Source organism: Malus sylvestris, chromosome 14 (genome assembly GCF_916048215.2).
Source record: "Malus sylvestris chromosome 14, drMalSylv7.2, whole genome shotgun sequence".
Taxonomy (NCBI): domain Eukaryota; kingdom Viridiplantae; phylum Streptophyta; class Magnoliopsida; order Rosales; family Rosaceae; genus Malus; species Malus sylvestris.
Window position 1 is genome coordinate 17838565 of NC_062273.1, and position 71540 is coordinate 17910104.

General features: G+C 37.3%; 5 protein-coding genes and 2 pseudogenes across 11 annotated transcripts; 4 read left to right on the plus strand and 3 right to left on the minus strand.

Moving 5' to 3' along the window:
• Positions 1-814: 814 nt before the first annotated feature.
• Positions 815-18988, minus strand: LOC126598848 (ABC transporter C family member 10-like; annotated as a pseudogene).
• Positions 18989-20156: 1168 nt separating this feature from the next.
• Positions 20157-21449, plus strand: LOC126598469 (F-box/kelch-repeat protein OR23-like; annotated as a pseudogene).
• A 5332-nt stretch (positions 21450-26781) lies between these two features.
• LOC126600505 (uncharacterized) lies at positions 26782-32061 on the minus strand. 2 transcript variants are annotated; one of them, XM_050267077.1, is made up of 8 exons: positions 31898-32061; positions 31350-31428; positions 30721-30847; positions 30316-30385; positions 29817-30147; positions 28133-29215; positions 27681-27830; positions 26782-27519 (listed from the first exon to the last, which is right to left on the minus strand). In XM_050267077.1, exons 2-8 carry the CDS (start codon positions 31374-31376, stop codon positions 27085-27087), a joined length of 2223 nt encoding a protein of 740 aa, XP_050123034.1. In that variant the 5' UTR covers positions 31377-31428; positions 31898-32061; the 3' UTR covers positions 26782-27084. The 2 variants fall into 2 exon arrangements, with proteins under 2 accessions (XP_050123034.1, XP_050123033.1); XM_050267076.1 differs by having other exon boundaries at positions 31882-32050.
• A 1656-nt stretch (positions 32062-33717) lies between these two features.
• On the minus strand, positions 33718-36183 carry LOC126600203 (V-type proton ATPase subunit E-like). Its single transcript, XM_050266766.1, has 6 exons — positions 35960-36183; positions 35704-35804; positions 34933-35089; positions 34450-34646; positions 34162-34261; positions 33718-34020 (listed from the first exon to the last, which is right to left on the minus strand). Exons 1-6 carry the CDS (start codon positions 36059-36061, stop codon positions 33985-33987), a joined length of 693 nt encoding a protein of 230 aa, XP_050122723.1. The 5' UTR covers positions 36062-36183; the 3' UTR covers positions 33718-33984.
• Positions 36184-42647: 6464 nt separating this feature from the next.
• Positions 42648-46957, plus strand: LOC126600971 (hydroxyproline O-galactosyltransferase HPGT1-like). Its single transcript, XM_050267662.1, has 12 exons — positions 42648-42968; positions 43054-43117; positions 43286-43335; positions 43424-43617; positions 43804-43867; positions 43945-44017; positions 44474-44597; positions 45136-45223; positions 45329-45379; positions 45865-45936; positions 46047-46159; positions 46538-46957. Exons 1-12 carry the CDS (start codon positions 42856-42858, stop codon positions 46558-46560), a joined length of 1029 nt encoding a protein of 342 aa, XP_050123619.1. The 5' UTR covers positions 42648-42855; the 3' UTR covers positions 46561-46957.
• Positions 46958-47962: 1005 nt separating this feature from the next.
• Positions 47963-51832, plus strand: LOC126600904 (common plant regulatory factor 1-like). 6 transcript variants are annotated; one of them, XM_050267610.1, is made up of 7 exons: positions 47963-48249; positions 48949-49119; positions 49244-49295; positions 49420-49471; positions 49759-49964; positions 50363-50566; positions 51229-51832. In XM_050267610.1, the coding sequence occupies exons 2-7, from the start codon at positions 49004-49006 to the stop codon at positions 51454-51456; spliced, it is 858 nt and encodes a 285-aa protein (XP_050123567.1). In that variant the 5' UTR covers positions 47963-48249; positions 48949-49003; the 3' UTR covers positions 51457-51832. The 6 variants fall into 6 exon arrangements, with proteins under 6 accessions (XP_050123567.1, XP_050123563.1, XP_050123564.1 ...); XM_050267606.1 differs by having other exon boundaries at positions 47964-48249; positions 48895-49119; XM_050267607.1 differs by having other exon boundaries at positions 47964-48249; positions 48924-49119.
• Positions 51833-54975: 3143 nt separating this feature from the next.
• On the plus strand, positions 54976-57363 carry LOC126598747 (putative glucose-6-phosphate 1-epimerase). Its single transcript, XM_050265105.1, has 7 exons — positions 54976-55556; positions 55760-55834; positions 55940-56157; positions 56258-56392; positions 56476-56578; positions 56666-56765; positions 56866-57363. Exons 1-7 carry the CDS (start codon positions 55464-55466, stop codon positions 57033-57035), a joined length of 894 nt encoding a protein of 297 aa, XP_050121062.1. The 5' UTR covers positions 54976-55463; the 3' UTR covers positions 57036-57363.
• The last annotated feature ends 14177 nt before the right edge of the window (positions 57364-71540 follow it).

Sequence of the window (71540 nt, forward strand, 5' to 3'; positions counted from 1 at the left end):
TGACAAATATATGATGTTTGATGGCTGTTTTTTTATTGGTTACTAAATTGATCTAACAAAAAAAAAATGGATTGTGGACCTGCAAGAACATAATGTTTGAAACAAACCGAGTAAAGTTTGGCTCTGTTCTTTAAAAGATACAATCCGTCGTAGCCCACCCCATTTTAATTTTAAAATGGTCTGATATGGTCCCTCCAATTTTGGGCTCAGCCCATGCCCATCCCTAGTTGGGCCTTTGTGTTAATTTTTTTTTCCAGGTTTACAAATAAAAAACTAAATTAAACCTGAATCGTACCGAAAAAATAGAACCAAAGTTAAACCAGACAAAAGAAATCCGAAAAAAAACCGAATTAATTGAAACCAAACTCATCCCTATTAAACGCTATAAAAGGTAGAAAATGCTACAAAAGTATCAATATTTAAAATAGTGCAATAACATATTTTGTTAAAAACTATAAAAAGTTGAAAAATGCTATAAAAACATTTTTTTTTTTTTGGTAATGTGGCCTAAGGCCCATGCCTCGTTCGCCTTGGGTCTTTTTTTGGCGGGTGGGGGGACGGAACCTTCTGTTTGTTAATTACATTGAAATATTTCATAATTGAAGAGAAAATGGGGAAGAATAACAATGAGAATGATGAAGAACTAGAGTGAGAGTTTAGAGAGAGAAAGGAGACTTGTATTAACTGAAAAACAACGATTACAAAATTCTGTTTTTATAAGAGAAAGCTAACAACTTTAACCAATTACTAACAAGTTTACTAACTATATTGCTGACTTGTAAAGTCATTTAACTAAGAAAGCAATCCCAACAGCTTATGCATGCTAATGAAAATGATTTCTTTGCTTAGCAAAATGCTTACCATCGTCTTCCTCACCATATCCTAAGTACATTTCTTAGCAACACGAGACCAGTATTCCTTGAAGTTGTGTTGATCATCAAAATTTTGATGTTTCGGTTTAATTGATTCTATCTTCTGAGTGGATGCCGGCATTAGCAACACGAGACCAATATTCCTTGACTAGCTGCCCAAATAGCGAGCCCTCGTTCTTCATCAGCGTTGTTGGCTCATCATACTCCACCAATCTCCCTGTCATTGTACATTTCGCCAATTAATTAACAAGTAAAACAACATAACTAATAGATTTGTAGCAACAGCATTGCTTACCATCACTAATAGCAAGCACTTTCGTACAATCCATCACGGTTGGGATTCTATGTGCCACGATTATTACAGTGCAGTCTTCAAATTCTGTTCTTATAGTTTTCTGCAGAATAGAGTCTGTTGTATTGTCCATTGATGCAGTGGCTTCATCGAGCGCCAGTATCCGGCTCCTCTTCAACAAAGCACGTCCCAAACAGAATAGTTGTCACTGCCCCATGCTCCAGTTTGTTCCATCTTGTACAACTGCAATCCAAGTTTTGAATTATTTCTTGATTTATACACTTTCAGATAATAATAGTGTTTGTTACATTGACACCAAAAAGCACTCCTGCAAGAAATAGTTCTTACCTAAAGAATCCAGGCCGTCTTCTTTTTCTTGAATGGCTTCTCGCAACCGACATTTGTCGAGCACCTTTTACACATTGAGATGGAAGATGCATTAAGTTAGACAAAAGGAATGTTACAATTTGCCAAATGGTCGTTCTGAAACGCCGAATTTTACTGCAATACGTAAAATTCAACAAGTGATAACAATCATCACATAAGAAGGAAAAAACTTACCGCCCATATTTGGTTATCAGTATGCCTAGATAAGGGGTCTAGATTGAATCTCACAGACCCACTGAATAGAGTCGGATCTTGTGGGATGACCCCAAAACGTGATCTTAAATCATGAAGTCCAATTGTGCAAATGTCATAGTCATCTACAATAACCTTTCCTTCTGTCGGCTCTACCAGATGAAACACAACGCTGATAAGAGTTGTCTTTCCATTTCCAGTCCGGCCAACAATCCCAATTTTGTCCCCTCCTTCAATTGTGCAATTTATCCCACGAAGAACTAGCGGAGCATTTGGCTTGTACCTTACCTGCATAAGTTTAATCCTATGTCACCGTCACGTACAAGTCTCAATGTTCTTAAAGTTCAATAGTATTTCTTTTGTAATACTAACCTTTAAATCGAGTATTTCCACTTTACCAACAGTAGGCCACTCGTGCGCAGGTCGGTTGTCTTCTATTACTTCTAGAGCTTCGCTAGGAATATGCATGTATTGTTCTACCCTTTCTACAGATATGATGGCATTTGCAAGCATGCACTGATATTGGACAGCGATTACAACAAATACTTTCAATGACAGACCATAAGATAGTATCATGCCAATAAATCCTGTGAAACAATTAAGCAAAATGGTTTATTAGGGGCTAGGGCACATGAAATGCAAACGAGGCACCACATATGGCAAACTGAATTTTGTAAAGTTATGAGGCCAAATCTGATGATGGAAGGCAGTGTTTACTAACCAGACGAAGAAGCCTTGAATCGAATCAAAGTAACGGCAAATGCTGAGGCTGAGAGAACAATAGTGCATACCAACTCAAGACGTCCTCTCAACCACTCATTTGCAGAAAAAACTATTGAAGTCGGTGCTAGCATTTGCATCAATAAGCTCCAACGTTTTTTAGAGGAACTGATCCTCCTCTCCAAACGCTCTGATAGTCAGGGCTCCAGCATTAGATTCGGCAAGGTGGCTTACAAGGGCAGACTTGGTTGTACCATTCATTCGCATCAACTCTTTTGCCGAAGAAAAGTAGCAATTCTGTTTGTAGAAAAGAAAATCAAATAACACATTCTTTGTTTAGTGAAGGCAAATCAAAGGTAAGGAAATTATTGAAGGACTAAACAAGAGTGTCTCTCTTAAGTACTTGTAAGACTATAGTAACATAAATTGTGGGAATAATCAGAAACACGACTAGCCAAGTACGAAAAACCAATACTAAAAATATGCTATATGTGTTCAAAGTTCCCCCAACCGCAATGATAAACTTGAAAGCCACTTCAAGGTCAATGATATTCATATCTGTAGATACCTAAACAAAATAGCCAATCCAAACGTTAGTTCCATTAGCTTACTGTAAAGAAAATCATTTCAAATCTGTTTTTTGAATCTTACCCGACTAAGTATCCTTCCCACGGGTGTTGAGTCATAAAACAGCATTGGTTCTCGGAAAAGAGTTCAATAGGGTTTCAAAAATGGAACTTGATGCCCCGCATCCTAAGTAGACTATAAAGAAAGATCGAATGAACAAAGCAAGTGCCATGATACACATGATCACAGAATAAACAGTGAAGAGTTCCACTCTTGACATGCTGGAATCCTAAAGTTTCGAAGCCAACCAATAATATTGAATTAGTTGCCCAACTATGAACATCGAGTAGAGAAGGATGCACACAGAGAAGTACAAAAATCCCTTGCTTGGCTTCAAATACTGGATGTATGGCTTAAAACCAGTGTCTCCTATTTCTCTCTGTTCTTGCTTAATCAATTGGTCTCTTGAAGATTCCTTTAGAGGTAACTCAGTGTTAACTTTCTCAATCTCCTCCGTGGCTAATTTATGTTTTCCAGTAGAAGCTTGTTCAACTTCAACTTGCGTCTCAAAACGAGCAGTGTCATCGTGTACATTGATGAGGTCTCGGAATTCTGGAGAAGAAGCTAGCAACTCTTCGTAAGGAGCTGCTATTAAAATTTGCCCTGAATTCATCAACTACGAAGTAAAATACATATTACATGATATTCAAATCATATCGGTGAACCATGTAAAAACATAACTAGCAGATTAAGAAGAATGATATCGGTAAACCATGTAAAAACGTAAACAATGTAGAAATTAAAAGTATTCAAATCATAAATACCAATATCGAATTAAAAGCCAGAATTGTTGAATCTGAAATAGAAAGGAACGAAGTTACCCAAAAAATGTAGAAGCCTTGAGTGGTGAATGATTCTTGGGATGAGTCGCAAACTAAGTCGCTCTCTTTAAGACGTTTCGCTGCTCTGCCCAAAATGTGCAAGCCGTTCATAAACACGATGTCATTCCCAGGATAAAACAGCCCAGAACCTTCTTCTGATAAGGTTCTTCCTTGCACAACGGAAAAACCTTCTAACTCACACCCTTTTGATATGTTGCTATTAACTTAATATTTGTAAGACTTGTCTTTTTTTCTTATTATCCCTTTTTATAGATCCTCCGGACTTATATATATATATATATATATATATATATATATATATATATATATATATATAATAAAAGAGACGTTGGGGGATGTAAATGATTTAAGGGAAAGAAAGCTGCAAGTAATCAATGCAGAAGAAAACAAAACAGACTAAATCAAAACATCTAAATCACAACGGAATAAAAAATTATGTAAAAATAGATTTGAGCTGTTTTTCCATTCAGAGAAAGAATCCCATCTTTAAGGTGAGAAGCTTTCTCACGTTTCTAGTGAATGAATGATCCTGATCAGATAATAAAGTTAATGACAATTTATAAGGTTATAACAATTTACGTTTTATATTCAATGTTTGTAATAAAACAAATCATAAATATATTTAAAATATTTAAATAAAAGCATAACTGCTCTAACAATCCCCCACTTGTTTTTATTTAAAATATATATCAAGCAACATATCATAAAGCTATGCATAAGTAAATGTGTTTCTCAACTTGAACCTGTATATAGTGTTCGTAATCCAAATTATACTAAAGTAACTTATAGTTTTGAACTCTATCTCTGACAACACCACACACATAACTTTATTAAGGTGAAGTTCAAAAAGCCAGCACATTACGACCATGTGCTTGTATCCCAGTATAGTGAATGCTATAGAAACTTGCCCAATATTTCATAGGAAGCGGCCTCACTTCCACATTCACATAGGTAAGACTATCAAGGATATTCCTGTAGCTAGATATCCCACTCAACATAGAGTATAGATCTTACTAAGAGAAAAAATCACAACCTAAAAACGTTTCAGGATGTCATGCTTCTTAGGGATGGACATGGAATAATTTCCAAATTAAAATTAGCAAGACTTCACTCATATCACTTGTGACTTGTTATTACCCTTTGAACCTATTTCTTGGGATCTCCAGTCTATAGGTTGGGTTGCTATAAAAAATAACTCAATTTTCTACGGGTTTTAGTCCCATCCCTTTCGAGGTTTTCCAAACCTTTTCTCGTGCTAGTCATTTCGTCAAAGGATCAACCAAGTTTTCTTCAGACCGTATATGATCCACTCTTACAGCTCATTTTGAGAGGTAATCTCTTACAGTGTTGTGCTTACGGCGTATTTGTCGCCTTTTCCGGTTATAATAACGGTTTTGCACTTTAGCTATTGCCGATGTGCTATCACAATGGATCAAAACTGCTGGAATCGGTTTCTCCCATAAAGGGGTATCTGACAGTAGGTTTCTCAACCATCCTGCTTCTTCGCTTGTCGTAGCTAGTGCTATTAATTCTGATTCCATTGTAGACTGAGCCAAGATAGTCTGTTTCTTCGACTTCCATGACACAGCCCCGCTACCAATACTAAAAATATATCCACTAGTGGCTTTAGAGTCATCTGAAAGGGTATTCCAATTAGCATCACTGTAACCTTCTAGGACAACGAGAAACTTCTCATAGTGTAATATGAAATTCATCGTCCTTTTAAGGTATCTCATAAGCCTTTCTATAGCATGCCAATGCTCCAAACTGGGTCTGCTAGTAAACCTACATAAAACTCCTACGGCATAAGATATATCAGGCCTAGTGCAATCAGTAGCAAAACGAAGACTACCAATAATACTCACATACTCAGATTGTTTAACACTATCACTAGTGTTCTTAAACAATTTTACACTAGGATCATAAGGAGTACATGCTGGTTTACAATCAAAATAATTATACTTTCTTAAAAAAAATTCTATGTAGTGAGATTGATCTAAAGAGAACCCATGTTCGGACCTAGTTATTTTCAAACCAAGTATTACACTAGCTTCACCCAGGTCTTTCATATCAAAATTAGCACATAACAAAGTTTTGACATTATTTACAACATAAATATTCGAACCAAAAATAAGCAAATCATTCACATATAGGCATATTATAGTGCATATATTATTTTCAGACTTATAATAGATGCATTTATCACTTTCATTTATTTTAAAACGATTCGAAGTAACCAAACTATCAAATCTCGCATGCCATTGTTTAGGAGCTTGTTTCAATCCATAAAGTGACTTATCTAACTTGCAAACTTTATTTTATTGTCCTGGAATAATAAAACCCTCTGGTTGATCCATATATATTTCTTCCTCTAATTCACCATTTAAGAAAGCTGTTTTAACATCCATATGGTGCATAACAAGATCATGAATAGAAGCTAAAGTAAACAATACATGAATAGAAGTTATTCTAGTCACAGGTGAATAAGTATCAAAGAAATCAATATTTTCTCTTTGTCTATAGCCTTTGGCAACAAGTCGGGCTTTAAAATTTTCAACTGAACCGTCAAGTTTTAATTTTCTTTTAAGAATCCATTTGCAACCTATTGTTTTGCAACCAGGTGGAAGATCCACCAAATGCCAAGTTTGATTTGACTCCAAGGAGTCCATTTCATCATTTATAGCTTCTTGCTACAAATCTGCATCTAAAGAAGTTAAAGCTTCTTGAATTGTATTAGGATCTTCTTGTAAGTTATATACATGAAAATCAGGCCCAAAATCTTTAGCTATTCGAGCTCTTTTACTTTTCCTAGGTTCTAATGCAGATTGACTATGTTCTACAATAGTAGGTTCATAAGTTTTAGAAGAATTAGAACTCCCACTATTTCAAAGATTAACAGGAAATTTATTCTCATAAAAATCAGCATCAAGTGACTCAATTTATGACATGGTTTTTCAAATCATAAAATCTATATGCTTTGCTATTACATGCATAACCAATAAAAACACATTCATATGCTCTACTAGCCAATTTCGATCTTTTTGGATCAAGTTTACAAACATAAGCTAAACAACCCCAAGTTCTGAAATACAACACATTTGGTTTCTTATTTTTCCAAATTTCGTAAGGAGAAATATTTGTTTTTGAGTTAGGGATTCTATTTAACACATAACATACAGTCAACACAATTTCACCCCACCAATAAGAAGCAACTCCATAACTAAGCAAAATAGCAACAGTCAATTCACAAAAAGTTCGATTTTTTCTTTCCGCTTTACCATTCATTTCAAGAGAATAAGGAGCAGTAGTTTCATGAATAATTCCATGAGACTTAAACAAATTAACAAATTCAGTAGATTCATATTCTTGTCCTCTATCACTACGAAATCTTTTAATCTTACGATTAAATTGATTTTCAACTTCAGTCAAGAAAGTTTTGAACATGTCAATAGCTTCACTTTTATTTTTCATAAGATAGACAAAACAGTAATTCGAACAATCATCAATAAAGGTAATAAAATAACGTTTTCCATTTCTAGTTAGCACTATACCAAATTCGCATATATAAGAATGAATTAAATCAAGTGGTTCAGATTCTCTATTGACCGATTTATGTGAAGTTCTAATGATTTTAGCTTGACTACAATGTTCACATTTTTCAAAATCATTCAATGATAAGTTAGGTAAAAAACCTAAGTTACTCATGTTCTTAACCAAGCGTTTGTTAACATGACAAAGTCTAGCATGCCAAGTATTAAAAGAAGACAACATGTAAGTAGAAGTAGACATTTCATCAACATTCAATTTAAACATCCCATCATTAGCATATCCCTTTTCCCACAAAAACCCCATTTTTAGTGAGAGTATACGTATCTGCTCCAATGGTTTGAGTGAATCCAGCCTTGTTGAAAAGAAAGCCTGAGACCAGATTCTTCCTTATCGCTGGAGTGTGCATCACATCTTTTAGTATCATGGTTTTTCCAGAGGTGAACCTCAACTCCACCTCTCAAGTACCAGCAACATCAGTTAAGTGTGAATCACCCAACAACACCTTCCTTCCCTCAGCCACAGAATATGACACACCCCGACCGAGATCAAGGCATGTTGGCCGTCACGTGAGAGTGACGTAGCCATGTGCACAGTGCGGAAGCAATAAAGATAAGAATTATACGAATAATTAAAAACCAAATTACTAGAGTGCACTACTAAACATGAAGTGATATGAGTTAGTTACAACAGTAAACACTCCTAATCAGAGCATAATAAGTCTAGGTGCAGTCCAGTAGAACAAGTACTAGTTACACAGTACCAGGAATGTCCTATTATTATTTAGATAGGTCAGAACTGCCGACGTCCTCAAGCCACCAACAGCAAGCTTACTTAAAACCTGGAGGGGCGCAAAACAGAAAACGTGAGTGGGCAAAAACAAATGTTTTACAAAAATCATTTCATTTATCAACATAACTAACCCCTCGCTGTAAAACATGTATAATTTTTCCCAGAATCAAGATATAAGCATATCCATATATATATATATATATATATGAAATCATATCAATTCAAATCATGCTACACATAATCATATTCATATGTATGTCATGCCAAGATATAACAGAGTAAGCAATTCAGGTAAGAATAATTTCATAGAAATATAACATGTGAGCCAAAACCCCTATGGTAGTCTGTATAGCTAAATTCATAGCTCAAAAGTCACTTTAGCCGGAGTCACTACTATGACCTATACAGCAATATACTGCACAAGAGTCAGAACCAAACAAATAGGTCTATATGACAATAATGGGTGTAATACAATCATTCTTAATTCTACTCTCACATAATAGCTAGGTGATAAATCGCTAGTCACCTACGAGTCAGAACCATAAATAAGGTCTGTACGACAAGATTGTGCACTTAAATTAGATCCAATATGAGCATATGGTGCGGGAGGTGACATAATAAACAGGCCTATGCCATAACTCTAGCTAAATCACAATCACCCTAAGTGCAGTTTTATGAGCTCAACATTAATCAATCACATATTACCTCATCGATGATTCACATAACCAAACACAACTTACCTGAGCTTACCTGAGCGTCCACAACACCACATTTATACATATAAAGCATCACATACCAATTCATGTATGAATTATAACTTATATGCATGGCATTAAGGCATACTATCATTTAAACACATTTTTCCGGGAAAATATCAAGTATATAATATATACTGAAAACCAAAAGCCCACTCACTAGTATGTCGAAGGGTCGTAGCCCCCGAGTCGCCCTTGGATACGCTCGTCCTCGGGATAAGTCTCACCTAGATGCGAATTAACTATAAAAACGTTATTTTAAAGTACATAGGCAAAACTAGCTAATAACTTCTCATACATAGCTCAAAATGGGTATATGAACATACCACAGTGACCTACACAACCTCAGGATCATCCTCATATTTTTAGATAAATTTTTTGAAGCTTCACGCACCCCCACGCGCCTACAATGGTGCCCCCCACGAGCGGCCATGTGCCAGGCATACTGACGGCGTCAGTTAACGCCATCAGGCTTATACCGAGAATATTCCGTTAACTTCTAACTGTTACCGTTAAATCTAACTAACGGCGTTGGAATATTTCGTCAAACTTGACGGAATATTCCGTCGTCTTCAACCTTGGGACTCCGGCGACCGTCGTCGTCGCCGAAAAACTGGGGATTTTTAGAACTTTGATTTCTCACTCGTTTCTTCCCCATTTTTCACGCAATTTATACCAAAATGAAGCTCTTAACTTGTAGAACACAATCATACTAATTTAAAGTTCTAAAAGTAACGGGATCTCACCGGAGAATTCCAAGAAAAACCGGCCAAACTTCGTCCACACTATCCCGACGTCTAAAACCTTCAAACGAAGCACTCCGAGCTTCCTTGGGACCTCACTAAGCTTCCTACAAGCTTCAAATTTCCAAAAACATCCATAATTATGTGTGCATGAACAGTGCACAAATCGGGGGTTATGAAAACTAGGGTTTTCGAAGGTATCTTTACCTGAAATGGGTACCAATCGACTCATTTGAGCTCCACGAACACAATGGTGCCAACCTTGACCACGATCCGTGAAGTTTCAAGGGTTTTGGGTGTTTGTCCGTACGAGTTCGAAGGAGAGAGAGAGTGTCTGCGAGAGAGAGAGAGAGAGCACAGGAAGGAGAGATAAGGTAGGTGGGTGTGTGTGTGGTCCAAAAGCCACCAATCAAAACTAAGAAAAGTCTTAGTTCTAATTGGGTCACCAATCTAAAACAATTTAACCCAATAATAACTCACACACATTATTTAACGTCCGAGGGCAATTCTACCATTCCACATCATCGAAAATTATATATTTGGGACGGGCTATGACATAATAGGTCTTGAAAAGGGAACGATCATAGCAAACATGGTGAGAAGCGCCAGTGTCCACCCACCATCCCTCGGATCCTTCAACTATGTTGATTTTTGATATCATTGCAATCAATTGCTTTTCAACAAGATTTGCCTGAGAAATAGAGTTTTTGCCTTATAATGCATGGAAAATTGAATTCGTCTTAAAATTGTTGAATCTGAAATAGAAAGGAACGAAGTTACCTGAAAAATGTAGAAGCCTTGAGTGGTGAATGATTCTTGAGATGAGTCGCGGACTAAGTCACTCTCTTTAAGATGTTTCGCGGCTCTACCCAAAGTGTGCAAGCAGTTCACAAAAACCACGTCATCCCCAGGATAAAACAACCCAAAACCTTCTTCTGATAAGGTTCTTCCTTGCACAACGGAAAAACCTTCTAACTCACACCCTTTCGATATGTTGCTATTAACTCAATATTTGTAAAATTTGTCTTTTTTTTCTTATTATCCTTTTTTTTTAGATCCTCCGGACTTATATATATATATATATATATATATATATATATATATATATATATATTTGTAAAATTTGTCTTTTTTTCTTATTATCCTTTTTTTTAGATCCTCCGGACTTATATATATATATATATAGGAAATCTTTAAGACATCTAATTGAGAAAAATTATGTAAAAATATATTTGAGTTTTTTTTCTATTCAGAAAAAGAATCTCATCTTTAAGGTGAGAAGCTTTCTTACGTTTCTAGTGAATTAATGACTTGATCAGATAATAAAGTTACTAACAATTTATAAGGTTAATAACAATTTACGTTTTATATTCAATGTTTGTAATAAAACAAATCATAAATATATTTAAAATATTTAAATAAAAACATAACTGCTCTAACAAGAAGGAAATCAACTTGGTGTGTCACAAGCAAAACTGTCTTCTCTGCCGGTGCTCCCATGACATATTTCTGGAAAATTGTCACATTATCTTTCACTGGAGACTGAAGAGAGAGAAATAAAAGGACAATATCTTCATTAATTACTAATTTGAGAGGCAAATAAATAAAGAATTACTACATTGAATAGGCTGGTCGCCGTATGAGCATCAACTGCACTGAAAGGATCATCCAAGAGGTAGACATCAGCGTTTTGATACAGTGCACGCGCAAGTTGAATGCGCTGTTTCTGCCCACCACTTAGATTGACACCTCTCTCTCCTATATGAGTTAGATCACCGAACGATAGCATTTCAAGGTCCTTTACTAGGGAACACTTCTCAAGCGTTTGTTTGTTGGAAGCTAACCAGCTCCTGGAGTCGGGGAGTCGAAGGCAGCAAGATACTCCCGAGCAAAAGGATGTCATCTGCATCGAAGAAGAAGAAAGAAAATGAAGGGTTCTAGTCTCCAACGGCTAGTTTTGTTTTTAAATGTTTGTGTAAGTGTGTGAGTGACAAATGTACATTCCAGATTAAATCATTTAACCCCAAAATGAAGGGTTAAGATGTAATCTGGAGTAGTAAGGCTTAATGGTTGTTAAGGCCTCTTGTCAATCACCTTTTGTAGAAAGTATGGGTGATGGAAATGCACCATACTCTTGTGTAAAAATCACTCTTCTTATTCAATCAAGGCTGCTGCATTATTTGCATAGCAGAAACCAATCTCCAAGTTATCTTTTTCAATTTCTCTACTATCCTACCTAAAAGAAACCGATTCAAACACTCAATCAAAAACACAAAATAAACAAACTTTATCATGGCCTCAGAGCTTTGTTATTGATCTTACAACTTTCGGGGCGTAATCTGTGCAAGATAAGATCTTTGGGAGCACCAACGTAGTGTCTTCTATAACAATAATCAACAAACAATTCTGGAAATGAAAGGATCCAGCAGTAGCAGTGAGCTAAAAGCTCCAGTCTTTGATGGGGAGAATTATGATTTTTGGAGAATAAGAATGACAACCATTTTCAAATCCTATGATCTATGGGATATGGTTCAACATGGGTATGAACTACCTGAGATGGAGATCGATGCTCTAGAGGAGGATCTCACAGAAACACAACTCAAAACACTGAAGCAGAATCGGATGGAGGATGCTAGAGCACTTGGAATCATTCAAGGTGCTGTCTCAGACACCATTTTTCCGAGGATAGCAAATGAAGAGACTGCAAAGGGAGCTTGGGAAGTTTTACAGCAAGAATACAGAGGAGACACCAAAGTTAGAAAGGTAAAACTTCAGTCCCTTAGAAGAGATTTTGAGTATACAAGAATGAGGGAAAATGAGCTGTTAAAAGACTACTTCACTAGGCTGTTTGATGTTGTAAACAAGATGAAAACATATGGTGAGGAACTGCCTAATGAAAGAATTGTCCAAAAACTGTTGATTAGTTTGACTAAACCCTATGATTCAATAGTGAGTGTTATAGAAGAAACCAAAGACACTGAAACACTCAGTGTACAAGAGGTGATGGCATCCTTAAGAGCTTTTGATCAAAGGCTCGAGAGGCATGCTGACTCTGCACCTGAGAAAGCCTTTCAAACACTCAATGTTGGATCTAGCAGTCAAGCCAGTGCAAGCAATCAGAAACCACAGTGGAAGGGCAAAAGCAAGAAATGGGAAGGAAAAGGGTATCACAACTCAAGACCTAACCAAGGCAGCAACACCAATGTAGGTCCAAGAACCAAGCAGCAATGTAAGCACTGTGATAAATTCCACCTTGGAGAGTGTTGGTTCAAGGACAAGCCTAGATGCCACAAATGCAACAGGTTTGGGCACATTATGAAGGACTGCAGATCAAAGAATGTGCAACAAGTAAACTGTGCAAATCAAGTGGAAGAAGAAGCAAATGTGTTCTGTGCTTTCAATGCAAAAATGGAGAGAAACAATGAAGTGTGGTACATTGACAGTGGCTGCAGCAACCACATGACTGCACATGAGTCTTTACTTATTGACATCGACACAAACTTCACTGGAAAAGTGAAAATGGGTGATGGAAACATTGTCAAAGCCACTGGAAGAGGAACTCTGGTTATCAACACCAAGAAAGGAAGAAGATGTATAAGGGAGGTGATGCTAGTGCCTGGATTGGATGAGAATCTACTTAGTGTGGGTCAAATGATGGAGCATGGCTATTTCCTACTCTTTGGGGGGACTGTGGTTGAGATCTATGATGACAGATCCCTATCAAACTTGGTGACCAAAGTGGAAGTGAAAAACAGAAGCTTTCCACTTGTACTGAAGTACTTAGAAGAAGTGGCAAAGAAAGCAAGTGTGACAAGTTCTATGAAACTATGGCACAAGAGACTTGGTCATTTAAACATGACAAGCTTACAAAATCTGCAAAAGGATGAAATGGTGCAAGGTATACCAAAAATGGATCAATGCAATGAAATCTGTGAAGGGTGTGTGTTTGGCAAGCATCACAGAGATTCATTTGAAGCTGGAAAGGCTTGGAGGGCAACAAAGCCACTCGAATTGATTCACTCAGATGTGTGTGGACCAATGAGAACAACAACAATCAGTGGAAACAGGTATTTCCTAACCTTCATTGATGATTATTCACGGATGTGTTGGGTGTATTTCATGAGGTTCAAGTCTGAGGTATTCACAATATTCAAGAAGTTTAAGGCAATGGTGGAATTGCAAAGTGGATACCAAATCAAAAGACTAAGAAGTGATAGGGGTGGTGAGTACACCTCACATGAGTTCAATGTATTTTGTGAAGATGTAGGGTTAGAGAAGCAACTCACTGTGGCATATACACCACAACAGAATGGGATTGCAGAAAGGAAGAATAGGACTATAGTCGAAATGGCTAAGTCTATGATGCATGAGAAGAACATGCCTTATAAATTTTGGGGTGAAGCTGTGAACACCTCAGTGTATCTATTGAATAGGTGTCCTACTAAGGCATTGGAGAAGAAGACTCCATTTGAAGTGTTCAGTGGAAGGAAGCCTTCTGTGAAGCATCTGAGAGTGTTTGGCTCAGTATGCTACAATCTCATCCCTCATCAACTAAGGCACAAGTTGGAGAAATCAAGTAACAAGGGTGTTTTTGTAGGCTATGGTACCAGTGAGAAAGGATACAGAGTTTATAATGTATTGACTCAAAAGATAATCCTATCAAGGGATATTATCTTTGATGAAGACTCAATGTGGAACTGGGATACAATGGTAGAGGAAAAGGACAGTGTCTCTCTACAAATTGACCTAAACAAAAGGCAAACAAGGGAGCCTATAGAGACCTCAGTTCAAGAAGAAGTCACAGATAATGGTGACATACAAGGGACTCCACAGCAAGCTACTATGAGTCCACAATCAAGTCAATCACAGACAACAACTCCTAGTTCAACTCCAGTAAGATTGAGAAATCTGGATGAGATTTATGCTACATGTAATTACTGTGTAGTAGAACCAGAAACGTATGAAGAAGCTGAGAAAGACAAAGCTTGGAAGAAAGCAATGAAGGAAGAGCTTGAAATGATAGAAAAGAATGACACTTGGGAACTTGTAAATCGACCAAGTGAGAAGCCTGTGATTGGTGTAAAATGGGTGTACAAAGTGAAGCTAAATCTAGATGGTTCTGTGCAAAAGAACAAGGCCAGGTTAGTGGCCAAAGGTTACTCACAGAAACCTGGTGTAGACTTCAATGAAACCTTTGCTCCAGTAGCAAGGTTAGACACCATAAGGACCTTGATAGCACTAGCAGCCAAGAAGGGTTGGAAGTTGCATCAATTGGATGTTAAATCTGCATTTCTAAATGGAGTGCTAGAGGAGGAAGTGTTTGTGGAACAACCTCAAGGGTTCACAAATCAAGAGTTTCCAGAAAAAGTGTACAAGTTGAGGAAGGCTCTTTATGGCCTAAAACAAGCTCCAAGAGCTTGGTACAGTGAGATTGATTCATATTTCATTGAGAAAGGATTTCAGAAAAGTCCTAGTGAAGCTACACTCTACACCAAGACAGAAAGCAACAACAAGACACTCATTGTCTCAATCTATGTGGATGATGTTGTCTACACTGGAAATGATGCTGCAATGATGGAAGAGTTCAAGGAAGAAATGATGAAGAGGTACGAGATGACTGACCTAGGCCTCTTGCATCATTTTCTTGGCATTGGGGTAATTCAAAAAGCAAGTAGCATTTTTATTCATCAAAAGAAGTATGCTGAAACTTTGCTTGAAAAGTTTGGTTTGAAAGGTTGCAAACCAGTTTCTACACCCTTAATTGCAAATGAGAAGCTCAAGAAGGAGGATGGAAGTGAACCTGCAGATGCTAGTCTCTATAAAAGCATTGTTGGCAGTCTATTGTATCTAACAGCAACAAGGCCGGATCTGATGTTCTCAGCAAGCCTACTTTCTAGGTTTATGCAGAATCCTAGCAAGATACATATGGGCACGGCTAAGAGAGTGCTAAGATATGTGCAAGGAACTCTTGATTATGGGATCAAATATGAGATGGGAAAGTCATCTATTCTAATTGGATTCTGTGACAGTGACTGGGGTGGCAGTGAGGATGATAGTAGAAGCACATCGGGCTATGCTTTCACTTTCGGATCAGGGGTTTTTTCATGGGCCTCTGTGAAGCAACAAAGTGTTGCACTGTCCACAGCCGAGGCAGAGTATGTAAGTGCATCAGAAGCTACATCTCAAGCCATTTGGCTAAGGTTCATACTTAAAGATTTTGGCGAATTGCAAGTTGAAGCCACACCACTTCTGTGTGACAACACCTCTGCAATTGCCATGACTAAAAACCCAGTATTTCATCAGAGAACAAAACACATCAAGAGAAGATATCATTTCATCAGAGAAGCATTGCAAGACAACACAATCAAGCTAATCTATTGCAGCACAGAAGATCAGATCGCAGACATATTCACAAAAGCACTACCGAAGGAGAGATTCAATTACCTGAGGGGTTTGCTCGGATTGACTCCCAGAAGCAGTTTAGAAGGGAGTGTTGGAAGCTAACCAGCTCCTGGAGTCGGGGAGTCGAAGGCAGCAAGATACTCCCGAGCAAAAGGATGTCATCTGCATCGAAGAAGAAGAAAGAAAATGAAGGGTTCTAGTCTCCAACGGCTAGTTTTGTTTTTAAATGTTTGTGTAAGTGTGTGAGTGACAAATGTACATTCCAGATTAAATCATTTAACCCCAAAATGAAGGGTTAAGATGTAATCTGGAGTAGTAAGGCTTAATGGTTGTTAAGGCCTCTTGTCAATCACCTTTTGTAGAAAGTATGGGTGATGGAAATGCACCATACTCTTGTGTAAAAATCACTCTTCTTATTCAATCAAGGCTGCTGCATTATTTGCATAGCAGAAACCAATCTCCAAGTTATCTTTTTCAATTTCTCTACTATCCTACCTAAAAGAAACCGATTCAAACACTCAATCAAAAACACAAAATAAACAAACTTTATCATTGTTGGTATCGAACGCGATCCAAAAAGAATATTTTCCTGTATAGTTCCTGTTTGGAACCATGCAGACTGAGAAACATACGCTATCTTCCCATATACTTGAACCTGTAAAATTAGGCAGTCAGAAACTCTAGTAAGGCTTTACCATACATAATAATTGAAACATTACTTCCAAGTTAATCGGTTACTTACAATGCCATTGATGCATGGAACTTCTCCAAGAATTGAAGCTAAAAGGGTTGATTTACCCGAGCCAACCTCTCCACAAATTGCCACTTTTTCTCCCGGTTTAACCACCAAATTTATGTTCCTTAATGTAGGCTTTGTATCACTAGAACTATCGCATGAAATTTCGAGCATCTAAAGTAAATGGAATGCTCGACCTCTCTTCCATTGCTGTCTTTCCTTGTATATCTGTTCTCCAACTCCGGTTCATCAAGACACTTCACAATCCGAGATAATGAAATTTTTGCCTCAATAAATGCTCCGAAAACATCTGGGATCAGCTTAATGGGCTCCTGAACAATACGCAATGTTGCTAGAAATGTAAAAACATTAACAGATGAGAGTGTAAATCCAAGAATAGGAGATGACCAAAACAGAAAGTAACTGCAGCGACCAAAATAGGAGATGACCAAAACAGAACAGTATAATACCCCTTTTGTCTCAATACCTGAGTTAACCATTTCATTTCTTCTGTTCTTAACCCTTCTATAACCTTCTTGAAATTTGTCTCCCAAGAATACAGCTTCAAGATCTTCATATTCGTTAGTGCTTCGGCAATAGCCTTCAGCCTCCTATTTTGTGCTGCCATTAGCTTCTTTTGGTACTCGTGCTGCAACATCCTTAACGGATAGCTTGCCACCACAGTCACTATAAGTACAGTTAGAGCTGCAATGGTTGCCAGACCAACAGAGAAGTAAACAATAAGTAATGAAAGACACAGCTGAAGGCTTGTGGACCATAACTGATGAAACCAGAATGGAAATTCGCCAATTTTGTAAGCATCCACCGCTACATAATTCACTATCTCCCCAGGAGAGTGAGTCATCTTGGCCGAATTTGAGAGTCGTAGTTGCTTCTGATATATTGCTGCAGAAACCACTGATCTCACTTGGAGCCCAATCAATCTAGTTCTGAAGTGCCATTGCCTCTCCGACAATGACTCTAAGATTTTCACAATGAAGAGACCTAGAGTTAGTGCATAACCCTCGTATTTAAAAGCTGCATTACCTTCTGCAACATTAATGAAGGCCATGAGAAACAATGGACCACTACTCAGGGTTAGAATCTTGATCAGTGCGAAGAGCGCCGACACCAAAATAGCTTTCCTCTGGCTGAAGAAAATTAGGGACAAAACAGAAGGGTTACAGATGAATCTCTTTTCTTTCTTTTGATCAACTGCTCCGTAAATATTAAGTACCACGTTTGCGCTTGATCAGCCTGTCTCAGTTATGGAATAACTTCATTCTGAAGAAGCTTTTTCTTGCCTTTCTTCATCAATGGATTCAACCACCAAAATGACAATGTACTAAATAACCTGGCTTTTGCAAAAGGGGTTACGTTGTCATTTGAGCTGATTTGATCTCTGACATCTGATTCCTCCCCTTGCAAAGGTGCGTAGAAAGCATCGTCATGCAGTTCTAGATCACCCTTTGCAGATATATTGCTTCCTTGAAATGCACTAAAGAGCAAGAGTATTGACCCGGGGAAATATAAAATGTTTAAAACAACATTAACGGTTACTGCCTCATCCACAACAGCTTCCCAAATTGACGAACTGCAAATAAAAACTGCAAGCAAGAAGGCAAGAATCGAAAAAGCTTTTGCTATCACAATGTGTGGAGAGTGTGGCTTCTTTAGGGTTATGGTTAAACTCAAAAGCAACCATGTGAACCCTTGAAAGAACAAGACTAGCCATCCATGGAGAGGTAAAACAGTCTGATCTGTGTTAACTTTGTCGACGTTTTTCCATATCCCAAACCCCAAGTAGGCGAAAGCCAAACCGGAATTAAGGCTGGCCGAGACAATTGACAATGCATGGAAGGTGTGAGAGTCTGATGGTGCTATAATCTTCTTTGATGAGATTCTATATATGAAGAAACATAACAAGATAAATAGGATAAAGTTGTCAACTGCTATGATAAAAATATTGTTGAGACACGAATCTGGATCGAAGACAGATAAAAATCCAGAAGTGCATTCAGTTCTAGACTCAGTCGAACAGTTAGAACTGCTGCAAAATAAGGTCCCGAAACCCTCCCCCATGTTGTGCCTCAAGGATGTGGAAAATCTGCACAATTACATGGGTATTTTAGTGTTAAGCAGACCTATAATAATATATCATGAAACTTTGAAACAAGATGAGGGGATAATTTTTGCAGTTCAAAAACATGAAATTGAACGTTACGACCTTCGGAAGACAAGACAAAGCTCGGCATAGACCAACTAGACAATGTAGGCGTCGTCTGGTGTCTAGGATTGGATTGGATGACTCACTACATTCAATGCATATTGAAGGAGATTGGGATGCTAAGTTTCCTTAAATACTAATGCATTTACTACCTTCAACTTTACGACGTTTGGAAACTGAACGTTCATTTCTTCATTTACATAAATACATTGAATCTAGCAAATTATCTATCTAATCTAATCTCATAAACCAAACGAGGCCACGAGTATAAATGCGAGCTCACACGTACACTTGAGAAACATGATTACATGCTCGGGTAAGAAATAAGTACATTACTCTTAACACATTTTAGAAAGAAAAAAATTGCAGTGCTGTGCAGTGCCTACATGAGTGGATTCGAATTTTGGAAGGAACCCAGAAAACCTCAGCGTCAAGCCTTTAGAAGTCAATGACAGATGAGCCTCGATTCGTCACCTTGAACGTAGAAGATCAGTGACTGATAGAAGTAATCCCACCAACTGTGGCATTCATTATTACAATTATATATTTTAGAAAGCACTTACATTTATATATTTGTCTATTCTACTTTGCTCTCTGCCTTGCCATATCTTTTAGAGAGACAGATTGTCTACCCTCATGTTTGAATGCCCTTCTCATTCCCTCTTATTTTGTGCGATCACAGTTAAGTTACATCAACATTTTATATTATTTTTTTGGGCAAAAGACTGTTTACTACCCTCATGTTTCGTGGTTTTCAACATTTAGTACATCAATTTTTTTTCATCCCAGAGTCATACCTAAAATGTTAATTTTGGGACAGTTTCATACATCCATTAGTCAAACTGTTAGTTCTCCCGTTAAGTGATGACGTGGCGTCCATGTGGACAATGACTGGGCACCATGTGTCATTAAAAATTATTAAAATAATTAATTAAATTAAAAAAAAAAACCAAACTCGAGGAAGAAGAAGGAAGAAGAACCCAGAGGAAGGAGGAAGAAGAAGAAGAACCCGAAGAGGAAGAAATGACCCGATTTCCACCTCCATCTCCTCCTCCTTCTTCTTCCTCCTATTCGCTATTGATTCCGATCGACGAATCCCTAACCCTAATTCCCGACCTCCCAAACGACGTCACTGCACTGATCCTCTCCTTCATCCCCTTCTCCCACCAGGCCCGTCTCCGACCCACCTGCAAATGATGGAGGCTCTTCCTCTCCTCCAAAACCCTAATCGCCCTCCGCCAGACCCACCACCGCAGCAACCTCTCCCACCTCCTCTGCATCTTCCCCCAGGACCCCTCCATTGCCGCCCCTTACCTCTTCGATCCCCGAACGCTAACCTTGTGCCCCTTCCCGCCCATGCCCTGCAATCCCCACGTCTACGACCTCTGCAACTTCACCTCCCTCTCAATTGGGCCCCATCTATACGTCATCGGCGGCTTGCTCTTCGACACTCGTTCGTTTCCGATCGACCATCCCTCGCCGTCCTTCACGGTCTTCCGATTTGACTTCAGCACTTCCTCGTGGGACTTCCTCGCTCCGATGCTCACCCCACGCGGAACCTTCGCCTGCGCCGCGGTTCCAAATTCGGGAGGGATTCTCGTCGCTGGTGGCGGATCTGCCACACTTTGTTCAGCGCGGCTGGAAGCCGAATGAGCTCGGTCGAGCGGTATGACATTGGTAGAAATGAATGGGTTGCAATGGACAGGTTGCCAAGTTTTCGGGCTAGGTGCGCGGGGTTCTTTGTTGGGGATGGCGAGGAGAGGGAGTTCTGGGTTACGGGTGGGTACGGCGAGTCCATAACAATTTTAGGGGTTTTTCCGGTGGACGAGCATTACAGAGACGTCGTGGTAATGGAATTGAAGAATGGGAATGGTGGTTGCAGGTGGAGAGAGGTTGGAATATGTGGGAAGCAGGGGAGAGGATGAGACTAGGCAAAACTGTTGTCGTGGAAGATGGCGATGAACTGGGTTTGGGCAGATTTGGTTTTTTTTTTTTTTTCTTCTCCTTCTTCCTCCTCTTCTTCTTCTTCTGCAAATTCGTTAATTTTTTTTTCTTCTCCTCCTTCTTCTTCCTCCTCCTTCTTCTTCTTCTTCTGGGTTCTTCTTCCTTCTTCTTCTTCGAGTTCTTTTTTTTTTCCTTCTTCTGATGAGTTGCAGTTCAGGTTTTTTTTTTTTTAAATTTAATTAATTATTTTAATATTTTTAATGACACGTGGCACCCAGTCATTGTCCGCATGGGCGCCACGTCATCACTTAACGGAAGAACTAACAGTTTGACTAACAGATGTATGAAACTGTCCCAAAATTAACATTTTAGGTATGACTCTGAGATGAAAAAAAATTGATGTACTAAATGTTGAAAACCACGAAACATGAGGGTAGTAAACAGTCTTTTGCCCTATTTTTTTTATAGATATAAAAACAATAAGAATATAAAATGTTGACGTGGCTTAACCGTAACCTCACAAATAAGAGAGGATGAGAAGGGAACCGGAGTCAAACAATCTGCCTCCATCTTTTAGTGACAGCAACTTCCCATTATATATATGTCCTGCTTTAAATGTGGCATTCATTACAATACTTTCTTTCTTCAACAACCAGCTGCATGTAATTGGTGTAACGATAAAGAGACTAAATTTGTACGATATGGAAGTTGATGATTGGTTTATTTCTTAAATATTGATAAATGTACTCATTTTTATTAATAACATATCATTTAATTTGTAAATTTTATTTACAAATTTAATTTCCTAGCGTTACTCATATAATTGTAAACACGCAAATGCAAAAGGGACCCTTAATTTGACTGTTTGGAAGAAATGTGAAATCCGTTTGTTGCTTATCGACAAGCAATTTGCTATTTCCAAAGATATTTTTACAACGAGCCAATACCCTCATGGCAAAGCTACGCATCTGTGCAAATCACACTAAGTGTCGAACTTATCACAAATAATTACCGTCATGATATTTATATGAGTCGGACAGAGACTTGTCCTAACTATACCCTTTATTCATAGGAAAATTAATAAAAATGATTTGAAAACTTTGAGTTTTAGCGATAAGGACAAAATAAAGGGTAAAGTGAATAGTACCAAGATTGACTTTTTAATATAAAAATATGATTTTTCGTTAAAATAAACTATACCAGGAGTTTTTCATTAAAATTTTCTTTATTCATTTGAATGATTGAGCACAAACCCAATAGTCAGAACTCCTCATAGATCTTTCTTGGTTGTATATTACAGATTTTGATCCTCTTCGAGGCAACTGGTCGGGATCCTCCTGACCAGTGTTCATGGACCGTTAGATTTTTATCCAACGGCTACAATTATTATAACTTTTAAAGAGTCCCATGTTTATAGTCATTGGATAAAAATCTAATGGTCCACGAATATTGATCAACATGATCCCGACCAGTTGCCTCAGAGAGGATCCAAATCCGTATATTACTCCTAAAACGTGACACCGACATCTTGAAAACTCCGACTTTTTGTATGTAAATAGGAAAGTCATGATGTGAAAACAATTGAAAATTAAAATAGAAAGCGTCAAATTAGGCACCACTAATTGGTGCAGATGACCAAAACACGTGAAGTGCACTAAAAAGCCACGTTTTCTACATGTGTGAACTGAATTTTTGGGTAGATTTCCTGCGTACAAAATAAATCATGCATGACACCAATCTTACAAAATCAAAACCATAAAAATGAAACAGCCTTTTCCAAAAGAGAAAGGATATTGGAACTTCAAAATAAGACAATTTTTTAATCTTAGAACAGAAATAGAACATATCGACCATGCACAAATCTTACACAAAACCGAAATTATTAAAATACCCATATATAAATAGTACAAATCATCAGGTGATTGCATCCACTATTCTCATTTTGGAAGATTGCATCCACTATTCTCATTTTGGAAGAGAGGGATGCATGTGAGCTTTGGGTTTCTGGGTTGAGCTCTAATCTCGAAAAGATGGAAGTCCAAGGAGAGATGAGAAGATTGAGCTGAGTTTTGGGTTGACCTTAAACCTTTGATTTCAAACAAGGGGATGCAGGAGAGGTGTGAGAAGAGTGAGCTAGGTTTTGTATCATATTTTCTGTTTTGGCTGGAAAGTTCCATTTTTTCCAACGACTGAAGCTTCGGCAAGCATAGTAAGGTAGGGTGTTTAGCTCCAAGTTCTTTCATCAATGATTTATGAAATAAATGGGTTGTTTGTAAGATGAATTAATACATAGAAGTTAAATTAGGGTTTGTGTTTCATGTTGTGGCGTATGGGTTGTGGAATAAATTTCAAGTTTTGACGTGCTACAAGATTGGGATGAAACAATTTCTGGTTCAAGTGTTCAATTGCAGAAATTTGTGAAATTTTTTTCGTAATGTGCATGTGGTGTGCATATGGTGTGCATGGCTAGATTTTAATATGAGAAGCGGGAATGTTCACTAGTTATGATGCATGTATGTTGTGCCCCAAAATTTAGTGAGTATGACCACAACCTAGTTGGCCTCGGCGAAAAACAAAATTAAGAAAAAACTTAGAGGACGTTAAGAGTCATGTGTGTCCATGAAATAATGACAACAAGTATCATGTTTTCCACGTGCACGGTTAAGCGGTGGTTGATATACGTAACAAGATTTTTCAAACTATCACTATAACCTTATATATGTAACAATTATGTTTTATTTGTATCCACTATACCAATATGTTGTCATTAAAGTTTCTCCCATTTTGTGCATATCATGTGCATGTACTGTACATATTATGTGCATGTGGTGTGCATATAGTGTATTATGTGTATGTAGTGCGTATTTACATCTTTGATACTCTTCGCATTAACGTAGTTTACTACTTTTTCCTTTGATTCAAAGGCAAACCCTGCAAATACAAAAAAATAAAGCGAACGAGTTCGTGAAACAATTTCCTCTTATTCAGTTGGGTTCTTTCGTGCCCATTCAAACTGCAATTTTTTCAAATCCTTGAAATATTTGAACCCAATCAAACTTGATACCAAATTCCAATTAATGAATCTTCAATTCTTCATATAAAGTTTAGGGTCATTTATCTGATTGCGTAATTTTTCTGATTTTGAAGAGAGAGCTATAAGCTATGAGTTTTTGGGCTGAGCTCAGATTTGTGAGCATAACATGTGCATATCATGTGCATGTCGTGTATATACATGGTATGAGCGAGCTTAATATGAAGAGAGCGAACAAGTACACGAAACAATTTTGTCTTTATCCTTCTCTCTTCCTTTTTTCCACTCTGATTTCTCTCTTTTCCCTCAAATTTATCTCTTCTCCAAAGGGTAACTGACCTTTAATACGTTTTTACATTTAATTGCAGCAAATTCCAATCCCTATTTTAGTGCTTGTAAATTTGGATCAAGAAAGGGGGCAAAGGGAGGGAGAAGACAGAAGAAATGAAAACTCACATATAAATTAGAGAAATGATAAAATTAAAAATTAAAAAAAAAAATTGAAAGATTTGGGTCTCCTCCAAGAAACACCAAACCAATCACTTCAACTCCAAAAGTCCATCAATCAAAAAGCAAAATTAAGCAGACCAATTCACAAAACCTACAAATGAAAAGGTAAAAATCGAAGAAAATGGGTGGGTTAGAGAGAAAGCTCTTGAGCATATTCGAAATGTAGAGAGAGAGAGAGAGAGAGAGAGCTTGGATGAAGAAGATTGGTGGGTTAGAGAGCTCTTGGATGAAGAAGATAGGTGGATTAGGGTTCTTCGAATTGGGGGTAAGAGATTTTCTTCTGTTTCTCTCTCTACAAAATGAGAAATGAAAATAAGAAATAAGAGCGGAAATTTCTAGATAAACCATTTATATGGGAGGACAATTTGATCATTTCAAAGTGTAGGAAAAATTATATTTATGTCCGATTGTTGTGCATGGTGTATGCATATTCGAAATGTCCTATTTATGTCCCAAGATTAATAAATTGTCCTATTTCTGGATATTTTTCAAAGATAATTGTACATCTGTTTTCTCCTAAACGCCTTGTTTTTAATGGAAAAAGTTGATATACGCCCTATTTTGTTTAATTTCTTTCATATGACTTAAAGGTCCCCTTTAGATTCGTTTTCTGCCTTCGCGATTTACTAGTTATTGTGACCATTGATTCATTTGACTCATATGAACAGGTAAACTGTCTCCAAATTAAATGAATTTTTTTAAGAAGTGATCTTTACATCATGATAAAAAGAAAGAACGGCTAAAATTATAATATATTTGTAAGGTAAAATAATGTCACATCGTTATATAATATGTTATATGGAAAGATCAAATTATTATCACAGTTGTCATCAGACCGTCACATCAATGTGAGTTTTGCATAAGACTTTTGGAGGCAGATTGTCTGCCCTCCTGTTTGGGTACCATTTCCATCCCCTCCTATTTGTGCGGTTACGGTTAAGCCACGTCAACATTTTATAGTCTTATTGTTTTTTGTCTTATTATCTCTATAAAAAAATTAATATAAATGTTGACGTGACTTAACCGTGACCACACAAAATAGGAGGGGATGGAAAGGGCACCCAAACAGGAGGGCAGACAATCTGCCCCCAGACTTTTTTGACCAAGTAGAGATTCAATCTTTCAAATACTTTTGGAGAGTTCCTTTGAAAAAGACTCTCTAGCTCTTCTCATACCAACATGATCATCTCCAGATCTCTTTGGTGAAGATTTTAGAATCCATGAATCGTGTTCGTTTATCCTACATCGTGCAATCAATTTTTGTCAAGTACTGTTTATGTTTATTTTTAAATAAAAATATTAAAATGATTTCTAACTGTACGATGTACGATGAACAGACATGATTCACGGATCTCCGAAATCCTCATAAAGATGATCCTGTGAGAATCCAGACTCCTCATTATCTTAGATATTTTTATGAAGTAGGATTCCCTCCTCTCTTTTTTTCCCTCCCCTTCCCTCCTCTCTTATTTGAATGGTCATTGTTAAGTCATGTCAACATCTTATATTAATTTTTTATAGAAGGAGAAAAATAAAATAAAGAATGTGAGATGAGGAAATGGAAAAATGAGGGAAGATAATCCTTGTTCTATTTTTATAGATTGAGGCTGCTATCCATGTCCCTAAAATGTGACACGAGGCATCAGCTATCTGTTTATTTTAAGCCATGTCAACATCTTACATTTTATATTATTTTTTTATAGAGATAATAAGACAAAAAAGAATAGTAATATAAAATGTTAACATGATTTAACCGTAACCACACAAACAGGAGGGTACGGGAAGTGGGAGGGCAAAGAATCTGCCTCCTATATTATTCAAATGGAATTGACCAATATGCAATTATTTATTCTTATCTTTTATTTTTGGATATTACTTCGGCATAAAAAAATGCAACATCAACATGCATGATTTGCGAGGAGAATTGTTAATTAATATTATGCAGGTGGAAGTCTCTCTCCCGTTACTTTGGAAAGTGTTGCTGAATGCCGAGTGTGTTTAACCACGTGTTGATCAAGTCCCTGCGAACAGTAGACGCCTCCGGCGTGTCATGGAACGCCGGATCAGATGTCCATTTCATGCCGTGGCCTGTTCTGAATGGAGACCAACAGATGCAAAGCCAAATACACATGAACACGAGGCAGAAAGTAAACAAAATTTCACTTTCCCCAATCTTTGTTTCATTAATCAACAGTTCCTGAATAGTACAACAGATTAACTAGTGTAATGAGATTCTTAATAACGAATGAATCCACAATGATCTTCCAAAATCGGCATGCTTACGTAAACTAACCTACTTCTGCTCAAGAATACAGTTGGATGAGTATATGAACCCCATCTCAATCCAGATTCTATGGATTGCAAAACTCGTAATGCCACGAGAGTTTTCTTCTGGTAGCCAGGATGCAATAGCAAACGATCAAAATTCTGATGTCATACTTTAACGTATTACTGACAAGAAACTAATCAGCACTCTATTCGAGCAGCACCACTCTCTGACGAAATGAATCTGGGCTTCCTTACAACTTGCTCCAAGCATTGGACCATGTCTCCAACACAGAAATCATCGTAATCTTGGATTACCAGTCCACAGTCATTCCCCTTCTTTACCGTGTCCACATCCTGTTTCTCCCGCTTGAGTGATTCACAGGATCCTTCAAATACGACTTCCCCACTCCTAAGAAGCCTCAAGATTCCCGATTTGCTCATTAAACCATCAATCACTCGGCATCCTGCAATCTTCACATCAGGTCCCTTGGTCTTGCTCCTTCCTTTGAGCTCAAAAATACTCAGCACCTCAGCTTCCCCAGCCACCTTGGTTTCACAAGTTCCAGGAGCTTTGTCTACTATAAAATTGCCAATGTCCTCCAGAAGGTGATATATAACACGATGCAGCATTATCTAAGCCATCGAAAAACAGAATAAATCAATCTTTCAAGCTTTACAAGCTAAAGTAAATACAAGTTCAACTCCAATTGCGCACGACCAAAATTAGAGTGTCGTACCCTAATCCTATAGACTTTTTGAAAAGGTGCATCTCTTCCAAAAGGAGAGGCTAGTACCTTTATATTGGCTCGAGTTGCAGCCAAACTGAGGGAAGTGGGTGGAGTCTTTATATTAAATCCAATAATGCATGCACCACAGGCCTGTGCTATGTCCAAATCAGACTGAGACAAAGGCCCAACACCAACATGCACTACATTCACAAAGACCTGGCAAATAATTGAAGAAATATCAAGAACAACGAGTGGCAAGATTAGTTAGGACGCAGAGAATCATAGAAAACAATACAAACACATCTTTAAAGGCATCATTTGGTAAAGGTTTTGCCATCCAAAGAGCAGTTTAGACCGTGAAATATTTCAGAAAGAATAATGATTTTAATTTTTTTTTTTTAAACAATATCAAAAGACGATTACTGCACATAACATTGCATGGACAACCTACAAAACATCTTTAATCAAAGCAAGAATTAATTATTAAGAAAAATGACTATTATGATCTTGTGGCACACCTGAGGACTATTTAAATTTGCTAATGCATCTGTAACAGCTTGGACGGTGCCCTGCACATCTGCTTTTACTATTATTGGCAACTCCACCCGCTTGGGTTCCTCATTTTTTGGCTCGTCTCCAGACTCTTCTGCTTTTTTTGCTTTTAACATTTCTTCCTCATTCCTCACATCCATCTCAGCTTTAATCTTCCTAAGTCTATCTCTCTCAAATTTCTTTTTCCTCCCTGCACTAAGCATTCTAGCTCGCTCCTCGGATTCCACAACAATGATATCATCTCCCGCCCTTGGAAGTCCTTTCAAACCTTCAATCTCAACTGGCATTGCGGGTCTGGCCTTCTCTGCCAACTTCCCCACCGTGTCCCTAATAGCCCTTATTCTGCCCCATTCTGATCCCACAACCACATACTGCCCGGATTCTAAAGTCCCTGCTTTCACTATTGCTGTAACCGCTGGACCCTTTCCCTTATCAAGCCTTGCCTCCACCACATAAGCTTGAGCAGGCCCATCAACTCGAGATTTGAGATCCATAATCTCAGCTTGGAGAAGCAAAGCCTCCTCCAAGTTATCTAATCCAGTCTTCTTTATGGCTGAAACCTCCACAACCTGCACATCTCCACCCATCTCCTCCAGCAGCAAACCCTCAGAAGCAAGCTGGAGTTTTATTCTTTCCGGGTTAGCAGCCGGTTTATCACATTTATTAATTGCAACCACAATCGGTACATTAGCAGCCTTTGCATGAGCCATGGCTTCAAGAGTTTGAGGCATCACCCCATCATCAGCAGCTACAACTAGCACAACTATATCTGTGACAGCAGCCCCTCTTGCCCGCATCGCACTAAATGCCGCATGACCAGGGGTGTCAAGAAATGTAATTGATGCTCCTGATGTCATGCCAACAACGAAAGCACCTAGATGTTGAGTAATTCCTCCAGCTTCCTTGGCAGCCACAGATGTTTGACGTAGAGCATCTAGAAGCGAGGTTTTCCCATGGTCAACGTGACCCATGACAGTTACAACTGGTGGCCGAGGTACAATTTCTGTACCCTCATTGGAGTGCAGCCTCCTAACGTTGATCCCAACTTCCTACAAATTAATCCACAACTCATTCAAGCTTTTAAAGTGGCCAATATGCAGAATATCATAATGAATAGACATGTCATTCAAGGAAAACAATGCTAAAGAGCAGCAAGTAGAAAGTTCTGAGTTACTATATGAAATATAGTGCCCAACTATGGGTATTGTTAAATAACCTGATTGGTGTGCCGAACTGTAAAAGCGGATTACACCCTTCCCAATAATGATTTTTTGTAAAGCGGGAGCCTTGTGCACTGGGTACGACCTTTTTTTTTTTATATAACAAACCATCCCAGACCCTCCCAGACCCTGCGTAAAGCGGGAGCCTTGTGCACTGGGTACGACCTTTATATAACAAACCATCCACTTCAAATAACATGCCCTCCCTCCCCAAACTTCCAAGAAGTGAAAATGGCTCTGGAAGTAAATTTTCTCATTTAAGCATATTTTAGACTTGGAGATTTTCCAAAAACACTTTTTATATGTTGACTTCGATTCTAAGCATGTATACAGTTTCTTATGGTGAGAATCAAAAACTAAAATTTGTTAACAATAAAATTGGATACTAATCAAGAATAATATATCATTTCAGTGGCAATAAGGGAAATACCATTGCAATCAGCTCCGAAACGTCGATGCTGAGAGGATCAAACTCTGTGTCAACCTTTTCCCCAACATTTGTAAGAATACTTTGTAGAGTCGGTATTGACTCACCAGTACGCTTCGCAAGTTCAACAACTGTCATGCCTTCAAAAATCTCAATCATCTTATCTGGCATAGATTTGGCAGTTCTCTGTGGTTTAGGAGGCACATATGGAGCTTCAACAGGAGGGTGGGCCTTATGGTCCCTCTTTTTGAACTTCCCTTTCTTGGGAGTTTTTAAACCAAATGAGTCGTCATTTCCTTTTCTAGCAAACAGTTCTGGGCTTGCATGATAGCATCTAACCGCAAAATTTTCCACCACAAAGGTTGAAATTAGAAAATGTACATCAAAGGCTCAAACTGAAATGTGAAAAAAGAACTCTAACTAACACTTCAACACTGGATAAGCCCAACCCTTAAGGACTCAATGAACAAGCAACCAAAAAGAAACAGAAAGATCAACTTACCGTATCAGGGAATCTTTTGTCAAACCTTCACAACAATCAAGCTTCGTTGACATAAATTTAAATGAGGGATCTGCAATTAAGAAATGAGCAATGATGAAATATAATGTAAGTATCTAACTGAAATAAAATAAATAAATACTTATGTCTGGTAGTTGCTTTGATTCAATTCAAAACATGCAACTACGATCTGGTCAAATTATGTTGTTAAAAATAATAGAAACAACAAGCAATCAAAAGCGGCAGTAATTACAAAAATGAGCTGTATTCAGTATCAGAAATTTATTGAGGTATACTGAATTCCAAGGGTAAATACGACAACAAACTGGATAAAGATTTAAGGCTCTTTTGAGATATGAAGTCCAAATTATCACATAAAAAAATTTTCCTTGTGAAATATCGGACTACCTGGTACGCATCTGCCAGCAGCAGACACTGATTTTATTACATCCTCAACAGTAGACACAGATGTAAATCCCACTGCATGTCTTCGTAGTCTTGCAGTTAAATCCGTAGTTAGACCGGCACGTAACCCCTGCGACAAGAAATTCAGACAAAACGTTTTAAATGCCAATGGTATAGATGACACATATATACAATACAAAAATATTATACCAAGTTTTATAATGCTTAACCAAGAATGAGTGAAAAGATTATAAATCAACCGAAGGCAGGGGTGAACCAAAATATAAAGGGCGCAGGAGCAGATAGAAGATCAGCATCTTATAGGAACTATAAATCATATTAGACGAATAAAACTGATTCGGCCAAAAGATAATGGCTCGTTTGGAAGTTCTTTTAAAATGACTGAAACCGCTTTTAATGAAAATATTTTGAAACCAATACTTACTAAAAATCCAAGTGAATCCTGAAAAACACATATCTGGTGCTTATTCCAAAAAGCACTTAAAATGCTTTTGGAACCGAAAATTAATTTCACCAAAACGCTTTCAGTCATTTTAAAAGCACTTCCAACCGAGCCATAATAAAGGTATTTGTGCACTTCTGTGTCTGTTCCAGGATAAATGAACACTTACCCTTTTGCCAAGCTCTCTCCACGCCATTCATAAGTGTTTCGGTCAAAAACAAAAAAAAAGTATTCCGAAGCTTCAAACTCTGCACAGTTGGACAAAGACAACCACAGAAAACAGTGATTAGCTAGAGTGATGCTCTGTTTGGTTGCTTAGAAAGTAGAAGAAAATAACCAAAATTTAATGTAATTAAGAACTACCAAGTACACAAATATGCATTAATAGGCTAAAAAATAGAAACCCAGATTGCCCATCCACCAATTCACCTCAGAATTCACAACAAACTATCAAGAGTTACAAAAAAAAATCCATAAAATTTCATTTTTTTTTTTCTGAAGAACAACCGACGAACTAAAAAAAAGAAATGGGTTTTTTCGAAATCTGAATCAAACCCAACAAATAAACACTAACGGCAGAGGGAAAATCGTTGAATTCCTTCCACATCGAGGGTTGGAAGATGAATATCTATGAATGCACAGAATGAACAGAGTCGAATAAGAAGCAAAACAATGTTGGTGTTTGGAAAGCTTGTGCTTACGGTTCTTCCGGACAACCTGCAGGTTAAGTTTCTCGGCGTCGAGCTGTTGGAGGCGGTGAACCTTCTTCGTTCACGCCGGTTGCTCCTTTCAGCTAGAGATCAAAGGCAACGAGGACTAGAGAGAGAGAGAGAGAGAGAGAGAGAGAGAGAGAAAATTTGTGTACATAGCCTGGAGGTTCCCTTTTTTCAGCCCGAAGATGTTTTGGATAAAGCCTCTATGAGTTGGATTGGGCTAAATTTCAGTGGAGAATTAGGACCCGTTCTAATCAGGCTGATGTCGGGCTTGGAGGGTTGCTAGTTGCTGTACCGTTTTCTTGGTACGTCGTGCCCTTCTTAAAAACACATTCGTTGAGTAAACTCCACTTCTATTTAATCTTTGAACTTTTGAAGGGTGCGGTTTATTTTGGTTCAATTCTAGTCTCAAGTTACTTAGTGAACGAATGTAACATCATAGGTCAAATTGATTTGGTTAGGCCTCAAACTAGAAGCAAATTGAGCCAAATGAGAGAGATCGAGCTTCAAGAAATAGTGAATGGTCTTATCAATACACAAATGTATAACTCCCCCGGAATTTCAATTAAGCTTGTATTCATCATTGTAGGAATTGGATTCAAGCTTTTGCCAACCCCTTCTCGTCAATGGACTCTTGACGTATACAAAGGAGTGCGGTTCATTCGATAAATTCCTACCTCTCTATCTCTGAGATGTTGAGATGCTTGGATTTTTCAAAACTCCATGGACATGCAAAAGAGAATGATATCCTCACTCGGACCAAGACATAACTTTTACTTGTTCAAATAAGGGAACAACAAATCTCTTTATGATAAAGAGATTCATTTTACAAGTTCCTTATTACGAGTAGTTCCTACAAATGATTCGGTGTTGTTATTTCCCTTTGTTTAGGTTTATAACTTTTTAAGCCGAATACACACCTGCAATTGGCGAACCTACTATAGCACGTCTTTTACTCCAACGAAAATCCATGTTGACAGTTACTAGACCACGTGAGCCATTGGGTATCCCACAAGTTGGCAACGATCAAGCTCCGACTCAAGACTTGAGCTACATTTCATATTTTCAATTTAAAAGTAAAAAGTTCTACTGTAAAACTAATTGACAATAAAAAATAATTCAATTCATAACAAGCACATACAAGACTTAATAACTTGCCAATATGAAACATTTCTTATCCTCACAAAAAACGAACAATTTCATTTGGTAACCAAACCAAATAAAACCAAAATGATTGTTTTGGTCTAACTGGGTTGAACCGTTGAAGCAGTTTTCAACCAACCCACCAAGAAAAGACACTAAGTAAAATTTCAAGCAATGATGTAAATTGAGTGGTGCATTCGTGGAGCTAATAAACCTTAACAAAAGCGAAGCTCAGGTTATAGGAGACCAAATTTTCTACACCAGATTTTGGTGTGGGCACCTTTATCGTTATTATCATACCTAATATGTGTCAAACAATAATTGAGACGGTAGAAAAAATACATCCATTTTAAATGCAGAAGATTTGATACCTAATATGTGTCAAACAATAATTGAGACGGTAGAAAAAATACACCCATTTTAAATGCAGAAGATTTGATCTCCCGCAACAGTAATACAAGTGGGGTGAACTTGATAAGCTTGGAAATCAAATCCACATTGATTTATGATAATATGGACAAAATAGTATAACAAGGCAACATTCTTGTCGTTTTACATGTAATTACCAAAAAAGACAAACGACAACTAATGCTGAACAGATATGGTTCACGTGACAGCTCACGTGATCTCCCATTCATCTTCACCAGACTAATTAAACAATTTAAAGTATAAACCCCAATATAATAGTCTAATAAGCTGCAAACTTTTATTAATATCATCTCACTACTAACAAGAATGAGTATATCTGCAAATATGTCCCAGACGATATGAACACCAAATCAAATAACAGCTAAAGATATCTTTACCCACATATAAAGAACTAGAAAATCGGAAATACACAAACGATTAATCGGACAACAGATCCGTTGGTCGATGACCGGTATTTTAATCTCAAGGCCACATAACTTGGGGTATAAAATAAAAACACAATACAATTCATCATCCCATTTATGCAGCAACCTGACCAAAGAGCTTTCTGCGGATCTGTGATAACAAGAATTAGAAGCTCAGTTAATAGCGGCCTCAGGCGAATATCACAGTATGATTATAAGGTTAAATACATAAACCGGCATGAATGGTGTTACATTGCATAAAAACGAAACCAATACTTTGCAAGGAAAATACCTCTGGAAGTTTTTTACGGAATACAACATCCAATCGTGCATCAAGCGTGTTCTCACACACAATCTTCCCATCTCGAGAAGCCAGGACTACACCCCCAGAACTGAACAACCAAAAAACTATTATCAAGTTCGATCATTCACTTTCTCTAAGTAAAGAAGAGAACTGTTTGATAAGCTAAACATTAGCAAGGCAGACTAAATCCGGCAACTAGAAAGCCATAGAGTACAAAACTCATGGATTTCCAAACTGGATGATGTTAGGTTTAATTATAAAACTACGGGAACATACCAGGAAGAAACATGGGGATTATGATGGGTAGGAGCAGGTGGAAGAAAGACAGTAGTGTCCACAATAATCTCTGGTGAATGAACTTTTGCTTTGCCTGCATATTCCTCTCCCGCTGATTCCAGTACAGCCTCCACCAGATGTAGGTCATCTTTCCGACAACGCAACAAAACCGCAGGCTCTTTCAGCCTGAGCAAACTCTGCAACACAAAATCATTATTTTCAGTAAACAATTGGTAATAATTCATTTATCCATGAAAGTATGGATAAAGTTCAAGTCAACTAGAAAGTAGAGACCATTCAGGAGCTCAGTAATTGAATTCACTAATTTGTTATAGCAATCTGTTCTTGATGAAGGATATGAAATCATGACCCCGAATAATACATTAAATTCAAGCCATTTCCACTAGAAGATAGTTATGTAGGTTCACATAAAAACCCGGGAGGCAAGTTAACCTTGTCAACTACATAAGAAGTATAACAAACCTGAACGATGAGATCTTTAAGAAGCTTTTTGTACGCATGGTGATCTTGGCTCACATTCAGAAGCTCGTTGGATGCTGCCTCCTTCATGGAGTTAACCACGTCATCTTGAGCCTGAAGAACTTTAATACGAGAAGCATTGAGCTGCATCGAGTATTCACTGCAACAACCCATGAAAGACACAGTTACTTACCCACATATGTGGCATTTTTGCAGAGCCAAGGGACACAAAAACAAAAGGAAAGCCTTCCCAAAAACCCAAATTGAACCCGTCAAAAACAGAACTTGTTTTGTTTACGATAAGATTTGAACCTTGTTCTACCCCATCCCCCAACTAGTTCAATACCCTTTGAGCTAAAGCTATGACTTCATAAGTCTGGTTTTTCAAAATCCTAATACAACAAGGACACAATTTTCAAGATCATCAAAATTCAGCAATCATTTCATACACATCCAACTCCTGACAATAAGATCTATCAGAATAATCAACTCATTTTCAAGCTTCAACCTAATTTCTAACCAAATCCCTCGATTTTCATCAAAATCCATAAAATCGACGGAAGAAACCATCTTCGCCACTTCCCAACTATCGAATTCACTACCGCATTCCACACGTTAACTACTTCCAAAGCCGAATTCAACCTAACAATAACTAACATTCAAAACCAAACAGCAGAAAGCGCATTCGTTTCACCAATAAAAACATTAAACAATGAGATAAATTTACCAATTGAGATAATATGCACAGAATTAGAAAGATTCAAGTAATCATACATCTTCTTTCGGACGTCGACTTGCTTCTCCTTCTTCTCATACTCTTGCCTGATCTTCTTCTTCTCCGCCTCGACGAGCTGCAACTTCTCAATGTTGAATTCCTACAGAAGCCCCCAAATAAACAATCGAATTACGCATATACACACAGAAATTGACTGCCAATGAATTGGATCGAGATTAAGATCGAATTCAGGGTTGCAGAAAGGTAAGAAATTGGGGGAAAATGCGGAAATTGTAGGATGATTGGGAGACGTACTTCCTCAGCAGATACGGAGATCTCGTTGGCCTTCTCCTCAGCTTCTTGGCGGATGAACCTCACCATCTGCTGGATCTGCTTGGAGACATCTGCGTCGTTCATCTTCGCTGATCGATGAATCGAATCGGAGAAGATCGACGGCTCTCTTCGCGCGCAGAGCAAAGTGACAGTGAGGGATTCCGCGGTCGTAAATCGGAGATGAGAGAAACTGCAAGGCTGAGAGTAACCGGTTTTATACACGCATCATCAATCAATCAGAGTATACTGTGTGAATTTCTTTCTTTATTATTATTATTATTATTATTTCAATTTTGGTTTTTCTACATTGTTTTATCCTTTTATTTTGGAAATTATTATTAGCACTTCAAAAATCTCATTTAGTACTCCAAATTTTTCATAATTAGAAAGAAAAATACATTTATGAGGAGAAGAATGAGATTTTTGGAATGCTAATAACAATTCCCTTTATTTTTACTTTTTACCATTTTTTTTCTAGCAAAACTAATGAACTTTGAGTTTTAAAAATAAGAACAAAATAAAGGGTAAAGTAAATAGTATCAGGATTGACTTTTAGTGTAAAAACATGATTTTTCGTTAAAATGAACAGTACTGAAAGTTTTTCATTAAAGTTCAATTTTTTTTCTTCTTATTTTTACTTTTTACTTCCACATTTGAAATCTAGGTTCGATTTTATACCCTCTGTATGAAAAAAAATAATGTTATTGAGGACATTGTTAAATGGGAGGAAAAGTATTTTCTACAAAAATAATTTCAAACATGTTGTAATTTCACAAGAAGGAGAAAATAACGATATCATAATTCATCAAAAATAAGTTAAAGAAACTGAAGAATTGCAGTTAGGGATGGGCAATAGTTATGATCGGCGAGTAACCGCGGTTATTTATCTATAACCGTTTATTCTCATACCGGCATAACCATTTACCCATTGGGTAATTGTCTAAACGATTATACCCATACCCATAACCATTTATAAATGGTTAACCATACCCATAACCGTGTACCCATTTAACTGTAACCGTTTAATACCCGTTTACCCATTTATCATTTTTAAACCCGTTGATCCTTTCTTTTTTACCATTTACTCCCTTTTCACCCGTCTACGTATTTTTTTAACAACTTGAAAATTAAAAAAGAAAAATTTGTCATAATTTTGTTTTTCTAACAATTAAACACCGTTATAGGTACTTCATCATACATTTCCGCATTTTAATTTTTTAAGTCAGTATACTATTCCAATAATTGAAATAATAGTTTACAAACGATATTTTTAACTGTTCGCAATTAAGGTAATATAAAATTTGCTAAGTATTCTTGGGTTACGAAAACTGTTAAAAAACAGTATTCTTGGGTTATTTGACTCGAAATGTAAAATATTAACATAATATATATAATGGACCATGAAATTTAAAGTGGTTAAGGAAAATTATATTATATTAGCTATAGAAATCATGCACTGTAGTCAATAGTATTGATCTAAGTTTTGTCCGATAGGGAACATGGTTTGTGTTAATTTTACATATATAAAATAAATGGGTAAATGGTTACTCGTTTATAGCCGCAGTTAATACCCATAACCGTCCATTTAAATTTCGCGAGTAAACGGTTATACCCATAACCGTTTATTTAAATAAACGGTTACCCATAACTATAACCGTAAAATTTAAATGGGTGGGTAACCGCAGTTACCCATAACCGATGGGTATTTGCCTATCCCTAATTGCAGTACATCGTGAACTTGATCTAGTGAGCATTAACACCGTATTGTTGGAGAGCATGTTGCATGAAAGACCAATACAACATTGATATTGTCCCTTCATTTGCATCTTACTACTTATACAACCATAAAAAGTCTTAGTATCAGTATGGAGGAATCATTAATTATATATTACATTTTGTTGTGGCCTATTTTCTCTTATGTGTATGGCGAAGATGAGATGAGAGAGAATTGAGGAATTTATGGGATGTATATTTCTCTTTGTCTGTGATTTATAGTAAATCATGAGGTGAGAAAAACTTGCTCTACAAGTAATACAAATTCTACCATGGGTCTATACGGAGAGAAAAATGAGAACTTGTATCAAGTCAAAACTAAACATCTTAAGACGCAAGTAGAACGCACAAAGGTATGACCAGCCCATGATAGGTGTCTCGTTAAAACCTAGTCGACTAGTAAAACTGTCACATCTCGACCTGGGCCCCCATCACATCCATGGCTCGACTCCATCGTAGCACGATATTATCCGCTTTGGGCCCTAACCATGCCCTCACGGTTTTGTTTTTGAGAACTCACACGAGAACTTCTCAATAGGTCACCCATCATGGGTTTGCTCTCGCGTGAACTCGCTTAACTTCGAAGTTCCGATTGAACCCGAAACCAGTGAGTTTCCAAAAGGCCTCGTGCTAGGTAGAGATGAGAATATACATATAAAGCTTACATGATCCATTCCCCTAGGCAATGTGGGATGTTACAATCCACCCCCCTTAGGGGCCCGACGTCCTCGTCAACACACTTCTGGCCAGAGATTGGCTCTGATACCAAATTATCACATCCCGGCCTGGGCCCCCACCACATCCCAAGCTCGACTCCACCGTAGCACGATATTGTCCGCTTTAGGCCCTAACCACGCCCTCACGGTTTTGTTTCTGGGAATTCACACGAGAACTTCTCAGTGGGTCACCCATCATGGGATTGCTCTTGCACAAACTCGCTTAACTTCGGAGTTCCGATGGAACACGAAGCCAGTGAGTTCCCCAAAGGCCTCGTGCTAGGTAGAGATGAGAATATACATATAAGGCTTACAATATCCATTTCCTTAGGAGATGTAGGATGTTACAAAAACTCCAAAGGGAAATATGCTTCCAATCGTAGAAAAAAAAAGTACATTAGGATTAAGTGAGTATACTTATAGACACTCCCTTGAATTTGACAAACTTCCAAATGAGAGCTACAACATTGTAAATCAGACAATTTACGCATGTCAATTCCTTGAACAATCTTCTGGAAGGTAGACTTTGGCAATGACTTCGTTAAGAGGTCAACTAGGTTGTCATGGGAACATATTTGGTTGACTTCAATCTTCTGATGCTTTGCTGATGTGATGTAAACATAATATGCTTGGTGTTGACTTTGTTTATTTATCATGTCTTGGTATGGTGGCATTATCTTCATAGATTCAACGATAGATGAAAAACCACAAGTACTTCAAATGTCCACAACAAGAGCTCTCAACCATGTTTCTTATGTGTAGCATAGTGAGGTGCAATGAGTCTTGGAACGATTCAAAGATTTCACAACTAAGATCTATTTTGTGGATCTCCAAGATATTATGGTATCCCTAACGGTAAAGACATAACTATTTGGGGACATGCCTTGTGTGGGTTTGATATGTAACCTACTCAACATAACAAATAAGGCAAGCATTATTCTGAGGATCAGGGGTTGGATCTGCTTGGGGTGCGTAGCGAAAAGCCCAAATCCATAGTACATTCAGGGTAGTAGAAAAACATCTTTAATGGCATACTTCTAGGGTGTGGATTAAAGGCATCTCCTCACATTGAATTACGAATCAAGATGTTGAAGGCAAAATATTTTGCTTTAACTGAATTGCTGGCTCTCGGTGAATGTGAGTGAAATGAAGAGAAAATGATGTTGGTTTGTAGAAAAGTGTGTATGACGAGACTACGAGAGTATGCATATACATGCCCTTACTAATTTAAGACAAACTTTAACATCTATCACTATAAGGAGATTTGAATGAATCAATGAAAACTGTGGTCAAATTTTATAAGAGTCAATCAGTAGATGATATCAAAGATTTTAAACATTTGGTGCATATCATGAAACATTATCTCGTCCACTGTATTAGGATCCATGTCACGCCCCAATTTAAAGACTATAGTTAAGTCTTGAATTAAGGTGTGAATCACATCTTAACAATAGAATAAGGCTACTTCCATAATTAAGATGTGACAAATTAAAATAAATAAATGAATAACTCTAGAGCAACTAACAACAACCCTTACAAAAGTTTGTCATTACTTTACAGTATAACCTTCGTTTCGAATACATAAGGCAACCAACTCTAGTATGGAACTCTTGTTCCTTATTCAAACAAACCTTCTTGTAAAACTTTAAACAAACCTTAATTTACACCATCAGGCTTCACATAAAACATTCAAACACACTCTCTAATCTACAATATAGACTTCTAGAGAAAGTCGACTACCTTTCAAGTTTCCGGTTCTAACACCTGTCAATAATTCATAAGAGGTAAGCTACTAGCTCAGTTGGGCAATAACCATGCATTGAACACAATGAAATTCATAATGATGCATGAATATAATGTTTCCTCTTCCTCCTACTTTTGTTAACCCAGTTAACATATAATTCCATTTCTTTTCATTAGTCAACTTGTCAAACTCTCAGTCCCAAACCCGAAACGTGAAGATCGTTTTATCGGACTCCTACCGAAAGGGCTTCACTCCCTTAGTGCACTTTGGACTAAACATAGATCTTGGTGCCCTGAGAGTGGACTCAACTACTTTTAATTTCGTATTTCTGTAAATCTCGTACTTTTTCAATTTGGGACTTCAACAAATGATCATGTAATGATCATAGTTATTCAGTCCACTGATACTTTCCCAATGAGTCCACAATGCATGACACAATTATCGTTCATGATAATTATGAAACAATATTCAAATGACATTTTGAATTAATAATATTCTTCAAGAAATATCAACCAAAAGCAAACTCATAAGCATTCGAATCATGTTATCAAGTGACTACACAATTTCACCAATTATCATCTTACATAATCTTTTATATGAAACCAAGTAAGATATAGGCAAAACGGTTCCCAGAGAATTTTCCCTACCTGGTTTCCAACAAGCCTTACTAATTTTCTTCAGTCGGGAACTCTAGCACAACAAAACCACAAATTAGTACTTAATCAATCAACTTAGCTTACATTCAAACTTAAACATAACACTCATATTAACAACCAAGTCTTGAATGGTTATAAAAATGTCTGAATCAGATTCGGAACGAAAAACTGATTTGGGTTTAGGTACTTTATGAAAATCAACCAAGAAATAAGACAAAATGGAAAAAAAGCAAAACAAAACTGCTGCAAAATTAGAATTGTAGTTCTGGGAACTCGTTTTCGCTTCAGTTTTGGACGGATCAAAACTCAATGAAAATGAACAAAAGAACATTCGTTTCGAAGCTTGTCATGCCATCTTTAAAAGCACGCAATTTGTTTCACAAGAAAAACTTAGGATTTGAAAATACAACACCCAAAAGTAGCCATCCCGAAAATCCCAGTTTTTTTTACAGTTTCGGTCAACTGTTTTTAACTCTTATTTAGACCAATCAAAACTCCACCAAAATTCAGGAAACAAGAGGGCTTTTGAAGGTTGTCATCCCTAGTTTCAAAGCAATAAAAAATATTCAAATCCACATTGCATGTTGAGAGATATTGAGCTCTGAAATTGGCTACTCGAAACTAAAATTTCCAGAAAACCCAAATTTTCATATTCGTGAATCAACTTTCAAAACTTATTTCACCTATCAATACTCAACCAAATGACATGAAACGGAATGGGTTTTGATCCTAGGTAAGTGATAGGGATTTATATCACCTGCAAAAGTAGGGATAAAAACACTTAAAATACTTGCAAGAGTACAAAGTAATTGTAGTATAGTTAGTTCTAGCAAGGTCGTTCTCCACAGAGATTTTTTAAACTTAAACATTTTTTGTCATGTAAAAGCACCTATTGAGCCAAAAACCATGAACCCATAAGTGATCATTTAGATCAAAACCTTGAGAATATTAAGTTCTCGGTAATTATATTTAAAAAGTTGTTTTCAATTACCAAATTAAAATTCCCTCACAAGCTCGGTGAGCTTAGAGTTTTATATCTGCCTTTCAATGAACTTGGTGGTGAAATTCCGAAGGAAATTTGGGGGTTGGAGAAGCTTGAAGTGCTTGATCTTGAGGGGAATTTGTGGAACGGAAATTTGCCAACCCGGTTTTCAGGCTTGAGGACATTGAGAGTTTTGAATCTTGGGTTTAATAGAATTGGTGGGGAGATACGTTTTTCGCTTTCGAAATGTGTGGATTTGGAGGTCTAATAGACTTGCATCTGTGAAGAATTCGAATATGAGCAATTATACTTGGGTCGAAAGACCCCCATCTTCGATTGTACATATTATAAATAAGGATGGTATATCGTGCCCGCATTAAGCTGAGTCGTTTTGGAGTGGTTTAGGATGATATATTGTTAGTTTGTGTAGATGTTTAACCATGTTTCACTCGGTTGTTTGTAGTCTTTTTTGTTTTTAGCTCGGTTTGCTTTGTGTGGGCTCTCCTATTTGTCATCTGGCTTTGCCCTTATGTATTTCTAGATTACCCAAAAAAAAAAAAAAAAAAAAAAAAAAAAGAAGTGAGTGGAACTGTTCCTGGGTTTGTTGGTAGTTTTGCAAAGTTGCAACTTGCAAGCCTTTATTTGGCTCAAAATAGGTTAAATGGTGAGTTTTTTTATTTTTACCATTAAATAAAGTTGGTAAATAATTTTTAATTAAAATATAAAAGTTTGAAATCTATTTTATTAGTTTTTGTTTTATTTAATCGTCACGCAAACACGTGAAGACAGTTTATTTAATTAATTGCGACAACCCCGTTACTTCGGAGAGCACAATCGGTTACGTCGTTGTCTCCTTCTTCCCCTTATTCTTCTTTCTTCAGTTGAGAGGATCAGTTTGTTTCAGACTTGATCGAGCTCCGAAACACCTACTCAGATCTGGCTCCCCACCGCTCACCGGAATTCACTCGAGCTCCCCGTCTCTTCGGTTTTTGCCGCACAAGAAAAATATGCATAGCCGGCCGTCGCACAGCCGGCTATCTGGCTCCGCTTTTCACTCTCGGATTTCTGCTCTCTTGCTCACCATGGTCTCCACCATGGCCGCCATCTACGTCGCCGGCCGGTGAGTTTCTCAAATTTCCATCTTTATGAAAAAGTTTATCTTTTTGAATATGATGAATGTTCGATGAGTTGTGGTGTGTTGATAGACTGTGGCAGGATGCTGCCGATAGGGTTTATTTGATTCAGGAGATTGATAGAAGAAATGGTCAGGTAATTTTTTACCTTTTCGTTTTTTTTTTTTAATTTTGTTTTTGTCTAAGTTTTGCCTTCCAATTTCAGTTCAAATGCGTAACTCAACAGCAATGTGCATTAACTTCTGTATATATGTATCGAAGAGATTACGAATTAGGCAGATAATCGTCAACTTTTTACTTTCAGGGTCAATCTGCTGTATCCGTAGACGATACACTTAAAATTATAGCTTGCAGGTAATTGACCAAAGCTATTCTTTAAAAGGTGTCATTTTCGAATTTTATGATATCGTCTTTGCTGTTATGAATGATGGTTGTTTTGTAGGGAGCAACAGAAGCAGCTGTCCGCCCTTGAGATGCAACTGACTGCGGCAAGACAGGAAGGTTTCGTCCCAAAGAGCTTGTCTAAAAATGAGGGGGCTCAATCTAAGAAGAAGCTTTTAGCTGTTATAGGAATTATTACAACATTTGACCGCAAGAAAAATAGAGAGGCAATTCGTAAGGCGTGGATGCCTACAGGTACTTTGTGCAAATTTCGTCGTTCTTTTCTTTTATCCTCAATGCAATTTTATGCGAATAAATGATCCATGTTAGTGCTACAGTCTGATGCACTCCTACCAATTTTCTAGTCATAAATGTTTTGGTTTGCGATGGTGGACCAAACTTCTTCTAGCAGTTATAGCAATTTTATGTATATATGTGCAGGTGAAGCTCTAAAAAGATTGGCAGATGAAAAGGGCATCATTGTGCGATTTGTGATTGGAAGAAGGTCTGTATATCAATGATTTAGAATGATGATAAGGAATTGTCTACAGTTCTGTTCAGTTAAGTATGTGTATCTTGCAGCCCAAATCGTGGAGACAGTTTGGACAAGCAAATAGACGAAGAAAATGAGCGGACCAACGACTTCATTATTCTTGTATGTTAACCATTTGAACAAATCTGTTTTCCATATATTTGGTGGGATCTTTTAGTTGGGTGAAATTTCGTATTGTCAAGAACGTTTTTTCATTACTACGCACATGTGATTCTATTTGGATTCCTTTAGAAGTCCTGTGAAAAATTCAAGGTTGTGTTCGAGGCTTTGAGCTAGTTGGTATGTAGAATAGAGACTAAGTGATGGCTAGTTAGAGTGTGACTAACTGATGGGTAGTTTGTAGGTATGAACTAGCCAATGTAACGTTGAATTTAGTTTGAGGAAAGCTCCCTGTGCATTCCGTATTTTTATTTCTTTTATCATGATCATGGACCTTAACAAAAATTTGTGGACATCCCTCATGGTTGATTCATGTTATCATATGTGGGATAGCTGAAATTGCTACAGGCAGATAAGTTTACGACACATTGTTGTTTAAATTGTTCTTTTACTTTACAGGATGATCAAGTGGAGGCATCTGAGGAGCGGCCAAAAAAGACAAAATCATTCTATATTCATGCTGTAGAGAACTGGGATGCCGAGTTTTATGTTAAGGTCAATGATGATGTTTATGTAAATATTGGTAGGTAGTTGTAATATAATTCTTTCTAGTAAACAAGAAGATAGTTAATCCTCGTGAGACTTTCTGTTATACCTGCGTTAAATTAAATTCTGGTAATTATTTTGGATAAAAATAGTTAGTAGTTAAAAACCTGTGCTTATGATTGAAGAAAACCTAAGAAACTTCCAGATGAGAGCATAGGTATATGGTTATTTAGTCATGATTTCAAGTGAAGTGTTCATTTGTATCTCGGAAATCAAAGCTGCATTATATATAATTACAATTTAGGAATTTGGCTTTTTTTTTTTTTTTTGCCATTGTTTTACCAATAGAACCTTTGTGAAAAATGCTGAAATTGTTTGTCTAACTTCAGAGTAGCTTAGATTTGGACACCACAGGGTGTAATTGATAAGTCGTGGCGGAGCCAAATAAATTGAGTGGCGGGGTTACTGAAAAATAAGGAAAGTAATGGTTGGCTGTTAACCGTGTCAGAAAAGTTTATGCCCCTAAACAAATTATTTGAAGTGCATACTAATATTCAGCCTTTATTATGACTCAGATGTCCTGGGAGCAACTCTAACTACTTATTTAGATAAGCCTCATGTCTATATTGGGTGCATGAAATCAGGCGAAGTCTTCTCTGAACCGTGAGTGCAGAAAACATGCTTTATATGATGGAAACTTTGAAATTATGAGTTATTTTTAGATTAGATATAACTATTTTATTGGTTTGTGTTGTCTCAATTGCACAGAACACGCAAGTGGTATGAGCCAGACTGGTGGAAATTTGGCGATGCAAAATCGTAAGCACGTACTTTTTTCTTTTCTTTTACCTTTAAGATAGATTTCTTAATCCATGTTGTTGCTCTCTCTCTCTCTCTCTCTCTTCCACCCCAGTAGCCCAACGAAATGTTATCCTAAAAAAACAAACATGTGATAAACGCTGATAACTGATTTTTTCTATAGTGCCTTGGTGATTTCTCCGTATAGACTGTTCTACATGATATTGGATTGCCTAATGATGCTGGGAGGGTGGTCATTAGTTCTTTGTAGGGAACAACGTGTCTCTGAAAATGTTTGTTAGTTAGGTAAGTAGAAGGAAAAGGTGTAAAGCTGATTATTTAGTGTTCTCTGTATGTCCTTTATATAAAGGATTCTCATCTGAACGATCATGGTAGGCGTTAGGCCGTTAGTCTTCAAGTATTAAAGCAATTCATAATAGCATTTGAAATTGCTTCTTAAATTCCCATGTTGTACTATGTAATATTTCACTTGACTTCTGATGCAGATACTTTAGACATGCTTCTGGTGAATTGTACGCCATTTCTAGAGCCTTGGCTCAATTTATATCAATAAACAGGTACTTCCGCCGCCTCTTTATCTTTTTTTTTCTTTCCTGTTTCAACAGTATCGTGTAGCATGCTGACAACTTTGGGAGGATTTAATTTATAGCTTTCTGTCGGTTTGCAGGTCTATTCTTCGTGCTTATGCTCATGATGATGTTAGTGCTGGGTCATGGTTTATTGGGCTTGATGTGAAGCACATTGATGAACGGAAATTTTGCTGCTCCTCTTGGATGCCAGGTCTGTTGATCTTTTCCGTCTAGTACATATACAAATCACTGTGAACATAATGAAACTTTTCCCAATCATATCTGATTTTCTCTTGAAAAGACTGCTGAAGTATAACTATTATCTTAATATCAAGGCAAGAAATCATCTTGCTGCGGTTTACTCGCTTCTCAATCATTTTTTCTTCGAAAATGCTTGTTGGAAAGGGAAACGAAATTTTTAATAATTAGCAAAACACAACCAAGGACATATAGAGAAAGAGTGACAGGGTCTTTAGATGCTGAAAGCCATTCAATACGATTCTCCGTCTTCACTGCGGTAATTTTCTCAGAAGGATATATTTGAATGCGATGATTCTGGTTATTAATCCATGTGCATCTTTCATTTCAGGAGCAATATGTACAGCCGTGTAATCTAACGCACCGCACACCTATTGATACAACCAATACATTATGAAAGGGAAGTCCCTTCATATACAGCATTGCCTTCAATGCCTTCTTCGACCAGATTATTCAAGCAGTACACAATCATTTATGCTGCCCAAATTGATTCGAGCGGCCTTGAGCTCGGAGGTTAGGTTAGATTAAGTTCTATATGCTGCTGGTCGAGATTCTCTGGGAAGCTCCGGATCCCGTCAGTTTTCGCCCTCGTAGTTACTGAAAGTCCGGTGTCACTCTAAGTAGTATTTTTCGTCATACCTGTATCGGTACCGTACGAGTTCATCCTTGAATTTCTTTAATCTTACTTGTGTACCTGGGGAACCATTAATAGAGAAATACAATTTTCTTTTGGTTGCTGAGTATATACAAATTGGAAATCATGCCAGTTAGGGTTTGATGTCATAACATGACTTAAACCTAAGACGAAATTAACTGGTTAAGGTTGGACGTTATAACATGACTTAAAACTTCGACTTATTAAATCTCAAGTTGTCTCAAGTTGTAGGCAATCTTTTTGACCATTTAAAAAAAATGAAAACTAATGAAAATGGCTTCAAATCTTTGCATTTTGATAAAAAATCATACACTACCCGACTTCACTTCTAACCAACTACGTAATTGCCTCTGCTTTTTCTTACATGGCAGACAAATTTTTGTTTTATTTTCATATCGGTGCTTCAATTTTTTGCTATGATTTTTTATGCATTGGACAGAGAAATTTAAATACGCCATCACACTGATGTTTTGCGAAAAAAAGATAAATATATGTGTATATTTTCATAGGAAAACTAATGAAAATGACTTTTAAATCTTTGTATTTTAATGAGTATCGAAGAAAATTAGAAGAATAAAATGTGTTTAGAAGGTGAGAATGTGCCAAGAATATTCAAGAAGAGGAGAGAGAAGAATGTAATACCATTAAGTTTTATAATCAATGTAGTATCGTTAAATTTCATAAACAATGTAATAAGTTTTATAAACAGTATCGTAAGTTTTCATAAACAGTGTCATATTTTTTTTATAATTTTTTTAATATTAAAAGTATGTCATTTTCATTAAAATTTAAGTTATTTTGTCATTTTTATTAAAATTTAAGGATTTTCATTAAAATTTAAGTTTTTTTAATTAACTAAACTTATAGCATGATTTTTTTATTAAAATAAACTTAGTTTAAACTCTTTTTATGAAAATTCCTTTTAAAAAAAGAATTTGACAAAAAAAAAATCAATTAAAATCTTAAAACAAAAATTAATAAAAAAATGGTGCAATCAAAAGGACTATGATTTATGGTGGGGCCCACAGACCGATGCGGCATTGAACAGCAAAAGCCATCCTCCAAAGAGGATCCGACGAGAATCACATCTCCAGCAAAAGTGGCATGAAGTTTGACTTAGACTTCACTCTGCCAATCAGTTCTTAACACGTGTACGGCTCAGAACAATAGTGCCACATCGATCATCTGGGCCAATCCTATTAACCCAGTTCACGACCAGACCGGCTGGTGTTCGCCACCATCGAAGGCAAAAATTTCCCATCTAAAATTTCCAGCGAGGAAAGTAAAACGCGGGAAAATTGAGGAGCTAGGGTTCGGGTTTTTTGGGGCTCCTTCAACATTACTGCTTTGATTTCAGTTCCCCGTTCTGTAGATTTCGGAAGATTCAGGTATATTGCAATTTCCTCTTATGTTTTGGGGTGTGTGTGTGTGTGTATGTTGAAGCTTTCTGGATCCTTGAAATTTACAGATGCAGGTAAGGGGAAAATTTGATATTTCAAAATTAATTGGAGAAGATGACAATTTTTAATAGTTTTAATTAACAAAGGGGGAATTATTTGGTGTGCAAGTGATCCCATTTTATCATTTAGAAATTGTGTGACAATTTGGGAACGGTAAAAGTAGAAACTAATGGGCATATGGATGATGAATTACTGAGATAGAAAGGTATAATTTTGTGTGTGTTGCATGTGCTGATTGAAATGTTGATGATGAAGCTTCTTTTTTTTTTTTTTTTTTTTTTTGGTTAAAGAGGAGAAAGCTTCTTTTTTTTGGGTGAAAATTATAAGGCTTCCTTTTTTGGTGGAAATGATAATGCTGTATTTTTTTTTATTTTTTTTTTGCGTTAGATTTCGTTCAGTAATTCGAAATCTGATTGAGTTCGGCTGAAGTGCGCGAAATTTTTGAATTGTTGATTTAGTAATTCGAAATCTGGATTTTTCCTTGTCCCAGTTGTTAAAGAAAGAAATAGGATGATCATTAAATTTTATCTAACAATATATTTTGTTTTGTTGTACATTCTTAATGTGAGATAGTCGCCGGTGTTTTGATTCTAAATATGCAGCCGTGAAGACTAACCTGACGGTTAGCTACCTGTGACAGCTTCTTCAAGCACAGGGAAGGCCTTCTAAAACATTGGACAACATGGACCAAGATGTAACAAAGAAGTTAAAGGGATCGGCTGGAACTGCAGTGCCAGTTGGATATGACAATCCCAAGGAGGGTGATAACGGGAACCTAGTCCTTGAGGCATCAAAGAGGTAATTTCTTTCCTTATTCTTTTATCTTTCACATTATGAACCAGGCAGCAGCGTCGAGTTATTAACTCTCTGATCTTGTCGCTGGATTTAACCAAACTAAATTTGATCTTATGACTACATGCAGTTTGGAACAAAATATTGATGGTTTGAAAGATGGAAATGATGGTGACACTAAAGTAAGTGTTCTTATTTTTTTTTGTTATGTCTGCCTGTATCTGAGATGGGTTTCCTGTTTTTATTTTAGATGATATTTATGCATGAAGATAAATTTTTAAAGTAATCTTGGATTTCATCCATCAGGCAAACCACCTCACTCAGAGGAAAAATGGGTCCGACAGCATGCAATCTGCTGGTAAGAGTGAGCACTTCTCTTTAATGTTTACTTGCATAGTAATGCGAGACTTTATCAATCAGGGTTTCTGAGTTTAATTTTGTGGGAGGAACATTTTGGTGGCCTCTTTTTGCTGTCCATCCCTCTGCTGTTGATTTTTTATACAAAAAACAGATGGTTTAATATGGCCTGGATTTACGTTAATAAAGGAGAAATGCTGTGATGGTCCTAAATTTGGACATGCTACCTTAACCAGTTGCTTCATACTGTTACTGACTGATTTCTTTTCCTAATTACCTGAACGACAGAAAATGATGTGAAAGTCCATACTCAGGTCAGTCCAACAACTGAAGAGGAAGTGAAAGAGATTTCTACAAATGTTTCTGGTTATGCGCCTCCTGCTGCTGGTTTTGTGGGAGTATCTCTTGGTTCACCATATGAGAAAATAGGAGTTAGCACAGCCTTTGTCGCTTCGTCTGCTGGTGCTCAGTTGCCTTTTGGTACTTCAGTTCTGGTATGGAAATGTTTACCTTATTGATTTTGGTACTAATTATTTGCTTACAAGCTTCCATTTCAGTTTGAATTGAAGTTAGATAACTGTTAAAAGAATGCGGACTTTGATACTTCTCTGTTTCTTTGTTTTGAACAACACTCAGTTACTGGTTTGATTGAAATCATGGGATTGATGAAAGATTACGGATTTGGATTTTCCTCAAATTTTGTGAGCCAGAGTTAGCTGTGAAACAAAGCCATCTTAAGACTCTGCAGGGTGGTTATTTACTGAAACGTTGTTATATTCATGACTTTTGAGGAATATTGAGTTCAGACTCATCTTGGTTGAAACGAATTCTAAGATAACTCTTAGATGTAGTCTGCTATTCACACTATTGATTCACATGTTGGTTTCCTCAGGATGAAAGGCAGATGAAACGAGAGAAAAGGAAACAAGCTAACAGAGAATCTGCAAGGAGATCTAGGTTAAGGAAGCAGGCTGAATATGAGGAACTGGTGAAGACATGTGAATCCTTAAACGAGGAGAAAATTGCTCTTCAATCCAAAATGGAAGAATTGAAAGGGGATTCAAAGACACTGAGGCTTGAAAATGCCGCATTAAGGGTACTACTCAATGTTCTCATAGAATTTCTTTAGCTGTGGGCCTGTTCTCAGTTATTTTTTACGTGTACCAAGTTGTCACTTTCTTTTTTCTTTTTGGTCTTTTTTAATAACTAGATTCTCAAAGATCAACTATTCTAATAGTACGTTGAAGGAATAAGTTTCTAGGTTGTTTTTCCTGCAAAAGTTTGGAGGTTGACTCATGAGTCGGTAGCATGTCCGAGCCCAAGGCTGTGTTCATAGTGCTGGGCTTTGAGTTAGTTGGAGATTTTGCATATTCATATGCACCACAAATAGTTACCCAACTAGTGGAACTCTAAGCATATTTTACCCAAAAAAATGATAGGCACTTGAACAACTATGTCTGTATTGTTTTGATTTCTTATATCCACCATATACTTAGAGTAAACAAGCCATCTCCACATTGAATTATCATGCGTTGTTGCTTTTGGTTGCCAAAAGTTGACCGAGTGTAGGAATTTACCAATTGAGTGAGGGGTGTGGTGTCGGAATGGGTTTTGATCAGATATGTTGTAGCATGTGCTACTGAGTTAAGTTGAACATGAAAAATTGAGGAAAATTGATTTGGTCATCCTAGTTTGTTTCAACCTAAGATATATTTACATTTACGTGCAGCTCGATCTCACATGAGTTTTGTCTTGTAGGAGAAGCTGAAAAATGCTCAGGCGGTGACGCAAGGAGGGATTGTTTCAGTTAAGATTGAAGTAGACTTGGACCTGCCAAATGATGCCAAAAATATACTGAGCAATTTGGGTTCTGTAAGCAGGAATGATGAACTGGATCGCGAGAAACATGAAAGTTCCACGTCTGAAACCAAGTTCCATCAGCTGATGGAATCAAACGCTAGGACTGATGCTGTTGCTGCTAGATGATAAGGAAGCTGGTGTTGTCTGCAGCCTCACATCAGTCTCGGTGGACTGATAGACCTCATTAACTTAACTTTCGGTTTACAACCAGCAGGAATACAGGAAATTCCGAGTGGAAGAGGGTCAGAAAAAGAACTTGCTAATTTATGGTTCCTTTAGCATTCAACTCTCCTTTGTGCCATGATTGATGTATTAGATTCGAGATTGCCGTGGCGATTTTGCGAGTAGATTAGGGTAGGCTAAAAGTGTGTTTCCATATGAACATGAACATTCCTGGATAGGTCTCTGAAAGTGACTTGTAATTGTTACTGCAGAATCCTTGTTAGATTGACAGAATGTTCTCTTTAAAATTGGTTTATTATTTTGATCCTTCTACTAGAAATTCGACCATGTCCATGAGATTCAAATTGTTTCGACTTTCGAGTGAAAATGTTAATCTAGGGATTGATTATTGGCGTAAAAAAAAAAAAAAAGGTCATTATGAACTCCTCTCTCATTTATCACTGGGGAGGAGTGCATTACGATTATTTTTTAAGTGTTAATAACAGATCCTTTAATCGACTTATACCTTGTACAGTAATTCACAAGGAGGCTTTTCAATTGTTTAAAGTTTTATCACATGATCACATTATATAGCGGTATCCATTATCCATAATTTATCGGAGGAAATTATGAGTTCAAATATCGTGTAAAAGTGTCCTTTTAAGTTCTAAGTTAAACGTGTCATTTAGTACTACGGTCTAGTGGTATTCCTCTTCACTGGTAAGTGAGAGGTTTTAGGTTCGATTATCTCCAAAGGCGAATTTGAACTATATTATTGTTAGTCTGTTGTAAGGTTCAACCACCCCACTCTCCAAGTTAAACGCTGCAAATACCATCCTTTTGTTTGTTGAAAGATAAGATTATAATTGGTCATTGAAAAAGTGCAAATCAAAAGGGGTTTTTAAAGGGAATTTTCATAATTTTTAGTGTTGGTACGTTGCACCTAGAGTGTATCCATGATGTTGAATTTCAACCCCAAATCACCGTCCTTCCTTCCCAGTGCCTTTCAATTCAAAGCTCAATAGTGAGTCAAAATTCTGGAAAAGAAGGAAAATTATGGGTCCTTTGGTAAGGAGTTTGGACTTCGTCCACTTCTGCAACTTTCTATGGATTTATGAATTCGCCCTGTTTTTGGGCCTCCCCTTTGTGGGGTTCAGTTTGAAGTTTCTATCAAATATGTTTCCTGTCATGATCCCTCATGAAAGAGTCAAACTTACACAACATTTGAAGTACGTATGGTTATGTACTTAGCTTTTACGTTTCCAGACACAAATTTATATAGGCCTAATTGGATTAATAATCTATGTGATAATAGGGTAGTCGGAAAATTACTACTGTGGTAGAAGAAAGAGTAGAATTTAATAACCTCTATGATGAAGTTTGTTAAAATTTAGCATGTGATCTGCACATATGAGGCTAAACTTTTCTTTCCATTTGTTTTTACCCATTGTTCAAACCAAAAAAAAAAAAAAAAAAGGTAAATAGATAAAATAAAGCCCCTTCATCGTTCCCTCTCAATTTGAAACAATGAAACGCGATGTGGGCGTTCATTGTTTGAAATCCAATTGGAAACTGAAATCGTTGATTAAAATCAAAGAAATTTGGTTCGTGTTTCAATAGCCACACCCACATTAATGATTAGGAGAAGAGTGGAAGGGAACGTCACCCCATAATTCTAAGATATTGATGCAAATCTTGAGATCTTTAGGGTCTGTATTAATTGTTTATTATGTCAAAATGTAAGATGGACAAGATTGAATAAGATGAGTTGTGAATCCACGATAATATAATTTATGTAATCTATCATTATATACGGATTGCAAGTCCTATCTTACGTGTCTCGGACAATCTAATCCTATCCTTCGGGCTTAATTCCATTCAAGCCACAAAATGGGCCCTTAATTAGGTAATGTTTTCTATGACTTTTACAGGTATAATCTTAAAATAATAATAATAATAATTTCCTTTTCTCCGGTTGGTTTTCTCCTCAATTGGTTCTCCTCGAAAAGAACCCCTTCCACGGCAGGGAAGGCGTGTAAAAACCAAAGGAATAACAATCAAAGGCTTTGTAAAAACCAAAATTTAATTAAAATTTTACAAACTCATTAAATCAACATCAATTAAAAATCAAAACAAAAAATTTCATCAGTAAAACCCCTTTCAACACTTCAGTGAGCTTAAACAGTTTCAACAACCCTTTTACATTTCTCCCTCAAACCCACTTCGATTTTTCGCGGAGAATCCTGACACCCATCTTATCGCGGCTTTTTGGTTTCATTGCTCGACCTTGGTTCCAAGACAATTTTGGTTTGAATTCGGAGGGATACTGAATGGATTTTTTTCCTTCTTTGTGTTGGCCGTTGGGTATAAAGACTGGAATTAGAATGGTTTTAAAGGATTAAAAATAAATTTAACCTCACATGTGAGTCTCACGTGCTAATAATTAATGGAAAGTTGATAACAATTTAATTTTGAGCCTAAAACCTAACACAATTCATTATAGGAGTTTAAATTCTAATGTTTTTTTATCAAATAAGTTATCTTCCGACTATTTTATCACCGCATAAACTATTAATTCAATTAAGCTAGTTATATATTATCATTTATTAGTAGTAAATCACAAAATATGTGTTTCAAGCACAAATATGTATACAATCCATGTCGTGACAAAAACTCTCCTCAAATATATTCGTAATAAGTACATACTACTTATCGATCAAAGTTATTCTATATCATATTTTGGTTTGTGTTGTAACTTTACACAATAAACTGTTTGAATTTGCATTGTTGGCAAGATGAGACACTGATAACATTCTTTATTCAATTTTCAAGATTTGAAGAAAAAAGTTGCTTCAATCATATCTTTTCTTCGTCAATTTTCCTGGCCAACGTCTAATGCAGACAATCTGCCTGGTTCACCTCAAATTATGCAGAGTTTATTGCATAAATTATTAAATTTTAGCAATAAAATATAAAGCATGTATTCCATTAAAATTTGACATAATGCATCATATCATCAAATTAACGCATATGTTATCTTTTAACTAAATGTTCAGTCATTTAATATTATCATATGAACGAAACAGTTGCATGCAAGCTTTTCTCAACAACCAGACAATCAAAAAAGTCAAAAACTTCATACCTCCCACTTTGTTCTCTATTTTACTTTTAAAAATGGGTTAGTTAATTCAGTTAAAATGGTCGGCATGTTCATACTTGTCTATATCACGTGTAGAAATCAGCAAAGACTACATCATGGTTGGCTGGTCGCTAAATTTCCCGTGTCGTACACGCACATGTAAATACACATGAACACCAATATTTTAGAAAAGTACATAATATGTGATTGTCAATTTTTAAACTTCTGCATGCAAGTGGTAATTTATTCTTAATCGTGAACAGTAACCCTCCTAGGACATACCCAAGGACTTTGATCTCTTGTATACGATCTGACGTTTTAATATTTCTTCATCAGGAGCGCCCCAAACGCTAGATTGTGGTGTATAGATAAATTATTTCCGTCCATAAAGGTGTTTTGACCTCATTTCTTCTTATGTCATAGCTTCCAGTTTTTCTTCCTACTTGTCATACAATTGTTCCTATCATGAATTCTTTTTGTTTTTGGTTTGAAACCGGGATTGTGCAGGAATTTTAAGACAGTTTGGTCTCATTTTTTGGGTAATTAGTTATCCAGTTTTTCTTCACAAAATTTGGACCTGTTCAAAAAGTGAGAGTTGGGTTGGTAGTTGGGAATTTGGTTTGAGTTCACAGGAAAATATAGGTTTTGTCACAAGAAAGGTTCATGTGAAAGTTGAGTTTCTCAACTGCTTGATTGAATGAGCAGCTGACTATTTCTTTTCCTACAGATTTGAAGCTGTTTTTCAATAGAGAGAGAGAGAGAGAGAGAGAGAGAGAGAGAGAGTCATCTGTGGTCTTGTTTATTCAATTGGTGTTCTTGCTGTGTTCTTGAAATGAATGATTCTGGATCAGCAGTTGAAGTTTCGAAAGACAAGAATGGAATCGATCAAGTTCATCTTCAGAACCCGCGAGGAGCCTCTGTTCGGGTTAGATTTTTTTTACCAACATCGATATTGTCCTCAACTTAACCATCACGGTTTAGTCTATTAATAGCGGAACCATTCAATATAATAAGTTGTATTTTATTTAGTCAGGTTTCCGACGTAGGACTTAGTATACTTCAACAGGCTTAAAATTGCTGATTTATAGTTTACATGCATTCTGATGTTGTTGTGCAAACACAATCCAGGTGAGCTTGCACGGAGGCCAGGTTCTGTCATGGAAAACCGAACGCAACGAAGAATTGTTGTTCATTAGTAGCAAGGTGAAGAAGTTATCTATGCTTATTCATTTGTTATTCATGAACAATCGGGAAAATGTACACTGATTTCCTATGTTAGCTAATATATTTTCTGTGTCGTCTATGAAGGCGATTTTTAAGCCTCCAAAAGCAGTCCGAGGAGGAATTCCAATCTGTTTTCCGCAGGTTGGGACCGGATCGTTGGACCATAACGGGTTTGCCAGGAATAGGATTTGGGCCATTGACAATGATCCTCCACCTCTACGTCCGAATGATTCGAATGGAAAAGCCTACGTTGACTTGCTGCTCAAACCATCCGACGACGATATGAAGATCTGGCCACATAGGTAGCACATATAGCAGCATGAATTCTGAAAAAAGTAGCATACTAATGCTTTGTGTACAAATATTAGTTTCTAACATGATGATTTGAAACATGTTTTTCAGTTTTGAGTTTCGCCTTAGGGTGTCACTGGCAGCCGAAGGGCATCTAACGCTTATATCGCGCATCAGGAACATCAACTGCAAGCCTTTCAGCTTCGCGTTTGCTTATCATACGTACTTCTCCATTTCGGATATCAGGTACATAATGTTTAATTAAGCATAATCTAACTAAAGACTAATTGAAGTTCCGAGATTTAAGTGAATATAATCTGGACTGACAGTGAAGTGAGGATTGAGGGATTGGAGACTCTAGACTATCTAGACAACCTGTGTCAAAAGGAGCGATTTACAGAACAAGGCGATGCCTTAACATTCGAATCTGAGGTAATCGTGTTTTCCCAAAACCTTCTCAACCTGTCAGTGGATCCAAAACGCTCCCTCTAATGAAGTGTAGTTCATTTTTTGTGGCAGGTGGACCGCGCTTATCTCAAGTCTTCGGATGTGATAGCTGTTTTCGATCATGAAAAGAAGAAGACATTCACCGTGCGAAAGGAGGGACTTCCAGATGTTGGTGAGAATCATGTTCTATTTGGATTAGTCACTAGGTAAACTTTGACATTTTAACTAGTGACAAATTAAAATCTTGTGTTATTGAACTTTACATGTACTAGTTGTATGGAATCCATGGGAGAAGAAGTCCAAAGCGATGGCGGATCTTGGAGACGAAGAATACAAACAGATGCTGTGTGTTAACGGAGCATCAATCGAGAAGCCGATCACCTTGAAGCCCGGCGAGGAATGGACCGGTCGATTGGAGCTCTCTCTTGTCCCTTCCAGTTAAATCAAGAGGCGCCAGGCGAAGAAATAAACCTAGTACCAAATATTAATTAGGGTCGAAAAATTCGACAATGTTTGCAATAAAGAATCATTAAGAACATGATCAATAGCTTTAATTTTGGTTTATGTTTCTTAATCGATTTCGTTCGACGGAGGCGGAGATATCTTTTTGCTTCTCCCCATTGTAGTTGTAACCTTAACAATGTATATGGTTCATCTCAATTTAGTCGTGAAAATTTGTAATTTATACACTGCATATTACAATTTGTAGAGGGAAAAATAAGAGAGAGTCAATCATGTTTTTTGGTGGAATATAATCTTAAGTGTCTGAATTATTTTTTCTAGAGGATAAGAAATCTTTTGGTTTCACCCATGAATTCAAGATCTAAAGCAAAGCCTGAGGCTAAGGAGAAATTTTTTATTATGACGGAAATACGAGTGGTACACCATGTATTTTTATATAAGTGGTGAGAAATTTTATTTTTTAAATTATAAACTTTTTAACACACATATCCCATAATTTATATAGGACATGTGGTGTACCATCTCATGTTTCAATCATACTGAAAAATCTTTTGAGGCTGAGGCCTAAGAGACAAATCAATCCAGCATATATCAAATTAATTGTAATATATTTTCCTATTCTGTTGTATGCTAGCTTTATTGTAGGAGTTAGTTTAGCATCAATTGCGTCATAGCTATTGTATATAACCTTATACATTGTGTTGAATAATATCACAAGAGAAAGCATTTTACTCAAACAAGATTTCTTTGATGGTATCGAGAGCAGAAAGTTCTTGGTGACCTAAAACAACATCCAAATACACAAACCCTAGCCGCAACTCATGGGTGACAGCAAAGAGACGAAATCGAGCTCTAGGTCCAGTATGTCGGAAGGGACGAAGTATGATCCTAATCATCCATTCTACCTACACCACTCAGACCAACCCGGAGTGTCCCTCGTGACGCAGCCACTGCGTGAGAACAACTATAGCACATGGAGCCTTTCCATGACTATGGCACTGCAAGCCAAGAACAAGATGGGCTTCGTTGATGGCTCTATCAAGAAACCAGCTGAAGGCTCACAGGAAGATATGCAACAGTGGGGACGATGCAACGTGTTAGTAAAAACATGGTTGCTCAGTTCCATCTTTAAGGAGATATCAGCCAGCGTGATATATTGTGAACTAGCATCTCAAATGGGGGCAGAACTTAAGTAGCGTTTTTCCCAGGCTAATAGCATGCAACTATTCCACATAGAGAGTGAGATCTCTGATTGTGATCAAGGGACCATGACAGTTGGTTCTTATTTTACCAAGCTCAAGGGACTTTGGGACGAGCGCGACACTCTTCTTGCCATTCCTGCATGCAATTGCGGGGCCATGAAGAACGTTAGTGACTACATGCAAACTTAGAAAACTATCAAGTATTTTATGTCATTAAATGTGAATTTTGGAGCAGTTAGGGGGCAGATCTTGTTGATGGAAGACGTATACTCTTTAATCCTTCGTTAGAAACGACAGCAAGACGTATCTGCTAGGAAAGTGTAACATCCCACATCGCCCAGGGGAGTGATCCTTAAATGTATATTCTCATCCCTACCTAGCACGAGGCCTTTTGGAAGCTCACTAGCTTCGGGTTCCGTCGGAACTCCGAAGTTAAGCGAGAAGGTGGCCAGAGCACTCCTATGATGGGTGATCCACTAGGAAGTTGCTCGTGAGTTCCCAGAAACAAAATCGTGAGGGCGTGGTCGGGGGCCAAAGTGGACAATATCGTGCTACGGTGGTGGAGCGGGCCCGGGAAGTGGTCTGCCCCGAGCCGGGATATGACAAATGGTATCAGAGCCAATCCTTGGCAGGAAGTGTGCCGACGAGGACGTCGGGCCGCTAAGAGGGGTGGATTGTAACATCCCACATTATCCAGGGGAGTGATCCTTAAATGTATATTCTTATCCCTACCAGAGGCCTTTTGGGAGCTCATTAGAACTCTGAAGTTAAGTGAGAAGGTGGCCAGAGTACTCCCATGATGGATGACCCACTGGGAAGTTGCTCGTGAGTTCCCAGAAACAAAACTGTGAAGGCGTGGTCAGGGCCCAAAACGGACAATATCGTGCTACGGTGGTGGAACGGGCCTGGGAAGTGGTATGCCCCGGACCGGGATGTGACGGAAGGTAGTAACAGAGGCAGCGGCATTTGCTGCGAAAGGGAGCAACCGCAACCAAGAGAATGGGACATCAAAAAGAAACCCAAATGCTAAGTGTGAAAAATGCGACAAGACGAGACACACAACTGAAAATGTCGTTTTCATCTGAAATGTGATTCTTGTGGTTGGACGGGTCATACAATTGACTACTGTCACAAATACAAGAAAGTTCATGAGCAGCGCAACAACACATGAAGAGATACTTCCAGAGGTAACAATGTCTTCTCCTTTACCTCGGACAAACCAGAACCGTCTAGCTCATTCCCGTTCACTCCGGAGCAATGCAAACAAATCCTAAGCATGCTGAACACCAACAAATCAAATGCGATGGCACATAATGTTGGTAATTCTACAACCTTTAGTGACTTGTCAGGTAAAGCATTTTGTTTTTCTTCACATGGAAAAAAGGATGCCTTGGCTATTTGATAGTGGTGCTACTCATCACATGATTTGTTCACATACCTTGTTAACCTCTTGCATACATGTCCATAATAAAACTGTAAAACTCCCAGATGGGTCTTATGCCAAAGTTACACATGTTGGGAAAATGGTCTTTTCAGCCCAGTTGATTCTTACAAATGTTCTTTGCATCCTATCCTTTAGTTTAAATCTCATTTCAATAAGCAAACTCACACTCACTTCCTTTTGTATAACCATCTTCCTTCATCGTTATTATGTTATACAGGACCTACGTTCGGGGAAGATGATTGGGACAGGAACTGAGAATGAAGGACTTTACTACCTTGATAATTGCAAGCCTACAACCTGCCATGCCGTCCAAACACCATATCCTGCTTCTTGGCATCAACGTCTTGGTCACCCCTCGCATAAAGTTTTACATTTTCTTTCGAATTTTGTTGGTTCAATCAAGTCTTGTGATGCTAATGATTGCCTTGTTTGTCCACTGGCAAAGCAAACAAGAACTCATTTTCCTTTAAGCTCAATTTCCACTATTAAACATTTTGAATTATTGCATATGGATATTTGGGGTGGTTACTACATCCCTTTTTTTTCCGAGGCTCATTATTTCCTTACAATCGTCGACGATTACACTCGTTGCACATGGGTGTATCTCATGCATCATAAATCTGACACACACACATTTTTTATGCATTTCATTGCTCTTGTTGAGACACAATATATGTCTACTGTTAAACTGCTTCGTAGTGACAAAGGTCCAAAGTTTAACCTTGACTCCTTTTATTCATCCAAGGGAATTGTCCACCAAACAGTTGTGTTGCAACACCTCAACAGAACGGGGTTGTTGAAAGAAAGCACTGCCATTTGTTGAACGTAGCACGAGCACTACTTTTCCAAGCCAAATTACCTAAACAATTTTGGGGGGAAGCCATTCTAACCGCCGCTTACCTCATCAATCGCACACCCACACCGGTTCTTAACGGTAAAACTCCATATGAACTCTTGTTTTGTACTTCACCTCAATACATGCACCTTAGGGTTTTTGGATGCTTGTGTTTTGCCTCCACACACGCACACCGACCTTCAAAATTTGATGCTCGTGCCACTTGTTGCATATTTCTTGGTTATCCACATGGCCAAAAAGGATACAAGGTTTATGAAATTGAACTTGGAAAAATGTTCACATCTCGAGATGTAATTTTTCATGAACATGAATTCCCATATGCTCACATCTCCACTGCCACTGAACCCATTATTACACCAGCCCATGTACCTCATTTCCATGGCCATGATGATGATTTTGATCCCACAAATCATACCATTCCAAAAACACAAGCAACAACCACCAATTATCTTTCATCCTTACCAATGACACCAACCATTTACACTTCACCAACGTCACCTTCTCTAATCATCAGATTACCACCATTTGATCCTATCTCACCCCCATCTGATTCTATGTCACCGCCACCCATTTTTATCTCACCACTTTCAGAACCAATCCTTCGTCGTTCCACCCATCCAACACATACACCTTCGCACCTTAATGATTATCAAGTTGATGTTGAGCTCCCTTCTCGTCCCACATCTGTCTCTAACGTGGTTCGTAAGTCAGGTACCTCTCACCCTATTTCTCATTATCTTGCATATAACCAATTATCCACTAACCATTGTGCCTTTACTACCTCACTCACCCATGTCAAAGAACCCAAAACCTTTTCTCAAGCCATGCAGGATGAACATTGGAGCTGCCATGCGACATGAAATCGATGCCCTCCAAGCCAACAAGACTTGGACGCTTCGTTCCCTACCACCCAACAAGAAGGTCATTGGGTGCAAATGGGTTTACAATGTTAAATTCAATCCTGACGATACCATCGAATGCTATAAGGCCTGATTGGTGGTGAAGGGTTATAGCCAAGTAGAAGGCCTCGATTACCGTGAAACCTTTACCCCTGTTGCCAAGCTAAGTACAATTCATCTTCTCCTTGCCATTGATGTTGTCCAAATGTGGCATTTACACCAACTCGATGTTAATAAAGCATTTCTTCATGGTGACCTTCATGAGGATGTATACATGTCACTCCCACCTGGTTTTGGACGAAAGGGGGAGACTCGAGTGTGCAAATTACACAAATCGTTGTATGGACTTAAACAAGCATCTAGACAGTGGTTCTTGAAGTTGTCAACAGCTCTTAAATCTGCTGGTTATCATCAATCACGAGCAAATTATTCATTGTTCGTCCAAACATGAGGTGCTTCATTCACAGCGCTGCTTGTTTATGTATATGATATCATCTTGGCCGGTAATGATTTGCGTCAAATCGAAGCAACAAAGTGCTTCTTATCTGAAAGGTTCAAGCTTATAGATCTTGGAAAGTTAAAATATTTCTTGGGCTTAGAAGTTGCACGATCAGACAAAGGCATTACAATCTCATAGAGGAAATATGCTCTAGAAATTTTGGAGGATACTGGCTTTCTTGGTGCAAAGCCTACGAAATTTCCCATGGAGCCGAATCTCACACTCACGCAAACTGATGATGCACTACTAAATGATGCCTCTGTGTATAGAAGACTTGTTGGAAGATTAATATACTTGACGATAACGAGACCTGACTTGGTGTATGCAGTACACGTTCTTAGCCAATTCATGGACAAACCTCGTATTCCACAACTTGTTGCTGCACATAGAGTTCTGAGGTACATCAAACAAACACCAGGACAAGGGCTGTTTCTTTCGGCCTCCAGCTCACTTCAATTAAGAGATTTTTGTGATGCTGACTTGGCATGCTGCAAAGACACTAAAAGATTAGTCACTGGATATTGCATCTTACTTGGTCACTCACCAATTTCTTGGAAGACTATGAAACAAACCACAGTTTCCCATTCAATAGCGGAAGTCGAGTATCGCTCCATGGCATCCATTTGTTGCGAGATCACCTGGTTGAGATATATACTTGCTGATTTAAATGTCAAACAGTTGCAGCCTGTTATGCTCCATTGCGACAATCAGGCGGCCCTACACATAGCTTCAAATCCAGCTTTTCACAAACGCACAAAACACATCGAAATCGACTGTCACTTAGTTCGTGAAAAGCTCCAAGAAGGAATGATCAAGATTGCTCATGTTTGAACACATCATCAACTAGCAGACTTGTTTACCAAAGTGTTGGGTTCCCCATAATTTGCAGTATTACTCAGCAAGCTAGGAGTGATTAATATACACTCTAACTTGAGGGAGAGTGTTAAAGAAGGAAAGGATCAGCACGATTCAAGTAACAAATCAATCCAGTATATATCAAATTAATTGTAATATATTTTCCTATTATGTTGTATGCTAGCTTTATTGTAGGAGTTAGTTTAGCATCAATTACGTCATAGCTATTGTATATAACCTTATACATTGTGTTGAATAATATCATAAGAGAAAGTATTTTACTCAAACAAGATTTCTTTGACCTGAGGCTAAGGAGAAATTTTTTATTGTGACGAAAACACGAGTGGTACACTACGTGTTTTTATATATATGGTGAGAAATTTTATTTTTTAAGTTATAAACTTTTAAACACACATATCCCACAATTTATATAGTAACATGTGGTGTACCATCTCATGTTTCAATCATACTGAAAAATTTCTTGAGGCTGAGGCCTGAGAGACCACAAAGAAAAAAATGCAAAAAGTATGAAAAAAGATGACACATTTATATCAAAGCCTAGTTTCGATCTAGGGACCTGTGGGTTATGGGCCCACCACACTTCCGATGCGCCACTCTGATTTGTTGTTAATATTTTAATATTAATGCATAAGAACCCCACGTAGAAGCGTATATAATTTCACTCATCAATCATCACTGTGACGCTTATGGCCCACATATTCTAAAGTAATACATTACTAAATCCTTAAATCAAAATTCCGATCTTTGTTTCTATTTGTTTTACAATTTGCTCAATTTCATTAGAAGTTCATAAGCTATACAAATTTGGTTTGAACTTACTGTCTACGACAGTTGAATTTAAGACCTAATCTCACTTACAAATAAAAAAAAATTTAAAAAAATCACTAAGTTGTTGTAGCCTATTTTATCTGACAAAAAGAATACCGCAGGTGGCAAGGGTAGAGAAATAGAGGGAGATATGTTTGTAGAATTGTAGGGGAATCTGTGTGTTATCCCTCCTATACAGTGCCTTTATTTATAGTAATAAAGGGAGAGAAGAAATTTCTTCATCCCCAAGGAATACAAGTTGTAATAGGAAATGATAACTAGAATCAAATCTAATTCAGGATTTACACAATCACACTTGAACTAGGAAAGTTTACAACACTCCCCCTTGAGTGTGTAAATACTCAAGGTAGATTTAGCATCAAGCAGAAGTTGAGGAAGTCGGCACTGATTCTAAGGAACAACGCTTATTCTCAATAAGGTAGGAACTTACATAAGTAGTAAATCTCATTAAAAAAACCCTAAGGCTATGGCAAAAACCCGAGTAGGGACAAAATCCATAATCTAAGGAAAAATGTAACACCCCGCCTGTCACAGCCCGTCCCGAAAGATTTTCTCTGATGGTGTGAAATGTCAAATTACTTTTAGACGTCGAGGACGTTATGTAGTGTTATGGCTTGAGTTTGGGTTTTAAATTAATCTAGTTAGTTCCTAAGTTTTTGGAACTTAAAGTTAATAGTTTTAGTTGTTGTTAATAACCCAAAAACTGGACCATACATACTCACTCACACCCATACCCAACCTCATTGACTCTTCTCTCTCTCTCCCTCTCGAGTCTCTTCCATTGTCCGTACAATACGTACGGACTGTTGGAAATATACCCTGAAAGTCAATATTTGGAAGAAATATTTCAGGACAAATGAATCGATGTATGGATGACTCTTATACATCAAATGGCAAAGACACAAATTAGGACTATCTCAATCAACGAAATATGTCCTAAATAGTGTATCCATGGACAATGGATCGATTGAAGAAGTAATCTAATGATGTTAGACTACATAGACCTTCTTCACATAACCATTATGTCCAAAAGGTTCCTGGTCGTTGGATTGTCGGAGGGATACTGACAATGCGTAGACCGGTACATACTATGTCTGCTTCAATTGGAAGGATGGAAAGTCTCATCCCATTCGTGTTGTGACACTAAGACAAGTATGTAGGTGCTCATTAGGGGAATGAGTTCACTGAACACAATCGAACGAGAGTACTTGCATGGAGGTCTACTCACATGTCAAGCAAGTAACTCTAATGGTTGGAAAGATGTAAGTAATCCTTAGACCTGAGGCATCGTCGTTGTCTTGTGGTTAAGTACTTAATCTTTGATTATGTCAAAGTCTCCCCATTCGAGGGTGTCCACGACATAATTGGGGTTAAGCCACTTAGTCATGAAGGCAAGTGTATGCGCAACAAGGAATCTCTAATCCTCGGTAAGAGAGGAAGAATACTCTAAGATATGATTCGGGAATCTTCGGCCGAAGTATCGAGCGTATTGAATGGAATGCGTTCCTATACGACTCAAATGAATCATATATGAAGGAATAATCACATTAGGGGTTTGACATGATATATCCATACCCTAATGATGTGATTGAGAGTATTGTATTAGAGAATGATTGAATTACATTGTAATTCCAACTGACTAGGTTCTTCGAATAAACTTCTACATTAGCTTGGGTAGCTATGACATATGGTTAGATGTCACTCATAGCTTGTGAGTTCTTCTAGATGATTAAATGTAGTCGTCAAAGAAGAAAGGTGAATTAAAATGAAGTTTTAATTCACTAAGTGATTGAATTAAATATAAGCAATTGGATTGATGCCAATCACCTCACTGCCTTGCTAATTAGAACCTAAAAGATTGTTCACCAAAACACTATTGTGGTGAGTAACTAATGGATGATGGAAACAATTAATTGGATTAATTATGTGTTGTGATTAATTTAGAAAAGTCTAAAGAAATCATAAAAGCGATAAAGATCGTTTTGGGCTTAAAGAAACGTTGGGGTTTAATTGGGCCCATTGGGCCTAAACCCATTGGGCTTTTATTCAAGCATTGGATGACTTGAAATAAATGAAAGCCCAAAGCCCAAACAACACAAATAGGGCCGGCCATATTATGTGGGGAAGGAGAGATATTTAGTCAAGTGTTGACTAGGTTTTCTTTTGTCTATATAAGGAACTTTATAGAGATAAAGTTCATTAGGGTTTTTTAAAGTGTTTAAACAACAAAGAGGCAAAAGAAAAAAGCTCTTTAACACATCAAAGGGCCGGCCACCATTGGGGTGTTTTAGCTAACAATCTTTCACCCTTTTGGTTATTCCTTCATCCTTCTCACTACACTAGTGGGTGAGGATCTTTAGAGGTTTCCTACTTTGGAAACTTGAAGAGAACCTAGGAGCACTCATTCTTTCAAAGTGGAGGAGGCAAGGAGGGAAGCTAGGCTCAAGGATTTCAAGGAGCAAAGGGCTTGGAGGTGGTCCATCCTTGGTCTCAAGTCTAGATCAAGAGGTATAAGACTAACCTTCACTTTGTTCTTGATTCTATAAATTGTTTTGATGCATTATATATAAACCTATGAACCTTGAAGGGGATTTGCATGACTATAGCTTTGATAATATGTTATAAATGCTTCCGCTGCTTTCGTATATTAAATTTGATTTGGATATGCATGATAGTCATTTTGAAATCCCATGCTAGAATCTCATAATTTTCCCTTCACGGACAAATCTCAAACCAAACAATTCCTTCACGGATCGAGGTTTTGGAGGCCATATTCGTATTCCTGGTGAGCTCAGGAACTCATCCATACCCTTAGTTGAACGTGAATCCTTCGAAAACCCAAGAACCCTGATCGTGGGTACTGTTCATGCACATGTGATCGTGGAGGTTTCAATGAATTTTAAGGTTCTAGGAAGCTTTAGGACGTCTTCACGAAGCTCGGGGAAGAAATTTGGAGTGTTTTGGACGTCAAGAAGTCCCAATTCGCGAGTTTCAAGTTTTGGCCAGATTATCGAGGTTTCTTCGACAAGATCCCGTGGATTTTAAGGCTTAAAATTGGTAAGGTTTTGTTCTACTTAGTGTAAGCTTCATTTTGGTACAAATTTCATGAATTTTGGTTGAGAAATAAAAAAGATATTGAAGTTCTAAGATTTTCCAGTTTCCGGCGATCGCAGCGGCACTGGCTTCGGACTCCAGCGAACCAAGGAAGAAGGAGGAGAATATCCCTTCAAATTTGACGGAATATTCTGATGCCGTCAAGTAACTTTAACGGAATACGCTTATATTTAACGGAATATTCCCTAACGCTGTTAGGGAATCCGTTTGGTGTGCCAGGCACGTGCCTGAGTGTGAGCCGCGCGTTTGGCCGTGCCTTGGCCAGCGCGTGAGGGTGCGTGGGTGCTCAGAAATTTTTTCTAAAAATATGGGGATGTTCCTAAGGTTGAGTAGGTCATGGTGGTATATTCAAATACCCCATTTGAGCAATGTATGAGAAGTTATTTCCTAGTTTTGTGTATGTGCTTTGAATAATGTTTATTCAGTTATTTCGCATATAGGTGAGACCTATCCTGAGGACGAGCGCCATCAATCGAGGCTCAGGGGTTACGACCCTTCGACATATCAGTGAATGGGCTTTTGGTTTTCCATATATACCTATATACTTGAGATTTTCCCAGAAAATGAATTTGAATGATTATACGCTTTGAAATGCCATGCAAAGTATTTGCCTATTTTATTTATGCATTAGTAGTTGCATATATTTATTATTGGTGCTGCAGACGCAGAGGTAAGTGCCAGGTAAGTTCATAAATTAAAGATGTGAGATTGCTTCAGTTATGCGAAAAATGATGTGATCTATTGAGAGCTCATAAACCTACACCCCGATGTTAGTGCTCTCGCCCAAAGTTAAGGCACAGTCTTTCACCTGATGTTCACCTCCCGCACCATATGCTTACCTTGGATCCAAGTTAGGTGTACAAGCTTGTCGTACAGACCATTATAGATGGTTTCGACTCGTAGGTGACCCGTGATTATTCGCACAGTCTTCACGTGATCGTAGCACTAAAGCATATTTATTTTACACCTAGTCTTGTCATACATACCACTTTAGGTGGTTCCGACTCTTGTGCAAAATTTGATATGATTGAAATTGGTTATGAGCTATAGACTCAGCCGTGCAGGTCACATAAGTGGATTTGGCTAATATGATATCTGGCATTGATACATTTTGATTGGATTATTTATAGCATTTCATTAAGATACTTTGGCATGGTATATTTCTATGGATTTTCATCCTAAGCATGATTTCTGATATAACATATATTATTATTTTTTTGGAAAATTATACAGGTTTTACGGTGAGAGGTTAGAACTTTTGAGAAATGAAATGATTTTGAAAAGCTTTGTTTTTTCCCACTCACACTTTTGTGCCCCTCCAGGTTTTAGGTAGAAGTGCTTTGGTGGCTCACGGGGATTTCAACGGTGGTTCTGACATAACACCATAAATGTAGGATCACCCTTGGGTGTTGTATATTTAGTACTTGTCCTGCTTGACTGCACTTAGGCTATTTATGCTCTAGTTATGTATTTCACACTTAATCTCGCACTAGCACTTATCTTAGCTAATACTGCTAGTAGTTTGGTTTTTATTCACTCGTATTTCTCTATATCAATTTTGCTTCCACACTGTGCACATGGTTACATCACTCTCACGTGACAGCCAGCACGCCCTGATTTAGGTCGGGGTGTGTCACCACGCCCGAAATACTTATTTTTGGGAAATAATATTAATCATTATTCTTTACTTCAATTCTTTAATTCCTCACAAAACTATATCCATATTTTAATTATCAAAACATACGATTAAATTATGAATTAAATCCCCAAATTTCTTCTATTAAAACAAGGGATTGTCTCTAGAAAAATTCAGAGAGCATGTGACTACAATGGGTTTGCAAAACATCTAGATGTGTTGTAGTGTGAGACGTGGGGTGGGCATCGTTGTATAGTTTTAGGGACGCCTGAAACATGGACAAGTAGATGCGACTCTATCTAGTTCTTTAGTACTTGGTCGGTTAAAGATAGATGGCACTAGCGAGGTAACCAGGTAAATCGTCTTGAAAGTAAAATCCGTAATAAGCTTTAAGAAATAATTTATATAACATTGTGGCGTATAGTGCAGAACTAAGTCATCATTTGTAACCGGGTATGGATTGTTTTTCCCTGTTACTTGGATATGATATCATTTTACTAAAGAGTAAAATGTTATCAGATAAAGTGGAATGGTGCGCACCAGGTAAAGAAGCCACATATGTAATGTTACATTCAATTTGTTTATGAGTAATACTCTTAAGAAACAAATCAGAATAGGAAACCATTTATGTTATCATAATCAAGTGGAAGATGTTGGAATATGATTGTGATAACATGGTTTTCACAATATGTGTAATCATATGTGAAGGTATACCGTAACATTGGTGTACTATATACATGTGATTGTAGTGAAATAAGTTAATTAATTAATAAATAAAATAATATAATTATTTATTTAATTAATTGATTAATTCTAAAATGATATGAACAGTTGTATTTCAACGTGAAAAGTTCTAACTTCCTCTGAAGAATACAACTCCTCCAGAAAGGTTACTTCCATCTCTATATATTTGTCAAATCATTTTCTGTCAGATTTATTCAATTCAATATTCACTCTCTATTCATATCTTTCACACCATATTGTGATCGATAGTCTAAGCAACATCAGTTTTCTATCATGTGAATTACCCTATTTCTATCACACAGTGCCTTTATTTATAGTAGTAAAGGAGATAAGAAATTCCTCCATCCCCAAGAAATACAAGTTGTAATAGGAAATAATAATTAGAATAAAATCTAATATAAGATTTACACAATCACACTTAAACTAGGAAAGTTTACAACATAAATGACATTAACCAAGCTTAATTTTGAAATTAAGAACAACATTTTTTGTTTTCTTGCTAAATTTATTAGTTATATTATGAACACGTTTATATAATTTGAAATAAAAAAAATATTATGAATACGTTTTTCACCAGGAGGGATTAAATCTTTTTTATTTTATTTTATTTTCTTTTCTTTTTGTGTGAATAAACTTTGAAAAGTCAAGACGATGAATCCGTCCACCGTCCTTGAGCTTGACTAACCAATGACAATTGCAGCTTTGGTCTAAATAAAGCAGCCGTGCATGCTTGCTAAGACCACAGCCCATATTCTGTTAAAATCTATCAGAGCCTGGTCTCGATCCAGGGACTTGAGTGATAGCCCACCACACTTTCACATGTGGGTAGCCATTTACATTAGTAAAGTCGTATGTACACGAGTTTGAATTTTTTTTTTTTTTAACATTGTACAAACGAGTTTGAAATTTTTTTTAATTTTAGTTTAAAGTAGAATATTCTTGTATGAAAAAAAAAATTCTTTTTTTGCTAGAAAGTTGAGAACATTCATAAAATAAAGTTCACTCTGACAGATTATATTGTACATAGTCTTAAAAGGACTGGCATATGGAAAGAAGATGGCACTTATGCAAATAAAGCATAAGTAAAAGTTCTTCGTTGCAGAAATTACAAATATTACATAACCAAAAACAGATCCTCCACAGGGAAAAAAACCTCTTACATGACATGAATATGCATATATTCATCCCTCGATTCAAAGTTTCATACTCATTTATCTCTCACTAATGTAATAAGAGAGAATACATAAAGGGATATGAAACAAAGGATGTGTAAGTTTTTCCTTTTGGATAAGGGAGAAAAGAAGCCAAATTTCATAGTAAACCTAATCCTACTACACATCAATATATAGTATTTATCAATTTTTAAGTGGGTCAGATACGATTCGCTTATTAAATTCTCTTGTATTCTTCAATCCATTCGGCTGTTAAAATTTAACAATGCATGTCATACATTGATGTACTCTAAAATTTTACTGCACATTAGTGTAAGATTGTGTCACGTGAGTGAGTTTACCACATCATTTTATTTGTATTATATTAAATAGGAAATAGAATTATACATGTATTAGGAAATAAATAATATTATTATTATTTATATTTTAGTGGGAATAGAACTCTTGAATAGTGGTTTTTAAATCACTCACATCATGGATGAGGAGGAAACTGTCAACTGTTGTAGATATATATGTTTTGGTCTCTCCTCTCAAAATCTATCGTTGGTACTGAGAAGTTCGTTATATTGAGAACTAAACACAAGATTGCAGAGAGGAGAGGACTGACTCTAACTCGGAATGATGAATTCTTCAAGTAAGTTCTACTGATTGTTTTCATAGAACAATTCTATACACAGCTATGGTATTAATTGTAGTTACTTGTATTTAATTGGTTTAAATCCTTTAATGGAAAACTCTTACAATCAGTTCATAGTATATACTGTAATTTAAGTGACTTAGATTCATTCGTTAAATTATCTAGTATTCCTGAGCCCATGTAACAGTTAAATTTGACGATGTATATCATGCATTGATGCACTGAAGAATTTTTGTGTACAATAGCATGTCGTATAAACACCAATTGGGTTGCACTACTATGTTTGAAGGGAAATAGTTAGTTACTCAATGGGACCATGTGCAGAAACATGTTCAATATTTCCATGAATTATAACGACCATGATGTGTTAGTTCAAGGTTTAGGAAGGACAGTGAAAGCAATTTTGTTCACCCAACAACTTATTGGCTACTCACAAATCAATGAAAAAACAAGTTGGCATTAGCCCTCAATTGTTAGAATTCATCTGTCCCACATCTGCTAGAAGGCTTGAGAACAAGCCCTTTAAATAGAATTACCCCACTCTAACTAACATCGAGGCTTTTGTGATAAAACTCTAC

Coding starts and splice junctions, on each gene's coding strand:
- LOC126600971 (XM_050267662.1), top strand. CDS start 42,856: ATGCATAGCCGGCCGTCGCACAGCCGGCTATCTGGCTCCGCTTTTCAC. Junction 44,018..44,473: donor CCAACGACTTCATTATTCTT/GTATGTTAACCA, acceptor TTTACTTTACAG/GATGATCAAGTGGAGGCATC. Junction 44,598..45,135: donor TGATGTTTATGTAAATATTG/GTAGGTAGTTGT, acceptor ATTATGACTCAG/ATGTCCTGGGAGCAACTCTA.
- LOC126600505 (XM_050267077.1), bottom strand. CDS start 31,376: ATGGCGTGGAGAGAGCTTGGCAAAAGG. Junction 27,831..28,132: donor CAAATTTAAATAGTCCTCAG/GTGTGCCACAAG, acceptor ATTATTTGCCAG/GTCTTTGTGAATGTAGTGCA. Junction 27,520..27,680: donor CAACTCGAGCCAATATAAAG/GTACTAGCCTCT, acceptor TCGATGGCTTAG/ATAATGCTGCATCGTGTTAT.
- LOC126600904 (XM_050267610.1), top strand. CDS start 49,004: ATGGACCAAGATGTAACAAAGAAGTTAAAGGGATCGGCTGGAACTGCA. Junction 49,472..49,758: donor CGACAGCATGCAATCTGCTG/GTAAGAGTGAGC, acceptor CCTGAACGACAG/AAAATGATGTGAAAGTCCAT. Junction 49,965..50,362: donor CTTTTGGTACTTCAGTTCTG/GTATGGAAATGT, acceptor TGGTTTCCTCAG/GATGAAAGGCAGATGAAACG.
- LOC126598747 (XM_050265105.1), top strand. CDS start 55,464: ATGAATGATTCTGGATCAGCAGTTGAAGTTTCGAAAGACAAGAATGGA. Junction 55,835..55,939: donor TGTTGTTCATTAGTAGCAAG/GTGAAGAAGTTA, acceptor TCGTCTATGAAG/GCGATTTTTAAGCCTCCAAA. Junction 56,158..56,257: donor ATGAAGATCTGGCCACATAG/GTAGCACATATA, acceptor CATGTTTTTCAG/TTTTGAGTTTCGCCTTAGGG.
- LOC126600203 (XM_050266766.1), bottom strand. CDS start 36,061: ATGAACGACGCAGATGTCTCCAAGCAGATCCAGCAGATGGTGAGGTTC. Junction 35,805..35,959: donor TCTCCGTATCTGCTGAGGAA/GTACGTCTCCCA, acceptor GGGCTTCTGTAG/GAATTCAACATTGAGAAGTT. Junction 34,262..34,449: donor AATCCCCATGTTTCTTCCTG/GTATGTTCCCGT, acceptor TTGGTTGTTCAG/TTCTGGGGGTGTAGTCCTGG.